This window comes from Oryctolagus cuniculus, chromosome 13 (assembly GCF_051225735.1).
Source record: "Oryctolagus cuniculus isolate XC-2025 breed Fujian yellow rabbit chromosome 13, ASM5122573v1, whole genome shotgun sequence".
Lineage (NCBI taxonomy): Eukaryota > Metazoa > Chordata > Mammalia > Lagomorpha > Leporidae > Oryctolagus > Oryctolagus cuniculus.
This window is the reverse complement of record NC_142879.1, coordinates 39455735-39526329: the sequence shown is the minus strand read 5'-3', so window position 1 is coordinate 39526329 and position 70595 is coordinate 39455735. Positions and strand designations below refer to the sequence as shown.

Sequence of the window (70595 nt, the reverse complement as noted above, 5' to 3'; positions counted from 1 at the left end):
AGAGCCTATATATGATTCCTGGAGCATGCCAACAGCACTTCCCTAAGGAAGGTGCTGAGACCACAGGGCAGCTGACAAGGGCCCTCCACACCCAGGCTGTATTAGGGTTTTCCAGGGACAGAACCAAAAAGGGGGGAAAGAGGGAGGGAGAAAGAGAGAGGATTTATTAGGAGAATTGGTTCACATGCGTATGGTGGTTGAGAAATCCCGCCGTATACAGTCTGCAGCCTGGAGAACCAGGGATGCCAATAGTGTGGCTCATTTTCAAGGCCAAAGGTCTGAGAAACTGGTGGTGTGAGATCCAAGGCGAGGAGAAGAAAGGTGTCCCAGCTGCGGAAGAGAGAGGGACACTGGCCTTCCGTCTGTGCCATTGCTCTATCTGGGCCCTTAATAGATGAGACGCTGCCTGGCCACGCTGGGTGAGGTGGAGCTTCCTCGTTCTGTCCTCTGATTCAAATGCCAGTCTCTTCTAGAAACACCAGAACACAAACACTCAGAAGTAATGCTTTACCGCTATCTGGGTGTCCCTGGATCCAGCCAAGTTTATATCCAAAATTAACCATGACACAGAGTGCTCTGTTTGCTAGCGGAAGCTCGGGGCTGGTGTGGACCAGGGCAAGCATAGTGGTGGACATTGCAGGGCTTAAGTCATGTGTTCGGGGGAAGGAAGAGAAGAGAGCCTGGCTGAGGCCTCCCTGCTTGGCTTACACAGAGGCACGAGCAGTGGTGGTGCCATCTTGAGCTATGAAATACTGAAAGAAGCCCAAGTTCAGCAAGGAGACTCGTGGAACTGATTTTGGACTTAATGATTTTGAGGTAAATTTTGAGAAAGTCAGGGAAAGCCAGGGTACAATTAACAAAGAAGTGACGGCCGGCGTCGCAGCTCACTAGGCTAATCCTCTGCCTATGGCGCTGGCACTCTCGGTTCTAGTCCCGGTTGGGGCACCAGGTTCTAGTCCCAGTTGCTCCTCTTCCAGTCCAGCTCTCTGCTGTGGCCTGGGACTGCAGTGGAGGATGGCCCAAGTGCTTGGGTCCCTGCACTGGCATGGGAGACCAGGAGGAAGCACCTGGCTCCTGGCTTTGGATCGGCGCAGCGCCGGCCATGGCGGCCATTTGGGGGGTGAACCAACGGAATGAAGGCCTTTCTCTCTGTCTCTCTCTCTCTCTCTCACTGTCTAACTCTGCCTGTCAAAAAACTTTAAAAACATAAATAAATAAATAATGTGGGGAGCAACTGGGAGCAACTCGGACTAGACTAAGTTACTGGAATTAAGACTTATTCTATGCATCTGCTCTCCCACAATATGGCACTGAGAAGGGAGAAACAGCTTCTACACAGCTGCCTCCAGTTCAACCAATAAACTGTAGGACCTGCTCCTGATTGGAGGAGAGCAGCGTACTCGGCGTGTGGGTAGCAGAGTTGGGATTGGTGGAAGAGGACTATAAAGGAGGAGAGAGACAACATGCACCAGGAACATCTAAGGGGACACCTGTGCAGCCCCCGAGAGAGCCGGCCGGTGGTGTGCCACTCTCCTGAGGAAGTGGGGAAAGTGGCTAGGGGGAACCGCCCTTCCACGGAGGTGGAAGGGACGGTAGCCAACCCGGGAAGAGCCAGCAGCAAACCCGGGGAGGGCCGAGCAGACAAAAGAACAGCGCAGGGTTCAGTGTTGCTCCTCCACGAAGAGGGGGAGCGACAAATAACATTTTTTTAAAAAGCAAGGAAGTGGCAGTAGATGATGGTCACCCTAAAACTACTTGTCACTTCCACTTGCCTAGTCACCGGGGGCCCGGAGCCTGGCCGACTTCTTGTTGCCTTTCCTCTATGATGTGTCTGAACCATCACACTCAGGGTCAGTGGCGAAGGCTGCAAACCCAGCTTCATCATTACACGGTGAGGACTCTTAGGATGGTATTTTTCTATAGCTGAGAAACTTAGTGATTCCCAGCTCAGCCACAATTGCCTGACTCATTTACATTTATGTATGTCTGATTTTTTTTTCATTTCCTTCTTTTCTACCCCAGTCCTGCTAGGCCCCTTCCCTAATTCCTGGTCCTGGCTGATTTCAGATTCCTTTTGGTTGGATTCTGAGAATAAATAACCCCCTAAATTCAGCTTGTAAGCTTTTTTTTTCCTGCTACCCAAAATTAATAGTGACTCCCACAACTTACTATCTTGGATTTGGTTGTCCCAGAATCAGCTCTTAAGGCAGGATTTGAATGCAACTAATTTCATTTTGTTTTGTTCTGATTTTTTACTGTGGTGAAATGTGTGAAAATTAGCCACTTTTAAGTGTACAGTTTAGTGGCATTAAATATGTTCACAATACGCAACTATCAACACCATCCATCTCCTTAATGCTGTTCATCTTGTAAAGCTAAAACCATAACTCTGGCAGAGTAACCTCCATTCTCTCTACCCCAGTTCCTAGCAACAACTCTACCTTCTGTCTGTATGATTGATTCAACCAGTTTCTTTCAGAGGTGATCCCAGGAAGACCAGGAATGGGCAAGGGAGGCAGGAAAGAGAAGAAAGCCAAGAAAAGAACATTATTAAGCAAGTTACTGCTGTGTGACTGCCACGGGGCTCCGCCCAGCCAGGGACTCTGGGGGACAGGGCAGAACATGCTTGAGTTTTCCTACCCAGGAGGCGAGGAAGCTGAAGAGCTTCCCATCCATCACTGGCTGACACCCGCTCCTAGGGACATTAACTCTCAAGCACGTCTGGCTGTCAGAGGGAGAATCACAAGTCTTAGCATGAGGACAACCCCTGGAGTGCACTGGAATTCCGAGTGATGGTGGACATGGATCCCACAAGAATTTTTTGAGCTCCCAGTAGGGGACAGGCGTTTGGGTGGTTTCCAGGATCTCTACCTCCGGGCACTCACACCCTGTGTAATCCCCTCCCCTGAGTGTGGGTGGGTCCTCTGACTGCCTTTTTTTTTTTTTTTTTTTTTAAGATTTATGTAGTTATTTGAAAGGCAGAGTTACAGAGAGGCAGAGAGAGACACAGAGACAGACAGACAGACAGACACACACACAGAGAGAGAGAGAGAGAGAGAGAGAGAGAGAGAGGTCTTCCATCCGCTGGTTCACTCCCTAGGTGGCCTCAACGGCCAGAGCTGTGCCCATCTGAAGCCAGGAGCCAAGAGCTTCTTCCGGGTCTCCCATGTGGGTGCAGGGGCCCAAGGACGTGGGCCATCTTCTACTGCTTTCCCAGGGCATAGCAGAGAGCTGGATCAGAAGTGGAGCAGCCAGGACTTCAACTGGCACCCATATGGGATGCCAGCACTGAAGGCAGTGGCTTTACCCGCTATGCCACAGCATTAGCCCACTGACTGCTTCTAATCAATAGAATACGGATGGGGGGGGTAGTCCATGTGTGATTAGCTTATGCGATGCTAGCTCCTTCTCTCCTTCTGGTGTTGAGGAATCGAGCTACCATTTTTTAGGAGAAACTCCAGAGCAGCGGTGTGGCACAGAACTCTGAGAGCCTCTTGGAGCTCCAGTGGCTTCCAGCCAACAGTCAGCAGGAAACCCTTGTTCCTACAGCAGCATGGAACCGGATTCTGCCAGCACCCTGAGAGAGTGTGTAGGCAGACGGCCACTAATCTAGCTTCCTAACGGAACTGATGACAGCTTTGCAAGAGGTCAAGCTTACCCCTCAGGTTGTGACATAACAAATGGGTGTTGTGTGAAGCCACTACGTTTGTGGTAATTTGGTATGCAGCATGGAAACCAAATATACTCCCTTATTTTGTAAGCCTCCAGTCTGGGCAGGGTGGGTGCAGCTCTTCATTTTTTTAAATAGATTAACAAGCGTTTTTTTGTTGTTGTTGTTTTAATTTCGGGGGGTGAGTAGGGAGAAAGATCTTACATCCACTGGTCCCCAAATGGCCTCAACAACCAGGACTGGGCCAGGCTGAAGCCAGGAGCCGGGAGTTTCTTCTGAGTTTCCCACATGGGTGCAGGGGTCCAGGGACTTGGGCCATCTTCCACTGCTTTCCCAGACTCATTAGCAGGGAGCTGTGTCAGAAGTGGAGCAGCAGGGACTTGAACCGGCACCTACATGGGATGCCAGGGTTGTAGATGGTGGTTTAACCCGCTATGTCACAGCACTCACCCTAGTCTTTTCTTATAAAACTTTACTTCATGTCTACTGGTCGACAATTCTCATGGTGTACATAAATGTACTGCTTTACAAAAGTAAGACATATCCATGGTAAAACATATAAAGTAGATGCAAGCAAAATGAAACTAATGGTCTTCACCCAACTTTTTTTGGGGTAAATTTAATCTTTCTCCTGCAGAGTGCTCTGTCTTTAATTTCTGTAACTTATTCTATTTCATCTCTGCTCTGGAAGAACCTGTACTCAGATATAAATCTGCAATTAGAAAAGACTGTATTCACACAGGTTGTTCTTGAACTTTTCCAAAGAGACACACACTGAAAATTCCCATATAACTTATTCCCAGAGGGAGAAGTTCCAGGGACAAAGGATGCCATTGTCCAACCCCTGCTGGGACAGATTCTCCCTCTACCCAGGGAGGAGAGAGGTGCCAAGTGTTTGAGGAAGTTGATCGCCAACATCTTTTCAACAAATCGAGGGCTTCTGAGTCGAGAATTCAGGTGCTGGATGGAGCAAAGGAGACCCAGCGGACACAGAGTCCTCTGCATTGTGCCTCTGCCTTCTTCCCTCCCTTCCTTCTCCACTCCTGGGCTGCAGGGGGAGAATCTCCTGACTCTCCCCCAGGGACCTCTCCCCACTCCCCGCCCCCTTCTAACTCTCCCTCTGTCTACTGCTCATGAAGCGGTGTAGCTTCCATGAGACCACCTGCCACGCAGGTGAAGCTCCCCGCCTTCCAGTGCACTACGTTCCTTACGGGGCGTCACTGGGTGCTTTGGTTTCACGTGCACATTCCTCAAGTGACTGCCGTGTACCAGGCACCGTAGCGTGTAGTGGATGCTGACTAAGGGGAAGCCAAGCATGTGTGGAGGTACACGCTGCGTGCTCTGATAGCTGTTTTCATGCACACACGACCTGGGGGCCAAACAGAAGACAGTTGGGCACAGGAGCTGGCGTGGGGGAGGAATGAGGATGGAAGGAAAGAGAAGTCTGGGGGCTGGTGCTGTGGCTCACTTGGTTAATCCTCCGCCTGTGGTGCCGGCATCCCATATGGGCGCTGGGTTCTAGTCCTGGCTGCTCCTCTTCCAGTCCAGCTCTCTGCTGTGGCCCAGGAGGGCAGTGGAGGATGGCCCAAGTCCTTGGGCCCTGCACCCGCATGGTAGACCAGGAGGAAGCACCTGGCTCCTGGCTTTGGATCGGTGCAGTGCCGGCCGTAGCAGCCATTTGGGGAGTGAACCAACGGAAGGAAGACCTTTCTTTCTGTCTCTCTCTGTCTATAACTCTACCTGTCAAATAAAAAAAAATTTAAAAAAAGGAAAGAGAAGTCTTTACAAGGAAGAAGACTCACAGGTTAAATACTGAATATAAATTTCCAAGAGGTAAGACAATTTTACAGAAGAAGAAGGAGAAATTGAAGACCCACATATCTGTCAGTAAAGAAATGTTTAACTATACTATGATATATTCATACAGCGGAATATTATGCTGTCACTAAAAAGAATAATACAGATTTCTACAGACTGGCAGGCATAGATGTGCAAATATTCTGCTAAGTTAAAAATTAAACAAGGGGTAGGTGTTCGTGTGTGTTCAAGTCCTGATTCTGCTTCCAATTCCAGCTTCCTACTAACATGCTCCCTGGGAGACAGTGATGGCTCAAGTGCTTGGGTCACTGCCACCCACATGGGAGACCTGGATGGAGTTCTGGGCTCCTGGCTTCAGCCTGGCCCAGCCCTGACTAATGTAGACATTTGGGGAATGAACAAGTCAATAGGAGGTCTCTTTACTCCTCTCTATTCTACCCCATATGTCTCTCTGCCTTTCAAATAATAAATACATTTTTAAAAAGAATTTTAAAAAAGATAACATATGTTCACTCAAATCATGTACCATGTATATAAACATTCACAGAACATATTCATAATAGCCAAAAAGTAGAAACAACCCAAATGTTCATCAACTTCTGAGTACATAAACAAAATGTACAAGTATAGCCACACACTGCAATATCATTTGGCCATAAATATAAAGCATTGACACATACTACAACACACATGAATCTAAAAAACCTTATGTGAAATGAAAGAAGCCAGATAGAAAAGACCACATATTGTATGATATCATGTGTATGAAATATCTACAATAGGCAAATCCACAGAGGCTGTCAATTAGTGGTTGCAGGAGCTGGAGGGATGGAGAAGTGGATATGGAATTTCCTTGGGGGTGATGAAAATGTTCTGGGGGCCAGTGCTGGGGTGAATGGGCTAAGCCTTTGCCTGCAGTGCCGGCATCCATATGGGTGCAGGTTCAAGTTCTAGCTGCTCCACTTCCAATCCAGCTCCCTGCTAATGGCCTGGAAAGCAGTGGTGGGTGACCCAAGTGCTTGGGCCCATGTGGGAGACCCAGAAAAACCTCCTGGCTCCTGGCTTCAGTCTCGCTCAGTTCTAGCCATTGTGGCCACTTAGGGAGTGAACCAGCAGATGGAAGCTCTCTCTGTCTCTCCCTCTCTGTATGTAACTCTACCTCTCAATTAAATAAATAAATCTTTAAAATAAGTAAATAAATAAACAAAAATGTTGTAAAAATAAACAGTGGTGAGGTTGCCTAACTCTTGTGACTATTCTAGAAACCACTGAATCGTGCCCCTTCAAGAGTAAATTTTTGGGGCGGTGTTGTGGCAGTGGGATAAGCCACTGCTTGGGACACCTGCATCCCATATTGAAGTACCTGATTTGAGTCCTGGCTGCTCCACTTCTGATTCAGCTTCCTGTTAATGTGCCTGAAAGCAGCAGATGATGGCTCAAGTACTTGGCTTTCTGCCACCCACATGGGAGATCCATTTGGAGTTCCTGGCTCCTGGTTTCAGCCTGACCAGCCCCCAGCTGTTGCCACTTGGGGAGTGAACCAGTGTATGAAAGGTCTCTTTTTTTCTCTGTCTCTCTGTCACTCTACCTTCCACATAAGCAAGTATTTTAAAAAAAAAAAAGTCAATCTGGGGCCAGCATGTGGTGTAGTGTGTTAAGCCTGCAGTGCTGGCATCCCATTCAGGCACTGTTTAGAGTTCCAGCCACCCCACTTCCCATCCAGCTCCCTGCTGATGGCCTGCTGATGGGAAAGCAGTAAAAGATAGCCCAAGTCCTTGGGCCCCTGCACCCTTGTGGGAGGTCTGGAAGAAGCTCCTGGCTCCTGGCTTCAGAACGTCCCAGCTGTGGCTTTTGTGGCCATCTGGGGAGTGAACCAGTGGGTAGAAGATCTCTCAGTCTCTGTCTATCCCTCTCTCTCTGTAACTCTACCTTTCAAATAAATAATTATTTTTTTTCTTTTTAAAAAAGTAAATCTTATGGTATGTGAATTATATTGCAATAAAAGTTATTTAAAAAAGAAGTAATACAGAGAGATCCTGTGTAATCTTCTCCCATTTTCCCCCAGTGCTAATAGCTTGTGTGACTATAGTACAACATTGTAACCAGGAAACCGATGTTGATTTAACCCATTAACCTTATTCCAAGGTCAGCAGTTTTACATATGTCATTCATATATGTATATGTTTCATTTTTTCCCTTAAGTTTGTTTAATGATTTTTACTTATTTGAAAGCCAAAGTGAGAGAGTAAGAGAAAGAGAGAGTTCCCATCTGCTGATTGATCCCGCAAATGCCCACAACAGCCAGGGCTGCGCCAGGCCAAAGCCAGGAGCCCAGAACTCCATCCGGGTCCCCGATGTGGGTGACAAGGACTCAAGTTCTTCAGCTATCACCTGCTGCTTCCAAGGATGCACATTAGCAAGAAGCTGGATCAGAGGCGGACTGGAGTCCAGGCCCTTTGATATGGAAGGCAGGTATCCAAGGGGCAGCTTAACCTGATGTGCCACCACACCTGGCCCTGTATCTTAAGCAACTTTAGCACACGTATGCTCCAAAGTCGGCTGCAGAACAGTCTCATCACACAGATCTTTGCACAGCTTTTATTAAGGCCAAAGTCAACTCCTCCCTCTCTTCTGTCTGACCTCTGATCTGTTTTCTACCTCGATAAATTTATCATTTTGAGAATATTACCTAAATGGAGTCAGATGGGATATAACCATAAGAGACTGGCTTTTTTCACCCAGCGCCATTTTCTGGAGATCCACTCAAGTTGTTATGTGTTATCAATATTTCCTTTTTTCCTGCTGAGTAGCATTCCATGCTGTGGGAAGACATTTGAGTTTCGAGTTTGGGACAAATGTAAATCAAGCTGCTATGCTCTTTTAAATGCCCGTTTTGGTGTGATTGTGACTTTTCATTTCTCTGAGACAGACGCTCAGGAGTACACTTGCTACATCACATGTTGAGTGCATATTTAATATTCTAAGACATGGCCACACTCTTTTCTAGAATGTCCACATCATTTGCCCCCCCCCACCAGCAGTGTATGAGTGACCTAATTTCTTCATACCCTTGCCAGTTAGTTGGCATCACTGTATTTATTTTAGCCATTCCGATCATACATATGCTTTTTTACAAAGTAGGCAAAACATACACCAAACTCTTGACAGTGGTTGTTTTCAGTGCATGGCTTCCTTTTAGGGGAGACTTTTATTTTCTATATTTTATATCTTTGGTGGGTCCGAATTTTGTATAACTTATTGTATTTGCAATTCAAAATGCAATTAGGGCTTTTAAAGGAGTTAACAGGTAATAAGAAAGTAAAGCCAATAATTATAAACTATTATACAGAGAAATTTATTTTTGCAAGGAAGGGGAGGGGGCAGCAGAGGGAAAGATAATGTAGGGGGATTCTCTCTCTCTCTCTCTCTCTCTCTCTCTCTCTCTCTCACTCTCTCTCTGAGAGGCAGAAAGACAGAAAGAGCAAGAGCAAACATGCTGTCATCTGCTGGTTCACTTCCCAAATGCCTGCAACGAATCTGAGCCAGGAACTCACTCCATCCAGGTTTCCTACCTGGTGGCAGGAACCCAATTACTTGAGCCATCAATCACCACCGCCTCCCAGGGTTTGCACTCCTCAGAAGCCAGAGTCAGGAATTGAACCCAGGTAGTCCAGTGTAAAATGCAGGGGGCCTAGTGGGTAGTTGAACCACTAGACCAAACACCTGCCTCGAATTTTCTCTCTCTCTCTCTCTCTCTTTTTTTTTTTTTTTTTTTTGACAGGCGGAGTTAGTAAGAGAGAGAGACAGAGAGACAGAGAGAAAGGTCTTCCTCTGTTGGTTCACCTCCCATATGGCTGCTACTGCTGGCGTGCTGCGCCGATCCAAAGCCAGGAGCCAGGTGCTTGCTCCTGGTCTCCCATGCGGGTGCAGGGCCCAAGCACTTGGGCCATCCTCCACTGCCTTCCTGAGCCACAGCAGAGAGCTGGACTGGAAGAGGAGCAATCAGGACAGAATCTGGCACCCGAATTTTCTCTTTAATTAAGCTGTGGAAAGAAACCAAAAGAAGGGGGAGAGGCTGATTCTTCAGTGGGGAGGAGTTGCCCTGCAACCAATAGTCTCTGTCCATCACAGACTGACCTCCTTTTCTGCCCTGCTCTGTGCCCCAGGAAATTCTGTCACCCAGGTTCCTGCCCCAGGGCTCTGCACCAACTGTGGGCAGGAGGAGAGAGGCAAGACTGGCTGTCCTCAAACACAGCTCCCCTCCACTTCTCTTTCAGGGCCCATTTTCCATGGTGCCTGCTGTCCTCAGCCCCAGGTTCACCACTGACTGAAGTCACGGCTCCCTGCTGTCCCTGTACCCAGTGCCCCCCCCAGCCCCATGCCACCCAAACCCTGCAGACACACCCTTCATCAAAACTCCCCCAGCAAAACCCTGGTGCTGCCCAGCAGCCTCATGTCTGACCACATCCCCTCTCTTCTGGCAGGTGCATCTAATGCAAGAGTCGCCCAGGAGGTGTCCCAGAGCTGCTGTAAGAGGAGGCCCACTGGCGAGACAGAAGCAGGCAAGGAGCTGATGGAGGCACCTGGTGGGAGCAGTGCGTAGAATTCACACCTGAGGGGCTGGCGTTGTGGCACAGCAGCTTAAACAGCTGCTTGCAACACAGGCATCCCATGTCTGAATGCCTGGGTCAAGTCCCAGCGACTCCACTTCCTACCCAGCTCCCTGCTAATGCACCTGGGAAAGTGGCAGAAGACAGTCCAAATGCTTGGGCCCCTTCTACCCACATGGGAGACCTGGAGGGAGTTCCAGGCTCCTGGTTTCAGCATGGCCCAGCCCTGGCTGTTGTGGGCATTTTGGGGAATAAACCAGTGGAAGGAAGATCTCTCTAAGATCTCTCCCTGTCTCTGTAAGTCTGCATAAAATCTTAAAAAAATAAAATTTCTGCACTCTTATTTAGGCTACTGAGCACTGCTGGGTTTTATTATCACAAAACTTAATAAGGGGTTAAGGATGTTGACTCTGGAGCCAGCCTGCCCAGTTTGAATCCTCATTATCACTAGCTGTGACCTTGGATGAGTAGCTTCAGATCCATGCCTCAGCTTTCTCATCTGTGAAACAGGAATGATAATAACAGGACCTGCTTCCAGACTCAGGGGCATTAAAGGCACACACCCGTGTAAAACACTCGGCACCTGGCCCACGGAAGCCCTGAGGAGGGAAGGGCTGTGCACGCGGAACCGGCAAGAGAGGGAGAGCTGGGGCAGCTGAGAGAAAGCAGAGGCTGCTTCAAGCGCCCAGCTGAGGTCGTTCATCCGAACACCACCTTGGAGCGTGGACTGAGGGTCGGGAATCGCACCTAGGGGCCGGCACCACGCCACAAGCCCGCCAGAGTTTGAGCCCACCCAGCTGGAGGCGTCGAGTCTTCCGGCAGGCGTTCCCCAGGGGTCGCCGCCCAGGCAAAGATGCTGCGGCAGGCAAGGTGATCCGGGCCACTGGATTCAAACAGCAGGAAACAGCGCAACAGATGGAGACTTTGCCCCCCTCCCTACACCGGGGTGGAACAGGAAGGGAGGCTCCGCTCTGCTCTCCGGCACTTCCCTTCCTCGGCCCCGCCCCTCGCCCCAGCAGCAGTACTGCGGCCCTACAGCCCCCGGGGAACTGGGGACAGCACCCAGTTCTCAGTTCAGCTGGTGCATTGCCCGGCCTCAGGGCAGACCCTCAGCCCTGGTCCCTCAGCACGGGACGGGGATGCATTTTGGCACACTTTTAAAAGTTTGTATTTCTTGTAAATGGGTTTGCACTGCCACTCTCATGTTCCAGGGTCAAAGTCAAAACAGAAACTACTGGTGATTTCACTGGGGTTTTTTTCTTCATCAGAACTTCCTCTGGCCACAGAGGAACTGAATGAGGGATGCAAGTGGGGAACCTGTGCTTTCTCCTTTCCAGGTCTCACGTCTGTCATCTTCCATTCCCACCCTTCCCGGAGCCTTTTTCCTACCTCTGTTTCAAAATTGTTTCATCTTTCTGAATTCTCTCCTGACTTCCCTCATATCTCTGCCTTGGATTTTTCTTCTTCACCCTCAAAACTTGAATGAAGATTTTAGCTTAAAGAAATTTATAAGAATAGCAAAGGGACTGGCGTCGTGGCATAGTGAGCACAGCCACCACCTGCAACGCCAGCATCCCACACGGGTGCTGGTTCATCCAGGCTGCTCCGCTTCTGGTCCAGCTCCCTCTGAATGGTCTGGGAAAAGCAGTGGAAGATGGCCGAGTCTCCCATGTGGGAGACCTGTCTCCTGGCTTTGGCCTGACCCAGTGCTGGTGTTGTGGCCATCTAGAGAGCAAACCAGCGGATAGAAGATCTCTCCTTCTCTGTATTTCCCTCCCTAACTCTGACTTTCAAATAAATAAATAAATCTTACAAAAAAAATAGCAAAGCCAGCAATTCCCCTTTGCCTTATTTGTGTTCTCTCATATCATTATCACACCTATTAAAATTACCAATAGTCCATGTTGTCTTAGTCCTGTTGGTGCTGCTGTTACAGAATACCACAAACTGGGTAATCAACAAAGAACTAAATGTATTGTTCACAGTTCTGGAGGCTGGGAGTGCAGGATCAATGTACCAGCACCTCCTTGTCTGCCGAAGGCTGCAGCCTTGGAAGGGGAGGACCGCTGTGTCCTCACATGGTGGAAGGCAGAAGGGCCAGAGAACAAGCTGCCAAGGGCCTTGATCCCGCTGGTAAGAAGGAGCCCTCCGAGACCCAGTCACCTCTCGAAGGCCCCGTCTCTTACTACCGCCACATTGTCAATACCCGAATTTCATTGGAGACACATTCAAGCCATACTACATGCTAGTATGTGGCTCACATTCAAGTTCTCCCAATTGTTTGTCCTAGCTGTTCAACTCCCTGTTCCTAAATTCCCACCTCTGGGCCGGCGCCGCGGCTCACTAGGCTAATCCTCTGACTTGTGGCGCCGGCACACGGAGTTCTAGTCCCGGCTGGGGCACCGGATTCTGTCCCGGTTGCCCCTCTTCCAGGCCAGCTCTCTGCTGTGGCCCGGGAGTGCAGTGGAGGATGGCCCAAGTGCTTGGGCCCTGCACCCCATGGGAGACCAGGAAAAGCACCTGGCTCCTGGCTTTGGATCAGCGTGGTGCACCGGCCGCGGTGGCCATTGGAGGGTGAACCAACAGCAAAGGAAGACCTTTCTCTCTGTCTCTCTCACTGTCCACTCTGCCTGTCAAAAAAAAAAAAAAATCCCCACCTCTGAACTCTGTTCCAATACTTACAAATTCTCTTCGAAGGAACCAAGGAATATTCAGTTAACTATAAGATAAGGCCAAAGGACTCTGGGATAAAATGTCCTATCTGTATCTCCCAATGTTCTGCTTTGGGAAAGGAAAAGTCACTCCATTTCTTTGGTGCTCTCTCTTCATTCTGCAGTTGTCACTCTCTGGAGAGTTCCTTGTATGCAGGTTTACAAGTGACTTGACCCTGCCCAGAGGAAGTTCCGATGAGGCATAGTCTTGACAAGCTTCTAACTGGAATTGAACCAGGTAGTCAACTGGGTTGGAGCATTTCTATGGAAGGCTAATCTCAACAGTTTCCCTAAGTTCATTCTCAAAGCCTTTGCTTCACCCAGACGTGGGAGTGTCTTCAAGTAGAGCTTACGTGCCCCCAGAGCACCAGCCTCGCATGCGAGGAAGGTGTGAAGAGTGTTAGTAATAGGATATTGGAATTACGGGTGCATTTTTCTTTTCTTGACCTATTCTCTATTTACTTTCTTTTTTAAAGATTTTATCTATTTATTTGAAAGACACAGCTGAGACAGAAAGAGAGGCAATGACCGGGGCTGGGCCGATCTGCAGCCAGGAGCTTCTTTCTGGTCTCCCACATGGGTGCAGGGGCCAGAATACTTGGGCCATTTTCTACCGCTTTCCTAGGCGCATTAGCAGGAAGCTGGATCAGAAGTGGAGCAGCCAGGACTTGAACCATTGCTCATATGGGATGTAGGCGCTGCAGGCGGTGGCTTAATCTGCTACAGCACAGTGCTGGTGCCCATTCTTTATTTTCTAATGCTTTGTGAGGTGGGAATGTTTCTTTCATAATTCAAATTTCTCACTGTAAAGGTTTTGGACTGAGTAGGAGGGGCCGAGTTGTTGATACTCACTTCTGGAAGGTCTGAGGCCTTCCTTTCACCCGTTCGGTCCCAGCACCTCCAGCCCTTGAACACTTGGGAGAGACAGAGTCAGCAGGGGTCTGGGGACCATGCCACAGGGTGTTTGCTTTACCCAGCTGATCCATTCCAGGCTGGGCTTTTTAAACTGAGTACCTCAGGGACCAGCTCTGAGTCAGAGCGGATAAAGCTGCCGCCTGTGATGCCAGCATCCCATATGGGCGCTGGTTTGTGTCCCAGCTGCTCCACTTCCAATCCAGCTCCCTGGGAAAGCAGTGGAGAATTCCCCAAGTGCTTGGGCCCTACACCCATATGGCAGACCCAGAAGAGGCTCCTGGCTCCTGGCTTTGGATCAGTCCAGCTCCAGCCATTGCAGCCTTTTGGGGAGTGAACCAGTGGATGGAAGATCTCTCTCTCTCTCTCTCTGTAACTCTGCCTTTCACACAAATAGATAAATCTTTACCCATGATGTAATTTCTCATGCACTGCCATGGAGGAAGCTCAGAGTTTGCTTTATAGAAAGAAAAAGAGTTAAAATGGATTTCCCAGGCCTATCCATCCCCTCTCCCCTTACCATGCTAATCCATTTGGCCAGAATGGAGAAGGGAAAAAGACCACGTAGCTTAGACCATCCTATAGGCCAGTGAGGCATGGACTTAGTAGACAAAGAAGTCCTCTGCAGTATTTCAAGCCTCTGGTAGGGAAAGAAGCAATTAGCCACACCTGTTGACCCTAAGAATTTTGTTTTCAAGTTCAACATTTAGGAATTCGCTCAGACTGACTCTTGGCAAACATCAAATTCCAGGCATCAAAGAAAGTTGCTCAACAAATTCCTAGGAAGCCTCCCGGGCAGGTGGCCATGAACGCATTACTATTAGCGGAACCACTCAAAGGAGACCAACCTCCACAGGTGGATGCAGGAAGGAAAAGCAGCAGCCCCACGGATCCCTCGCTTGAGAGACACTTGAGCAAAACCATCGGCGTGTGGCACCCATCCTCAGCGTCTCCTCTCTCCTCTCTGAACGTCCCACTCAGTTGGCAGCCAAAGTCAAACCACAGGGAGTAGACCTGACAGGACCCCGGGGTCCCTCCCCTTCCTCATGGAAGCTCTGCTCCCTAAGGAGCCTGTGGCCCCAGCTCACCCAGCTCGCCAGACCCTAAGGACACAGATCACCCCACCCACTTCCCCAGCACAGCACCGAAGATACTTGGGCTGCTGCCCTCTGTGGGCTTGACTTAGCCCAGAAGCCGGGAGGAGAGACGGTGTCTTTCTATGGTCTTTTAAACATTTTATTTATTTATTTTCATTTTTACTTGAAAAGCAGAGAAACAGAGAGAAAGAACCTTTCATCTGCTGGTTCACACCAAAATGCCCACAAGAGCCAGGACAAGGACACTGAGCCAGGCCAAAGCCAGGACCCTAGAACTCAGTCTGGGTCTCCAGGCTCAAAATATGAATATGCTTTTGACTCTAGATGCCTATCACAAATTGTTTTTCAAAAAGGTTGTACCAATGTACCAAGCCGTCAACAACGTCTCAAGGAGTCTATCTCATACCATCACCAACAACAAGCCAAAGTGTTGAAACCAAGTTTGGCAATGATTCCCATGAGAATTTCCCAGACCCGTGCCCTGCTCCATTAGTTGGGAAAGTGTAGGCACAACATGGATAACAGACAGGTGCTATGCTGAGGACGACAACAGGAGGAGTGGTGTCATTTAAATCAGGGGAGGATGAAAGACACTTAAGTGAGGCTTTGAGCCAGTTTCCCAGGATGTATCTGCGGTCCGCTCGGAAGCAGGCACTGGCGCACGAGTAAACTGACACGCGCAATCACAAGCAGGGGCCTTTTCCAGAAGAAAAGGCTTTGGCAGATTTGAGTGTTAGGTCAAACTCCAATCAACTGCAGGCACACCGCCTCACAGGAAGCGTCTGCTTCTGTGTAAATGCCACGGAAGCTTTGTTGCCACACGTGGACCTTGAAAATTCTTCTCAAATTGGCAATAAATAAGAATGATCATTGCTTTCTCTCTTATGACAGGCAGAGTTAGACAGTGAGAGAGAGAGAGACAGAAAGGTCTTCCCTCCATTGGTCCACCCCCCAAATGGCTGCCACGCCCGTCACGCTGCGCCGATCCATAGCCAGGAGCCAGGTGCTTCCCCCCCCACCCCAGTCTCCCACACGGGTGCAGGGCCCAAGCACTTGGGCCATCCTCCACTGCCCTCACGGGCCACAGCAGAGAGCTGGATTGGAAGACGAGCAACTGGGACTAGAACCCAGGGTGCTGGCACCACAGGCGGAGGCCAAGTGAGCCACGGCGCCGGCCAATCATTGCTTTCTGATAACACAATACACAGTGGCTAGACACACACCAAATAGATACTCACTGGCTAGGAGAAGGGGAAAACCAGATTTCAGGGCATCTACAAGGAGCTACACTTCTCATATTGTTTTTGTTCCTTTAGCAAGCCTGGACCCAATGAGCTGGCCTTCAGCCAGTTCTGAAAAACATGTTCTAAAACATTTTTATGGGGCTGGCATCATGGTGTAGCAGGTTAAGTCTCCTCCTGTGACACTGGTATCCCATATGGGCACCAGTTTGTGTCCTGGCTACTCCACTTCCCATCCAGCTCCTTAGTAATGTGCCTGGGAAAGCAGGAGAAGATGGCCCAAATGCTTGGGCCCTGCACCCACATGGGAGACCCAGAAGCAGCTCCTGGCTCCTGGCTTCGGATCGGTGCAGCTCCAACCATCACAGCCATTTGGGGAGTGAACCAGCAGATGGAAGACCTCTCTGTCTCTCCCTCTGTCTGTAACTATGTCTCTGAAGTAAATAAATTAATCTTTAAAATTTTTTAAAAAGATTTATTTATTTACAAGACAGAGTGACAGAGAAGAAGAAATGGAGATCTTCCATCCACTGGTTCACTCCCCAAATGGAGGCAACAGCTGGGGCTGGGCCAGGCTGAAGCCAGGATCTCCATATAGACAACAAGAACCCAAGAACCTGAGCCATTCTCTGCTGTCTTCCCAGCAAGTTAGCAGGAAGCTGGTTCAGAGATGTAGTAGCTGGGATTTGAACCTGTTTCAGATGGGGGATGCAGGTGTTCCAATCATTGGTTTTACCCCCTGTACCACGACGCCTGCCCCTCATGACTCATCTTAAGCTAGTAAAAGTATGTGCAGGCAACAGAGTATGGGATCTCAAGCCAGTGCAGGGGATGGAACTGCAGCTCTGCCACTTGCTAGCCTGGATCATTAACATGACTTCCTCAGCCCAGTTCCTCATCTGAAAGTGAGGGAGCATAATAGATGTTTGTTACTACTCTCAAGAAAAGGGATAATAAATATTAGCCATGCTTTTTATTGTTATTGCTAGTCCATCAGATAGGTGAAAAATGCCCAGGATAATCAGAGATGCTTAAGTCCCTTAGAATTTGATAGAATCACTCCATTAGACCATCTTTGCTGAAAAGCTGATTAGGCCGGCGCCGCGGCTCAATAAGCTAATCCCAAGGACTTGGGCCATCCTCCACTGCACTCCCGGGCCATAGCAGAGAGCTGGCCTGGAAGAAGAGCAACCGGGACAGAATCCGGCACCCCGACTGGGACTAGAACCCGGTGTGCCGGCGCCGCAAGGCGGAGGATTAGCCTATTGAGCCACAGCGCTGGCCACACAAGAAATTTTAAGATTGCATTTACCAATGAAAAAAAGGAAAGAATTTTAAATATATAACTTCAACTGTTAACACATTTTGAATAATTGAAAAATGATTTTGAATTTTTTTGGGCTGGTGCTGTGGTGTAGTAGGTTGAACTTCTGCTGCAGCACCAGCATCTCAAATGGGCACCAAGTTCACATCCCAGCTGCTCCTCTTCTGATCCAGCTCTCTGCTCATAGCCTGTGAAAGCAGAGGAAGATGGCCCAAATGCTTGGGCCTCTGCACCCATGTGGTAGACCCAGAAGAAGCTCCTGTTTCCTGGCTTTGGATCAGCCCAGCTCCAGCCATTGCTGGGGAGAGAACCAGCGGATGGAAGACCTCTCTTTCCTTCTCTCTGTTTGTAACTGTGCCTCTCAAATAAATAAATTAAAAAAAAAAAAAGGCACTGTCCCCACTTACCTCCCAAAAAAGAATTTTTTTCATCTACTTGTGTGCATGAAGTCTTTCAACAATGGGATTATTGAGCATTAGAAAAGATTTTTTTAAAAAATAGGCAGAGTGGACAGTGAGAGAGAGAGAGACAGAGAGAAAGGTCTTCCTTTTACCATTGGCTCACCCTCTAATGGCCACTGCCGCCGGTGCACTGCGCTGATCTGAAGCCAGGAGCCAGGTGCTTCTCCTGGTCTCCCATGTGGGTGTAGGCCCAAGGACTTGGGCCATCCTCCATTGCACTCCCGGGCCACAGCAGAGAGCTGGACTGGAAGAGGGGCAACCGGGACAGAATCTGGAGCCCCGACTGGGACTAGAACCTGTTGTGCCGGTGCCGCAGGCGGAGGATTAGCCTATTGAGCCATGGCGCCGGCCAGAAAAGATTTTTATTATAAAGTCTTGGTCAGCAATTACACATGGCCATTTCAAGCATAAAAGCTGATATGGGCCTGGTCTTGTGGCGTAGTGGGGTAAGCTGCCACCTGCAATGCCAGCATCCCACATGGACATGGGTCCTGGCAGCTCTACTTCCAATCTCGCTCCCTGCTAATGCACCTGGGAAAAGCAGTAAAGATGACTCAAGTGCTTGGGCGGAACCCAAGTGGGAGACCCGGATGAAGCTCCTGGCTCCCTGTTTCAGCCTGGCCCAGCCCTGGCTGTTGCAGACATTTGGGGGGTGAACCAACAGATGGAAGCTCTCTCTCTCTCTCTCCCTCTCTTTCTCTCTAACTCTGCCTTTCAAATAAATAAATAAACCTTTAAAAAACAAAACAAGACAAAACACAGACCTGACATAAATAGGAAGCAAGCTCTCATTAAAACCTTTGAAAATGTCTTGTTTGGGAGTTTTATATAAGCTTGACATTTCATATATTCCCTAAAAGTTAGTATTTTCCTTACAGCAATCACATAAAATATAATGAAGTTTCTTTTTTTTTTAAATATTTACTTGCTTATTTTCATCTACTTGAAAGGCAGAGTGATAGAGGGAGATTGTCTATCCACTGGTTCACTCCCCAAATGGCCACAACAGAACTCCCCCTGGGTCTCCCACGTGGGTGGTCAGGATGCATTAGCAGGGAGCTGGATTGGAAGCAGAGGTGCCAGGATTAACTGGCACTTTGATCTGGAGAAGGGCAGCCTAAGCAGTGGCTCAACCTGCTACACCTCAGTGCCCTCCCCTCTGAGGAGCAGTTAAATCTCCAAATCCCTTTCACTATTCCTGGGGGTACCTTACAGATGTGATCACGTTCTCAGAATAAATTTGCATAGGGGAGGTTGGAAATGTTGCTTCAGAAGATGGTGAGCCAGTCCTGTGACAGCTAGGGGAGAGCACAGAAGCTTGAGAGAGCAAGTTCAATGCCCCTGAGGCAGGGAAGGACTTGATGGGCTATAGGCGGCTCCTCTGCCCCACAGTGCTCTGGAGGAGGGAGTGTGGCATATAGCCCAGAGCCACTGAGCAGTAATAAGCAATGGTGAGACCTATTCCGATTCAGGTCCTATACTGCTCATCTGGCTATGCCGAGTAGAAATGGAACTGAACAGAGAAAGGTCGCACAGGAAGTTTCTGTGAGAGGCTAGGAGAGGACTGGTTCATCAGAGAACATTTCAGAGTCAGGACCAAAGAGACTGGCCATGGAGGTAAAAGCAACGCTCAGTGCTCAAGGAGGATGTCTGGAGTAAGCACAGTGCCATGTCCCCAGGCAAGACTGAAGAGAGGGAGTTTTGGAGACAGATTGGGATCTGAGCCTCAGGACAAATGCAAATACAACAAAGTGCAAATACAGATGGCTCCTGGCCTTACATGGTTTGAGTTTGCGATTTTTCCATTTTACACTGATGCAAAAGTGATAGGCTTTCAGTAGAAACTGTACTTTGAATTTTGATTTTTGGGCCAGCGCTGTGGCTCACTTGGCTAATCGTGGCTCACTTGGCTAATCCTCCGCCTGCGGCGCCAGCACCCTGGATTCTGCCCCAGTTGCTCCTCTTCCAGGCCAGCTCTCTGCTGTGGCCCGGGAGTGCAGTGGAGGATGGCCCAAGTGCTTGGGGTCTGCACCCCATGGGACACCAGGAGGAAGCACCTGGCTCCTGGCTTTGGATCGGCGCAGTGCACTGGCCATGGCAGCCATTTGGGGGGTGAACCAATGGAAGGAAGACCTTTCTGTCTCTCTCTCTCTCACTGTCTAACTCTGTCAAATTAAAAAAAAAAAAAAGAATTTGGATTTTTTTCCTGAGCAAGTGATGCAACGTGTCCCAGAGTGCTGGGTAGCAGCAGGAAGCTGCAGCTCGGAGTCGGCCCCTCCATCACGAGGATGAACAACTGATGCTCTGGTGGTCCACAGGTAAGGTGGGTTAGATGCATTTCTGACTTACATTTTCAATTTATGATGGGTTCAATCAGGACATAACCCATTGTAAGTCTGTACAGAGGAAAAAATCTGTATATTATGAGAGGTAAGAGGCACATCAATCGTTTATTTGGCTTCTATGATACACACTGGGAGATCTAAAAACACAATGATGTAGTCTGGGATTTGCTGCAAATAATTCAAGTGGGGAAGTGGGAGTAATGTGTAGAAACGTAGAGGGGTAAAGCTTGAAGCTGAGTGATGGGGACAAGGGGGCTTGTTACAGTGTTCTCTCTACTGAGGTATATGATGGCCTCCCTGGAACTCAACATACAGTACTTGGGGACAGATGTGTGCATGTGGAGGGGGTGGCCAGGCAGCAGGGCTAGGCCAACAGAAAGAAGCCCACAGCTGTCCTGGAGTAGACATCCTTCGGAGAAGAATCAGACCACAAGCAAGCAAGTGATGGACTCAACCCATGTGCCAAAGAGGAAGGGCCCTATGGTGCAGTGTGCATGGCGAGAACACGAGAGTGGCCGGAAACGTCTCCGTGCGGCAGAAATCTTCGTACTTGGCAGAGAGGAGCCAAGTGGGTATGGAGAGGGATGCTTTTAAAATCCTTCCCAGCCTACTCATTCACTTTCACTTATAAACAAATCTAAATTAGCGGCTGTAAGTATTCTATTCCAGGGAAAACATTTTAACTTAAAAGCTTTTGCTCCCCTCCTTCCCCCTCCCCCCTTTTTAAACTCCGAATGTTGAGGCCATCATTAGCCCAAGAGTTCTAGAAGTAGCGCAGACCAGAGGCCTCGGGGACTAGTGGCCCTCGAGAATTGCTGCTTGCCCTGTAGCTCCCCTTCCCCACTACCTGGACTCTACAACCCCCGCCTCCACCCTACGCACAGCTTTTGCCATGCTAGGGACATCCGTTCCCCTCGTTCCCCTCCTTCCCACAGGCACCACTTCCCTGTGCATGCAGGGACCCCAGAGGTCAGAAGCCCCAGGGCCCTGGAGCATCCGGGGAGTTGTTCACTGCAGCAATCCCAGCACGGAGAACTGTGCTGAACACAGAGCCGGCACTCAGTGCTCAAGGAGAAAACTCCCCAGAGCCACCAGGCGGGTGCTCAGCCACCTACCCAGGTGCTTAATACTCCACCCTACAGCTACTACTTGGGGCCTACCTTCCCACAAGTCATTATTACCTCCTTGTGACAGACGGACAGCTGAGTTGGTTCAGACAATCCGCGAACAGAAGCATTTCACCTGAAATCGTCTTTCCCTACCTTAAAATATTTTTTAAAACTGTAAGAAGTAGTTACAGAAAAATCTAGCATACCAAGAAAACATTACCCACGTCATTCAACATTTTTTGAGGATACAATGAATTTAACTGATGTAGAATAGTCTTCCTGAATAAATCCAACCACAAATATTTTGGTTTCCTGAAAACAAAGAACAAACAAACAAACAAACCCCTCTGGGCTCAAATTATAGGAATTCCTTGCTGGTGGCTCAGCCTGGGCTTTTCTGCATGCGTGCTTTTAGGATAGGATCTCAGATGGCATGTGCTCTGCGCAGCAACCACGGACACTTAACAGTCATTAAATAATAATGACACAGGAGGCCTGGATTTTTTTGTTTCTCCAGGTTGTGTTCCACACTTAGGTGACCTTGGACAAATCCATCCCTTCCCTCCTATCTGATTTCCACATATCTGTTTCAGGCTAATGTTTATGACTAAGATGCTCTGCGGGATCTTCAGACAGAAATAGTGGTTAGCATCCTTGCAGCTTCTTCTCTGCCTGTTGGGACTTCTGCATGACACCGCCACAGAAAACCTTCACACACACTTGGGGAGCGTTGCCTGTGCCCCCTCGGGATGGGTCCTATGCGCAAAGCCCGTCACCGACAGTCAGCGGGGATAACTTGAATCTGACAGTCTGTTTCCCGTGCTGCTGAGAATGAGGAAACGTAAATCTAACAATCCCGAAACCACTTACTGGAACCACTTACTTATGCCGTTTCCAGCCGCTTCTAAACTATGCAGAAGCTGCTGACAACACTTGACTACGCTCTGTCTGGCAATTCCTTTCCGAAGCAATCAACCGAACACTGAGAGGTTCCAAGGCCCGCACTGGCGGGCGGGCAGGACGAGCTGCCGAGCCCTGGTCCAGGTGGCTGTGGATTCCACACAATGTTTCAGACGCTCACAAAAATACAGCCATCTTGCATCGGGCACCGTGGCCCAGGGAGAGGACGCGCCCCGGTCCCAGGTGACTGCCACCTGGCAAGGGGCTGACCGCCTGACCGGCCGCCTGCAGCGCTCTCGCCGGAGGCCCGCCCCGGCCGGGGCCGGAGTCTGAGCGGCTCAAGTTGACGGCGGGCGGACTCGGGCCCAAGCCGCAAGCCCTGCGCGCGCTGGTTCCCAGGCTTCAGCCGGAGGAGGGCCGCCCGCCCTCCAGCTGCGGCGGCGGCCCTACCCGCGAGCAGGGGCGGGACGCCTTCCACTCCCAAGCTTCCCGGTGGGGAATGAGCTCCACCGGGGCGCCGCGACCCAGCCGGCCGCGTCCTTTCCCCCGCCCCCACGCCGCCCGGGGCACCTCGGGGGCGCGCGCCGGGGCCCGCGCGGGAGTGGGGCCGGGCCCTGCCCCTCCCGCCGCGGCCCCAGGCGCCCGCAGGACGGGCGTTGATCCGGGCCGCTGCCTCGTGCCCTCCCCTCCCCCACGCTCCCCTCTACGCCCCACACCCGGGCCTGGGGGGAATCGAGGACGTGTGCGCGCAGAGCAGGGTTGGGGGGGCTGTGGGGCCAGGGGCGGGCGGCGGGAGCCGGCGGCCCCTCGGCGTGTCTTTTGTGTTTGTACACACACGGCGCGAGGCGGCCGGGAGGAGCGAGCGGGCGGCGCGCGGGGGAGGAGCGAGCGCGCTCCAGCGAACGGGCGCGCGGGGGGAGGGGAGGGGGCGGGGCGCGAGCGGGGGCGCGGGGGCGGAGCCGAGCCTTCCCTCCATTGTGTGTGATTGGCTAGCGCGCAGCGCGGGGGCGGGGCGGCGTGTGTTGGGGGATAGCCTCGGTGTCAGCCATCTTTCAATTGTGTTCGCAGCCGCCGCCGCGCCGCCGTCGCTCTCTAACGCCAGCGCCGCCTCTCGCTCGCCGAGCTCCAGCCGAAGGAGAAGGGGGGTAAGTTTCCCCGTCTGCCCGCCTCCCCGGAACCGAGCTCCGCTCGCCGCCAGCCCCGAGCCGGGCCCTGGCGGCGCCGAGAGGGGACCCTCGGCCCCTCCGGCTTAGCCCACAAACTTTTTGGCCCAGAATGGAGGTGAAGAGCGAGTTTGCCTCTTACCTCAGGCGGCGGCGGCGGCGGCGGCGGCTCCCCTGTCTCTCGCCGCCTCAGCCCAACAGCAGCAACCGCCGCGGCGCCGAGCCTGCTCTCCCTCCTCCTCTCCGCGCCCCCGGCTCCTCTTTCTTCGGTGAAATCCCGCCCGCCGTCCCTTCCCCGGACCCCAAACCTTCACCACGACCCGCGCGGGCCTCTCCCCTACCGCCCCCGGGCCCCGGGCCCCAGTTTTCGGGCGGGAAAGGGGTGGAAATCGCCGCCGCTTCCCACCCCGGGGTAACTCGCTTTTTGCTGCCTCCCCACAGTTGTTGCTAAGCTTCACCATCTTGTCTCTCTTCTCTGGTCACCGACCATATTTTTTCCCCCGTTTCTCTCTTCCCCATTTTAAAAAGGAGGAAAAAATTTTTAAAAGAGGGACATTTTTTTCCTTTTTTGGAGAAGCGGAAACTTGATGCATTTGAAATGCAAAAAAAACTTTTGCATTTTGGAGGGCGGCACGTGGCAGGGGATAGGGGTATTTTCGAGCGATTTGGTGTTTTGTCTGTTCGCAAGGGAATCGGATACGTTTTGCGATTGTTTCCATTTTGTTCTGGTCTGGGAGCCGAGTTGGTGGCGGCGCGAGGCGCTGGGAGCGAGGCGGGCAGACTGGGGGACCCCGTGCCGAGGGGCCCGGAGGAGGCAAACCCAAAAGTTTCTGTGGAGCTCGGGTGGACCGGTCGGCGGTGTCGGGCGTTAATTAGAGCCCAGGTGCGGGGCGCCTTTGATTGCACTGCGAAGCCGCGAGGAGCTGCTTTGTAGAATGCTCGCCGGCGGTAGCTGCTGCTCCTCTTGTTTTCTAGACGGCTTTTTGTAACATAAGTGTTAAAGAAGCAAAACCAAGAATGTTTTTAGATATTTACAGCAGTCCATCGACTGCCAGGCGTATTTGGGGGGCCGGGGGGGGGCTTAAACCTTTTTTTCCCCTGTAATTTGACTCGACTTTTCTGTGGTTTGTGGCTTGGTTCTTTTGACTTGTTTGTGGCTCAAATGTTTACAGACATTTCTAATTTCTACTTGAATTAGAGAAATTGGATGCAAGGCTTCAGGGGTCTTTTTGTTTTGCCGTTTGCGCTCACAGTTGGTTTTGAGGCGATTGGTATTATGCTAGCGATTTTCTAGTACTACAGTTTGCTTCGTGGAGTCATATTTGGGTGGTGGATGAAATCTGCACCCTTTCCAATTATATAACATTACGGACATTTTAAAAAATACATAAACTGATCATTTTCAGATTCTGGCGGGGGGGGGGGAGGTGACAGTGGCAGGAAAACTTTGGGAGTTGCATATGGTTATTCTTTTTTGTTGTTGTTGTTTTGTTTTAACGCTGGTAGGTTAAGTAAGGAGGTCTTTATACCATGGCTCGTACAAAGCAGACTGCCCGCAAATCGACTGGTGGTAAAGCACCCAGGAAGCAACTGGCTACAAAAGCCGCTCGCAAGAGTGCGCCCTCTACTGGAGGGGTGAAGAAACCTCATCGTTACAGGTATTAAAGGGAAAAATTGGACAAAGTCTCTCGTGCTATATCCATATAATTTAACAAAGAGATGGCTAATAGCCAAACTTTATGCTTTAGGGAAGCTGAGATTTCTCCTTTTTAATATTTGCTGCTGCTTGAAGAAAAAAAAATTAAATAATTTAGTGTTAGGTTTTATTGAAAAATGTGTTTGATTTTGAAGCAGTGGTCTGACCTAGAGGCCTAAGAAGAGGACTTAATAGAGCATCAATGTTGATGGACTAGATTCACCTCGAATTAGCTATTAGTAATTGTTTTTAAAAATAGTAAAATGCTTTTTCAGTTTCTGAGACTATCCTTCCTTGTTTTAAGCAAGATTGGGTTTTTGTTTTTCGTGAACTCCTTGTCCCTCGTGTGCTTGATTGGTTTCTTTCGTTCTGTATTAGCTCATTTGGTTTTGAAATGCTAAGCAGTGTTGTTAAGGGCATGTGCCATTAGAGGGCAGAAGTTAACCATACTTAGGTAGCCTCTGCGAATTTCACAGTTCACCTAAAATAAAACCCCATACAGTGGAAGCAGAAAGTCAGAATTAGAGGTAAATTTCTTGTTGAGAGTTTTTAAAAAGTATTCAAGGAGGAATTTGCCTCTGAAGTGGATGAACCACCACACAATCAAGAGTATTCAAATTATTCTTGAAATATGAGCAGTAGACAAAGTAAAGATATTCTGAGGAACTCAAAATACCACAATGTTGTTTTTAGGTGAAGTGCATTGGGTTCATTGAGATGGTCAAGGATATAGGTGGGAATGAGAGTGGTGCTCAATTGAAGCGCCTGGGGGCCATACCTTATTTATTACCTTGATTTATACCATCCCATGCTCTAATGTATGTAACTTGATTTATACCATCCCATGCCCTAATGTCTGTACGTGTTTTAAAATGCAAATCAATAGGGCTTTGATAAACTCCATGCCAGGATTGTACCTTAATCCCATGCTGTTTACGTTAAGGGTACTGTTGCTCTTAGTAGACTTGAATGTTTGGATCATAAGTGGACCCATGAAATTTCATCCTGAAGATGAAGACTAGTTGGGTGATTTACTTTTCGAAAAAGTTGGGCATTTCTTTAAAGCTGACCACTTATCCTCTGTGGTGTTTGGATATTTAGTAACAGTTTCTTTCCTGTTAATTTCTTAAAGGCCCGGTACTGTGGCACTTCGTGAAATCAGACGTTATCAGAAGTCCACTGAGCTTCTGATTCGCAAACTCCCCTTCCAGCGTCTGGTGCGAGAAATCGCTCAGGACTTCAAAACAGATCTGCGCTTCCAGAGCGCAGCTATTGGTGCTTTGCAGGTAAAGTAAAATGGTGAATGGGATGGGGTGATACTTTGGTGTGTGTCCCTGCTGTATAGCAAGAACAGCAGTGAATCTGAGTGCACTTTCTATAATCTAGTTACCTACACATCTGAAGTCGTTTACAGTGTCAGTTCACTGGTGAGGAGACTTAAGGAAAGTTAAGTTCCTCAAGGTCATGTGTATAGTAGATGGGAGTCATAACTTCAACCCATTTGATTTCAAAGCCTAATGCATATTCCATTATGCCATTTACAAATTTTAACATTGCACTGAAAGCAAATGTGAAAAGACAACTCGGGTTTAATGGATGCTTTGGGATGTTAAGATGGTACAAGACTAGAGGTCTATGGTGTTTTGTAAGTCACTGTTTCAGACAGCCATGACTAGTATACATGGGAAGTTTGAATGTCCTTTGGACCTGAAGAGACAAATGCAGGTGGAGAGAGCCTAGCATGGAGTAGACAGCATTAAGGAATGATGCATTAAGGTAAAAGCATAAAGGTAAAAGTGAGTGGTGGTTAGGATTGGATCAATGAGAGGGACAAATGGTGCTTGAAAATGATACGGAACATGTGAAAGGACAGGGATTTGAAGATTTGTGGTTTGCTAAAGGGGACTTTGAATTTTATTTAAATGGGGAGCATGTTGCATTTCATCTTGGCTCCAGAGTGTCAGGAATTTGAGAAATGTCATTCTAGAGGTGGTTATATGGTTGAAGTATTTGTGGTGTATGTCAAGATTGAAACTTGAAATTCCCATGCGTAAGGTATTTGATTCAGTGTGTGGGTGTAATTGTTACTGTCTCTTGCTTAGGGTAATCTATATTGTATTGGCATTCTTTATATCCCTGTATCTGATGAAAATGTGACTAAGACCACCACCTCCATTAGAATCACAGGATTGGGGGAGGGGGTTCAAATTATGAGGCACCGTTGCATAGCTGAAACAATCTCTTTGGAGAGGGTCTAAAATTCGCACACACCCATTGGAGGATTTTCCAGGCTGCTGTTGCTGTGCCGGGCTTTTGCTTTATATGGGAGAACGATTTGATAGGTGGATTCTACCCTGCTGTATAATTGGTCGAGCTGTTTCTATGGTTAGTCTCAACTTCATTTGATTGGTGAATTTCAGGAGTAGGACTCCATTAAATTCTCAGTGGATTGAAATTACTGAAATTTCAACTACCAAAATCTTCCCATGCTGTCACTTAAAACTTTTTCTGTTTTAACAGCTAATTATCTTCAGTTCCCATTTCTCTGTTTTAGAGAGAGAAAAGATTCCCAAACATTGGTACAAAACTGCTAATTAGGTTTTCTAGTTATTGCTGGGGTTGTGCTTAAACAACACCACACTATAAAAAGTCCAGCATATTTTTAGCTTAAATGTTGGTAAACTAGCCTTGTAAATTAAAATTACTAAATAATTTGGGTGGTGGACTCTTTAAGATTAATTGTATGTGTCAACTTCCACTGTTGCTATTCCCGGGTTATATATTTATTGAGCATGGCTGTGTTGGTTTTGAGCAAAATGTTCATGTCTGCTGCCTCTAGATCTCTTGGCATCAGATAGTTCTGTCCTTTATTGAAAAAAATTTTACAAGTTTTTTGTTGTATTTATTTGATGCAAACCTTAGTTCTCAATATACACAGGATTTGGGTATGGAAATAGGGTGATAGGAAGAAATAGAATTCCAAAAGTTGTTCCATGTTTGGTTTTTACAGTTAACAGCTTTTCTAATATGGTAGTCTCCCCCTTGACCATGGGAAGCATAGTACCAGGACCATCAGTACTGAATCTCATGTACAAGGGTACTTCAAAAAAGTTGTGGGAAAATGGAATTAACAGGTAAATTTTAGTGCAAAAAATTTGAAATCCTAGTAAGTACCTGCATACTATTCTGTTATGTATATCTTGCTAAAATTTAGTTTATAGGTTAGATACAGTACTAACAGTGGTATAATTTTTATTACAGTACATTGTTTTAAGAGTTTTATTTCTGGAATTTCCGTGTAATATTTTTGGACCATGAAAAACAAAAACAGGGAGGGAGTATTGACTACTGTACACTACAGGGGGGAGAACAGTGAGAATGGTAGAGGGTGTTTGCATCTGCCATGATTGTGTATTGACCTAGAGCTTAGTCTTTGTCATGTCTAGACTTTGAACTAAAGTAACTTTGTATTAAAAATAGACAGTGGAGTTTTGGAATAGGTAAGAGTCAGACATTGAATAGGCTCAGTGTTGGAAATTTGTCCCCTAGTTGTAAGATGTGTTTTCTTTTTCTGTTCTCTTAAAATTGTGTTCATTGGGTCTTAAATTAATGTGGTGGACTTTAATTCTCGGGATGTACAGCCTTAGTGTTTGAGGCACTGTAGGATATTTGCAGAGGAACTGGAAATGTATGGGTTATGGTCAGACCCTCTCTGAGTATTGAATCTTTCCAGAGCTGACCAGACAGGACCCTCGTAAGCTGTGTTCATCACTGAGAGCCCTGGCTGCCATATGCGTATCTGAGTGATCCCAGACAAGCCCACAGATGATCCCAGATTGTGCTCTCAGAACCATGGTACCTGTTGGCTTGTCCACACCAGCTTGTGCTGCATTTCACAAAAGCACTCTGCTTTTGCATAATCCTAAAGTGCTGGAGTAAACAAAATGAAACTGGCTTGTTTCCTGGAGAATTTCAATTCTAGTTTCAATTGTGCATTGTGAACCTCTATAAAGAGTAGGCTATAAAACGCAGTGGTGTTTAGACTTCTTTACACACTTTGAGACTAACCTGAGAATGAATCCCTGAATAATGAGGACTTTGGCTTTTGACAGCTCTGGAATAGAGACAGGAACTAATACATAGAGTAGGTATTTTAAAATTAGGGTGGGGGCCGGCACTTGGCCTAGCAGGTAAAGCCGCTGCCTGCAGTGCTGGCATCCCATAAGGGTGCCCATTCAACGCCCGACTGCTCCACTTCCAATCTAGCTCTCTGCTTGGCCTGGGAGAACAGTGGAAGATGGCCCAGCTGCATGGGCCCCTGCACCTGCCTGGGAGACCTGGGGGAGGCTCCTGGCTCCTGGCTTGGCTTCAGATCCATGCAGCTCCAGCCATTCCAGTTAACTGGGGAGTGAACCAGCAGATGGAGGACCCCTCTGTGTCTCCTCCTCTCTGTGTGTATAACTCTGACTTTAAAATAAATAAATAAGGCCGGCGCCGGGGCTCAATAGGCTAATCCTCGACTAGCGGCGCAAGCACACCGGGTTCCAGTCCCGGTCAGGGTGCCGGATTCTGTCCTGGTTGCCCCTCTTCCTGTCCAGCTCTCTGCTGTGGCCCGGGAGTGCAGTGGAGGATGGCCCAAGTGCTTGGGCCCTACAACCCATAGGAGACCAGGAGAAGCACCTGGCTCCTGCCATCGGATCAGCGCAGTGTGCCAGCCGCGGCGGCCATTCGAGGGTAAACCAAGGGCAAAGGAAGACCTTTCTCTCTGTCTCTCTCTCTCTCACTGTCCACTCTGCCTGTGAAAACAAAAACAAACAAAAAAGAAATCTTTCTTGAAAAACATGGGGTAAGATCTAAAACATACTAGCAAATAGTGGAGATTTGAGAGCAAGGCATTGTGAGTGAAATGAGACCTCTGATCAGATAATTTGAGGGCATTAAAAGAAAGCTACTACACTACAAGGTCAGTTGAGTGCCAAGGAATTAGGGGTTCCAGGTTACCTTCATGGAGACATAGGCAAGAGGAGTGCTTTCTTTGTCCTTCATGGGATAGGTAGTTTGAGCTAGGCCTTAACCGTAGGTAAATAAGTCTCAGATATTGATAAATAGTAAAACGTATGTAGGGGCAGTAATATGTGAATGGAACAAATTTTTATAGAAAAGTCATAAGGCCAAAAAGCATGAAGGTGTAAATGTGAATGAAAGAATATAAACGGTTTGGAGTTAATCAGTATGTTGGTGCTTTTAAAGCAGAAACTCAACAGTCTTATTTTATTGCCAAGTCAGTGGGGTTCTTTAATTTTGTTCTTGGAGAAAGCATATCTGTATTGCTTCTAGTTATCTTGTGTATTACATAGCATTATGGGGATTGAATGGCTCCAAGTTTTTTCTGTGTCTTTAATTTTGTCTTTACCTAAAGATTCCAAAGTGGATTTTTTAAAATAATGTCTTTATTTCAAAATGAGGAAATAGATGGTTAACTTTTCTGAAAAGTTTATACTACCATAAGATACGCTGACAATTTGCGTTGCTCGTTTTGAAAGGAAGCTCTGCTTTCCTTAACATGCCAAGTGCTTGTGAATGATTCGTGCAGCCAGCAGTGTTTGGTAGGTGTAAGAGGCTGCCTTGAAAGAACCGCATCATCAAATGGGACAAACTAAAGGGACTGGTGTTAGTTCTAGAGGACAACGAGTGCTCTTAGAGACTGAAGTACATAAATGGAAGGGACTTAGTAAGGAACAAGGGCACATCTAGGAATACCAGATTACAGTATCAAAGAGACTGATCTGTGATGTTTTGGGACCTACATGTACACCTGTGGTAAAACAAGTGTAAAAGGAAAGGTAGTGGGAACCATATAATGGAAACCAGTTGTCAGCCATACTGCACAACTTGATGAGGCAAAGGTTCAAGAGGATATTGGCATGTGAGTGGGTTGCAGAATAAGACTGGGTAGAGTAGGCTAATTGGATTTGATACAATTCCTTTTTTTTTTTTTTTAATTTTTAGAGATTTATTTATTTGAAAGAGCTCAAGAGAAAGACCTTCCATCCACCAGTTCACTCCCCAAATTACAGTAATGCCAGGGCTGGGCCAGACCGAAGTCAGGAGCTAGGAGCCTCACCCAGTTCTCCCACGTGGGTGTCAGGGGCCCCGGATACCTGGACCATCCTCCCCCAACCCTCCCAGGCCATTAGCAGGGAGCAGGATCAGAAGTGGAGCAGTTGGAACACAAACTGGCGCCCATATGGAATAGTGGTGGTTTTACCCGCTATGCCAAAGCAACAGCCCCTACAATTCCGTTTATAAATGTATAAGCGTGATAATGTTAGAAGAGCTTAAAGTGGACTGCTTGTTTTGTTCAAGACATTTCAGTTTACTAGCAATTATACATTAACACTAGAAAATAAAAGCTCCCAGGTGTGTGTGTTTGTTGTTGTTGTTTTAACCTCTTTGTTTGAAAGAGATATAGATCTTCCATCACTGGTTTACTCCCCAGATGCCCCACAACGGCTGGGGCTGGGCCAGGACAAAGCCAGGGACTTCTACCAGGTCGCCCACGTGGTGGGTGCCAAGGCCCAAGCATTTGGGCCATCCTTCTCAGCTCTCAGGCACAGCAGTAGGGAGCTGGATTGGAAGCTTTACTACCACAGTGCCGGTTTCAAGTACTTTGACTTGTGTAACTGGATAAGATTTACAGGTTTGAGCTTTTGACTTTTCGTAGTCTGCCTGCAGAGTTTTGTCCCACAGATGTTAAAATTTAAATATTTGGGATAATTTAGCGTGATTCACATACGTGTGTCTTAAACTGTTGAAAATAAGATGATTAATCACTTTTTCTCCCTTCTGGTTGCAGGAGGCAAGTGAGGCCTATCTGGTTGGCCTTTTTGAAGACACCAACCTGTGTGCCATCCATGCCAAACGTGTAACAATTATGCCAAAAGACATCCAGCTAGCACGCCGCATACGTGGAGAACGTGCTTAAGAATCCACTATGACGGGAAACATTTCATTCTCAAAAATTTTTTTTTCTCTTCTTCCTGTTATTGGTAGTTCTGAACGTTAGATATTTTTTCCCATGGGTCAAAAGGTACCTAAGTATATGATTGCGAGTGGAAAATAGGGGACAGAAATCAGGTATTGGCAGTTTTTCCATTTTCATTTGTGTGTGGATTTTTAATATAAATGCGGGGACGTAAAGCATTAATGCAAGTCAAAATGTTTCAGTGAACAAGTTTCAGCAGTTCAACTTTATAACAATTATAAATAAACCTGTTAAATTTTTCTGGACAATGCCAGCATTTGGATTTTTTTAAAACAAGTAAATTTCTTATTGACGGCAACTAAATGGTGTTTGTAGCATTTTTATCATACAGTAGATTCCATCCATTCACTATACTTTTCTGAGTTGTCCTACATGCAAGTACATGTTTTTAATGTTGTCTGTCTTCTGTGCTGTTCCTGTAAGTTTGCTATTAAAATACATTAAACTATACCTGCTTTTGGTCTTTATTATCAACCTTTACCTATGTGGTTCACTCATTTTCATATTCAGGATAATCTTAGTACCATGTGCTTTGACTGTCACCTGCTATCTGAGACATAAGTCTGTATTTGAGGGTGAGGATAGGATAAGCTTGGTGTGGAAAGGAAAGAAGCTGCTGCTGGTCTTTTCTAATTGTTCCAAGCATGCAGAGAGTAAATCTGTGTGCAGAAACCAAACCTTAACTCTGCATATGTTGTGTTGTGAAGCTAATTCTCAAACCTAGCTAGTCAACAGGATCACCTGAAAATACTTAATTGAATCTGTAAGTAGTGAAAGTGCATTTATAACCAAATACTACATTAGTAACGTTAGATGTTAATAGGCTCATCATTGTTTTGGAGACTGGCTAGTTTAAGATGCTGTGTGTTTAACACTGAAGTTACTGAATCCTAATAGTTACTTCTTAGCTCTGTTTATTTACCACTGGAATGATTAATGCTGAATGAGGATAATGATCCTTTTCAGATGTGCTATGCATTCCTAATGTACTGATGTTTGTACCATTTGGGTGTTTGTAATTTTGCTCTATAAGTAATGTGAAATGCTAGGCATCAATAGGCTAAGAACTGACTCGTGTCAGTAAGACACAACATTCAGTCCTTTGCATATAGTTTTATAGGCAAACACTGATATTCTTTGGGTTTTTAGGCAAGAGCATCTATTTTATTTATTCACTGTTTAGTATTTTCTCAATACAAGCTACTAAAAGCCAGTAGTTGCTGTTGGATGTTCACTGGTCCAGTTTTGGTTGTGCAAAGGGATAAATGGTAAGACTTCATGAAAAACACTTTTTTTTTTTAAATTTTTTATTTTATTTTATTTATTTGAGCAGTAGAGTTATAGACAGTGAGAGGGAGAGACAGAAAAGTCTTCCTTCCGTTGGTTCACCCCCAATTTGCTCCACACCGGCGTGCTGCGCCAATTCGAAGCCAAGAGCCAGGTGCTTCCTCCTGGTCTCCCATGCAGGTGCAAGGGCCCAAGTACTTGGGCCTTCCTCCACTGCCCTCCCAGGCCACAGTAGAAAGCTGAACTGGAAGAGGAGCAACCAGAACTAGAACCCGGGGCCCATATGGGATTCTGGCGCTTCATGCGGAGGATTAGCCAAGTGGTCCATGGCACCAGCCCAGAAAAACACTTCATAAAATGGTTTCTTAAACATTTCGTTTGAAAGGCAGAGTGACAAGGAGAGATGGATCCTCCACTTGCTGGCTCAAATGTGTTGAACCAGTCTGAAGCCTGAAGCCAGAAATCCCATGGTGTCCCATGTGGTTAATACAGACCCAGCTATTGGGCCTTCATTCCCAGTCTTCGGAGCATTATAGCAGGGAGCAGAAGCAGGATGCTGGCATCTCATGTGACAGCCTAACGTGCTGTACCACAATGCCCAATCCAAAAAAAAAAAAAAAAAATTTAAAGATTGATTTCTTTGAACAGTAGCTACAGAGAAGCAGAGAGGTTTTCCATCTGTTGGTTCACTCCCCACTTGTTTACAATGGCTGGAGCGGGGCTGATTGAAGCCAGGATTCTCTTATGGGTCTCCCACACAGGTGCAGGGGCCTGAGGTTTTGGACCATCTTCACTGCTTTCCCAGGTTATAGCAGAGCTTTATCAGAAGTGGAGCAGCTGGGGCTCGAACTGGCGTCCATATGGGATGTTGGCACTGCAGGCAGTAGCTTTACCCACTATGCCACAGTGCTGCCCCCCAAAAACCTTTTTGAAAAGCTTATTATTTAGCCGGCGCCGTGGCTCACTAGGCTAATCCTCCGCCTAGCGGCGCCGGCACACCAGGTTCTAGTCCCGGTTGGGGGCGCCAGATTCTGCCCCGGTTGCCCCTCTTCCAGGCCAGCTCTCTGCTGTGGCCCGGGAGTGCAGTGGAGGATGGCCCGGGTGCTTGGGCCCTACACCCCATGGGAGACCAGGAAAAGCTCCTGGCTCCTGGCTCCTGCCATCAGATCAGCGCAGTGCGCCGGCTGCAGCGCACCAGCCGCGGAGGCCATTGGAGGGTGAAACCAACGGCAAAGGAAGACCTTTCTCTCTGTCTCTCTCACTGTCCACTCTGCCTGTCAAAAAATAAAAAAACTTATTATTTGAAAGGATTACAGAAAGAGGAAAGACAGAGATTCCACCCACTGGTTGACTTCCCAAGTGGCTGCAATGGCCAGGCTAAAGCCAATAGCTGCTGCTTGTTCTCCCTTGTGGGTATATGGGCCCAAACACTTGTGGGCCATCTTCCATTGCTTTCCCAGGTGCATTAGCAGGAAGCTGGATTGAAAGGGGAGCAGTCAGCACTTGAACTAGCATCCCTAGTGGATTCTTGTTCTGCTGGCAGTGGCTTTACCTGCTACACACCACACCAGCTCCCGAAAAACACTTCAGAAGGAAAATAAACGTCTCTAGTAGAGGAGAAGATGATGTTACCTGGTGCAATCTGGTGGAGACTGGTTTTCTTGTTATTTGAGAGTTAAAGGGAGAACAGGTCTTCCATCTGCTGGTTCACTCCCCAAACAGCCACAGATGGCTGGAGCTGGGTCTATCCAAAGCCAGGTTCCAAGAGCTTTTTCGGGTCTCCCACATGGGTGCATCTTCCACTGCTTTCCCAGGCCCTAGCAGAGAGCTGGATAGGAAGTGGAGCAGCCAGAACACTAACCGGTGCCCATACAGGATGCTGCCGCTGCAGGCGGAGGCTTGGTCTGCTATGCTACAGCACTGGCCCTGGAGGCTGATTGTTTACAGGTAGAAGATAACCATCCTTAGAGTTACTGCCATTCATTAGTCTCAGTTTTTACTGCAAAAGTTTCTTCTTGGGGCTGGTGCTGTGGTGTGGCATCCAATACTGGCTCGAGTCCCATCTGCACTACAGATCCCGCTCCCTGCTAATGTCCCTGAGAAGGCAGCAGAAGCTGGCCCAAGTGCTTGGGCCCCTGTGCCGATGTGGGAGACCTGGCAGAAGCTCCTGTCTCCTGCTTTTGGACCAGCACTGCTCTGGCCACTTCAGCCATTTTGGGGGGTGAACCAGTGAATGGAAGATTTTTGCCTTTCTCTCTGTAACTCTGCTTTTCAAAAAAAATTTTTTTTAAGTTTTTTTTGTGGTTGGTGCTGTGGCTTAGTGGGTAAAAGCTGCTGCCTGCGGTGTCAGTATCCCATATGGGCTGCTCCACTTCCAATCCAGCTCTGCTATGGCCTGGGGAGGCAGAAGAAGATGACCCAAGTCTTTGAGCCCCTGCCACCCGCGTGGGAGACCTGTAGGAAGCTCCTGGCTTCGGCTTGGCTCCAGCCTTTGCAGTCATTTGGGGAGTGAACCAGTGGATGGATGACCTCTCTCCTCCTTTCTGCCTCTGCCTCTCTAACTCTGCCTTTCAAATAAATAAATCTTTTTTAAAAAAGATTTATTTATTTATTTTTGAAAGAGTTACACAGAGCGGAGAGGCAAAGAGGTCAGTCTTCCATCCGATGGTCAAGGTTCAGCTTTTGAAAGATGAAAAACCTTAGAAAATTGTGAGATAGAAGAATTTTAGGTGAATACAAGTGCACTTGAAGGTTGTGGAAAGATGGAATTAAATGGTAAGTTTGGTGCAAAATAGTTTGAAGTCTTTTCATAACATTCAAAAGTTCATGAAAAATGTGTTTTAGGAAAAAATTATAGATTTCCAGTTTTTGCACCAAGATTTATTTTAAAATTCCATTTTCCATGAACTTTTGAGGTATCCTCATATGTCCTAGAAAAATCAGAGGAATATTCTAAGATTTTTAGGGGGAATTTGGAATTGTCATTTCCTAAATTGAGGGAAAACTCAAATGACCTATTCCAGAAAGGTGAGCACGTGGACAGTATTCAAGCTCTTGCTCTTATCTGCACAGTATAGAATCTGAGAAACTAAATTCAAATTTGCAAGTATGCGGCAGGCCTGATAAGTGTGAAGGATGCAGAGGCATGCTCCAACTCGAATTCTCAGACTCTAGGAGGGGAGCATTATTAGATGTGGGAGAGGTGATAAAACTTGCTCCAGGTTACACAGGAAATGGAGGAAGGTGGACTAAGTCCACGACTATGCTGAAGTGTGATACATGCAAAAATACAAGAGCAGTTATCTTTGCCAGGGAGTATACAAGTCTTATACAAGCATTAGTAGAAATGAATAAGGAAAAGGGACAAAATTAGGAATGAGGGTGCCAGATTCTAGAAACCACAAGAAAGGCCTGTGTGCAGTCAAACCCAGGCTGCTCACCAGCTGCTCAGTCCCGTGCTCCCCTCTTCAGTTTCCCCCTTCTCACCTTCATTTCTTTTGGCTGTTCCTCCAAAAGTGCATCCAGAACTTTGCCCTTATTGCTTCTACCACCCTAGTCTGACCTGCTAGAGAATAATTCACATATCTGCATCCATCTATCCATCCCCTCAAGTTTCTTCCACACAGTCCCCAGAAAAATGATTCTAAAATATGAATTGTTTCAGGTCATCTCCCCACTGAAGAATATTTAGCGGTCTCCCTTACAAACTGAATAAAATCCAAAACAGTCACTGGCTGGCGAGGCCCTGATGTGATCTGGCCTTGCCACTCTGCTCTTTCAACAACTTGTGCAGCCAAATGGCTTCTCTGAAGCCCACACCTTTTTTTAGTATGTATTTATCAGGATCTGAATTTACCTTGTAATTTTGTTTACTTCTTAATTGACTACTTTCTCTCAGATATTGCAGCAGTGGGGGTTTCATGTTTCCCACTGTTGGTATATAGAATAAAATATTGCTGAATTAATATTAGAGAGAGTGTTCCTGCTTGCCTTCATGTCTTAACATTAAGCTCCATGACCTTAATGTGTGCTAACTTATTTTGAGGAGTAAATGTAAATACATATAAAAACAAGCCCAACAATAATTGCTTGATAAGAATCTAAAATTGTTAAAAGCAAACCAACATACCGATTGTTCCTTGCAAAATTGTAAAGAAAAATCTGACTGCAAAATTGCAATCTTTCCAAGTAGGATCCCTGCTGAACAACTCCTGCTGTTGAGCACTGGTCTCACAATGAAATAGGACTAGGTGGGTACATGTGGTAACAAATGAGTGGGATTAGGAAACCTCAAGTTGTGAATACTTTTTCACTGTTATTATTAAACACTTTGGATATTTCTGGTCTATGAGGAAATAAATGTGTTTTTAAAGGAAATGATTATTTGCAGTATATCTTCACAGTTAGCAATTCAGGCTCTAGAGCCCAACTGCCACTCCTACACCCAGCATCCCATGCCTCCTACATTCAGTGAGTATTTATGGAGCACCTTCTGTGTATCAGGCACTGTTATTGGGATACAGAAGTGAACCGATGTCCCCAAAAAGTCACATTCTAGTGATAAAAGGAAGCAAATACAATATATAGATTATTAGTCATAAGTGCTAAAGAGAAAAGTAAAGAATGAAGGTAAGTGTGTTGGGAGGGAGGTGGGTGTTGGAAGTTAGGGTGGTGGTGGGGAACCACTGAGTGTTTCGAGTAAACTGAAGAAAATGAGTGGGTAAGCCAGCAGGATAAAATGGTCTCAACTTCTGTTTGAACAAAATCACTTAATCTGTTGTGTGGAGAATAATAGACTGAGGGCAGTAAGGATGGGGTAGGAAGGAAAACCAGTTGGGAAGCCTTTGCAGTAACCTAAACATGACTTGGGTGGTGGCATTCTGGGTAGGTTGGCTAGGACTTGCTGATGGATGTGGGCATAAGAAAAGGGTTCACAGTGCCAGATCTGGGGCCCAGGAAACTGTAAGAATAAAGTTGTTATTGCTTGAGATAGAGAAGACTGAGGGGAGTCATTTTGGAGGAATACAAGACACTCATTTTGGACAAGATCGAGATGCTTCATTGGACTTCCCATCAGAGATTTCCCATAGCTGTTGAATATGAGCTTGGGGCTTAGGAAAGAGGTTTGGTGATAAAAATTTGGGAGTCATCAGCACATACACAGACTTAATGCCAAGAAGGGAGATGAGATTACCAAGGGAAGTAGAGAAGAGGTCCAATGACTGAGGCACTCAGTATTCAGCGGGGAGGTGCAGAGACAAGTGAGTAGTGTGAGAAAGAGCCAGGCACGTGTGATGTGAAGAAGTTGCTCCAAGGAGAAGAGGAGGTGCTCTACAGTGTCAAATGCCATGGATCAGTATAGTCAGATCTGGGAGCCGTCAAAGCATCTGCCAGCATGGAGGTAAGTGGGGAGTCTATTAACAGTTGTGGTGAAATAGAGGAAACAAAACTGACTTAAATGAATTCGAGATTGGGACTGTAATAATTTCATACCATCAATAATAAGGCAAACTGGTGTTACACTTAGGACACAACATAGCCTAAATATTGAACCAAAAAAAAAATTGTTTTTATAAAGAGAGAAGGGGAGAGAGAATCTTCCATCTGCTTGTTCATTCCCCAAATGGCTTCAATGGCTGGGTTGGGGGCAGCCAGGAGCTTTCACCAGGTCTCCCACATGGTGGCAGGAGCCCAAGGACTTGGGCCATCTGCTGCTTTCTCAGGAGCATTAGGAGGGAGCTGGATTGGAAGTAGAGCAGCTGGAACTGGAAGCTGTGCCCATATGGGATGCCAGCACTGTAGGCAGAGGCTTAACCTACACTATAGCACTGGCCCCTTAACCAAAATGTTTAATCTGAATGTAATCATGAGATTCCAGATAAAACCAAAATGTAAGACATTTCTACAAAACAGTTGGCCTAGACTCTTCAAAAGTATAATATGGGAGGGGCAGGCACTGTGGCATAGCAGGTAAAGCTGCAACCTGCAGTGCCGGCATCCCATATGAGCGCTGGTTCTAGTCCCAGCTGCTGCTCTTCTGATCCAGCTCTCTGCTATGGTCTGGGAGAGCAGCGGAAGATGGCCCAAGTCCTTGGGTCCCTGCACCTGCGTGGGAGACCCCGAGGAAGCTCTTGGCTCCTGGCTTTGGATCAGCGCAACTCCGGCCATTGCAGTGAATTGGGGAGTGAACCAACAGATGGAAGACCTCTCTCTCTCTCTCCTCTCTCTCTTCCTCCCTTTCTCTCAGTGTAACTCTGACTTTCAAATAAATAAATAGATCTTTAACAAAAAAAAAAAAAAAAAAAAACAATATGGGAGAATATGTTAAACAACCCATTGGAGCCTGAGTTTGTTTTTTTGAAGTCTGTTAAAAGGAAGTTATTAGGATAATTAGGGCAATTTCAATATGGGCTATGTATTAATGTATACATTTCAGGTTTCTTAGGGGCATAATGATGGTATTTATGATGTAAAGGAGAATGTCCTTTTTTTGAAGAGTTGCATGCTTAAGTGTAAGAGTCATGATGGCAGAGCCGGCGCTGTGGCATAGCGGGTAAAACTGCCTGCAGTGCTGGCATCCCACATGGGTGCCGGTTTGAGTCCTGGCTCTCTGCTATGGCCTCTCCTGATCCAGCTCTCTGCTATGGCCTGGGAAAGCAATGGAAGATGGCCCAAGTCCTTGGGCCCCTGCACCCATGTGGGAGACCAGAATAAGCTCCTGGTACCTTGCTTTGATCTGCTCAGTTCCAGCCCTTGTGGCCATCTGGAGACTCTCTCTCTCTCTCTCTCTCTCTCTCTCTCTCTGCCTCTCTGTAACTCATCCTTCAAATAAATAAGTCTTCTTTAAGAAGAGTCATATGGCTTCAGTTTAAAGTATGTATTTAAAAAAACAAATGAAAAATGTTAATAATTGGTAATCTTACATGAAAAAATATTTAACTTTTTTTTTTTTTAGAAAGTTACTTATTTGAAAGGCACAGTGACACAGAAAGAGGGAGAGAAAGAGAAAGAGATCTTCCACCTGCTGGTTCACCCCCTAAATGGCTGCACCAGACAGGTCTGGGCCAGCTGGAGCTAGGAGCCAGGGACTCTATCCTGGTCTCCCACATGGGTGGCAGGGGCCCAAGCACTTGGGCCATCCTCCACTGCTTCTCAGGTGCATTAGCAGGAGCGGCCAGGACTGGAATGGCATTCTGATACGGGATGCTGGTGTCATGAAAGCAAATTAACCCACTGTGTCTCAATGCTGGCCCCTTTAACAGAATTTTTAATGGAACTTGAAAAATTCATTCTGAAGTTCATCTGCAAAAGAAAATAGGCAATGGCCAAGATATTTTAGAAAAGGAGAAAAGATTTTCTTTAAACAGATGTCAAAGTGTATTGTAAAAGTACAAATCTTGGGGCCAGCATAGTGGGTTAAACCATTGGCTGTGATGCTGACATCCCATACGGGCACTGGTTCATGTCCTGGCTGCTCCACTTCCGATCCAGCACTCTGCTAATGTGCCTGGAAAAGCAGTGGAAGATGGTCCAAGAACCTGGGTAACTTTCCCCACATGGGAGACCTGGATGAAGCTCCTGACTCCTGGCTTCCTGGCTCTGGTCTGGACCAGATCCAGCTGTTGCAACCATTTGAGGAGTAAACCAGTGGATGTTTGATCTCTCTCTCTCTCTCTCTCCCTCTCCCTCTCCATCTCCATAATTCTGCCTTTCAAACAAATAAATCTTTATTTAAAAAACCACAATATTTAATATTTATATAAGATATTAGTGAATCAGTGGAACCAGATAAATGGTCAGGAAACAAATCCAAGAATACAAGGGCATCTAAGATATGGTAAAAATTGTGTTAAAAATTATCAGGGGCTAGCATTGTGGTATAGTGGGTTAAGCTGCTGCTTGAGATGTTGGCATCTTGTATCAGAGCACTGATTCAAGTCCCAGCAGCTCACTTTGCTTCTTATCCAACTTCCTGCTAATGTGCCTGGGAAGACAGCAGAAGATGGTCCAGATATTGGGCCCTTGCCTCCTATGTAGGAGACCAAGATGGGATTCTAGGTTCCTGGCTTCAGTCTGGCCCAGGCTTGGCTGCTAGAGCCATTTGGGATGTGAACCTGTAGATCTCTATTGTCTCTGTCTCTGTTGTCTCTCTCAAATAAAAACTTAAAAAAAAAAAAAAAAAGAGAAATATGTGGGTTTGAGTCTCAACTCTGCTCCTGATTCCTGTTTCCTGGTAATGTGCACCCTGGGAGAGGGTAGGTGATGGCTCAAGTTATTGGGTCCCTGCCACCCACATTGGGAACCTGGATTGAGTTCCCTGCTCCTGGCTTCAGTCTGCTCAGCCCCAGCCACAATAGGCATTTGGAGAGTGAATTAGAGATGGGAGCTCTAGCTTTAAAAAGAAAAAAAAAAAAAAAAGAAAGAAAGAAAGAAAAAAAAAGAAAAAAAAAACAACAACTAGGTGCAGGCATTTGATTTGGCTTAATAAGACACTGGTTAGGACACCTGCATCGCATATCAGAGTGTCTTGAGTTTGGGTCCCAGCAAGATTCCTGAGTCTAGCTTCCTGCTACTGCGTACTCTGTGAGGCAGCAGGCATTGGGTCCTGCCACTCAGGTGGGGAACCTGGATTGAGTTCCTGGCTTCCAGTTTCAGCCTGGCCCCACCCCAGTTGTTACAGGTATTTAGGGTGTGAACTGGTAGATCTGAGCTCTGTCTCTCTGCCTCTCAAATAAAAATAATTTTTAAAAAACTTTAAATTATCAGTGAACTATGAAATTTTTAGAAAATGAGATATTTTCACTTTATTGAGGGGGTAATTATATTACTATTTCACAACCCCAAAATTAATTTAAATTTACTTAAAAGGCTAACCATCAAAGATAAAGTTAATATAGCAACTACAAAGGAAATAAGAGAATGGCTTAATCATTTCCTTCAAAAGCTCCACTTAACCTATCCCCTAAAAATGCAGATATACAATGGTAAACATAAATATTACAAAAGTAATATTGTAAAGTGAGAAATTTAGCAACTTATATGTCCATCAGTAAAGCAATGTCAAAGTTAAATCTTATGGAGTGATATTAAGTAATATATGGATCAGGCTTTGAGCCTTGTGGTTAAGACACTCATATCCCGTATATCCAGCTTCCTGCTAATGCAGACCCTGGGAGGCAGTGGTGATGGCTCAAATAGTTAGGTTCCTGACACTCACGTAGAAGACCTGGATTGAATTTCTGGTTCCTGGCTCTGGACCTTTCCCAACCCTGACAACTGTGGGCATTTGGGGAGCAAACCAGAAGGTGGGAACTCTGTCTCTCCTGCTCTCTGCCTCTCAAATACATAAAGCATTTTAGGGAAGAAATCTTGTAGCTGAGGCAGGCCTTGCGGCACAGTGGGTTAGACTGCATCCCAGGTCAAGTTCTGGTTTGAGTGCTGGCTACTTTGTTTCTGATGCAGCTTCCTGCTCACCTGCCTCAGGCAGAGGAAGATAGCACAAGTACTTGGGTTTCTGTCACTCATGTAGGAGACTCAGATGGAAATCCTAGCTTCTGGCTTCCCATATTGTAAGCCTTTAGGGAGTGAACCAGGGAATGGAAGATTCTCTCTCTCTCTTCTCTGTGTGTGTGTCTTCCTCCCTGTCACTCTGCCTTTCATATATATATATGGTTTTTAAACAATCTTGTAGCTGTTAAGAATGAGGCAGAGAGACCTACCTATACATCCTGATATGGAAGATTTCCGAGCTCTGTTGTTAAATTTCAAAAGCAAAATGTAGAAGGGCTGGCGCTGTGGTGCAGCCAGTTAAGTCGCCGTCTGCAACACTGACATTCCATATTGAGCTCCGATTCGGGTCCCAGCTGCTGCACTTCCCAGTCCGGCTCCCTGCTAATGCGCCTGGGAAACCGGCAGAGGATGGCCCAAGTCCTTGGCCCTGCACCCACATGGGAGGCCTGGACGAAGCTTCTGTTTCCTGGCTTCTGCCTAGCCTAGCCCTGGCTGTTGTGGCCATTTGGCAGGGGAATGAGTGGATGGACGTTTTCTCTCTGTGTCTCTTCCTCTCTCTGTAATTCTTTCAAATAAATAAATAAGTCTTTTTTTAAAGATCTTTAAAATCTCTCTGTGTAGGCCGGCACCGCGGCTCACTAGGCTAATCCTCCGCCTAGCGGCGCCGGCACACCGGGTTCTAGTCCCGGTCAGGGCGCTGGATTCTGTCCCGGTTGCCCCTCTTCCAGGCCAGCCCTCTGCTGTGGCCAGGGAGTGCAGTGGAGGATGGCCCAGGTGCTTGGGCCCTGCACCCCATGGGAGACCAGGAAAAGCACCTGGCTCCTGGCTCCTGCCATCGGATCAGCGCAGTGCGCCGGCCGCAGCGCGCCGGCCGCGGCGGCCATTGGAGGGTGAACCAACGGCAAAGGAAGACCTTTCTCTCTGTCTCTCTCTCTCTCACTGTCCACTCTGCCTGTCAAAAAAAAAAAAAAAAAAACAATCTCTCTGTGTAACTCTGGCTTTCAAATAAATAAATCTTTTAAAGATCTATTTATAAATCTTTTAAAGATCTATTTATTTGAAAGTCAGAGTTACACAGAGAGAGAAGGAGAGGCAGAGAGAGAGAGAGAGAGAGGTCTTCCATCCGCTGGTTCACTCAATAGGCCGCAATGGCTGGAACTGCATTGATCCAAAGCCAGGAGCCCAGAGCTTCTTCCAGGTCTCCCACATGGATGCAGGGGCCCAAGGACCTGGACCATCTTCTGCTTTTCCAGGCCATAGCAGAGAGCTGGACTGGAAGTGGAGCAGCCGGATCTTGAATCAGCGCCCATGTGGGATGCCAGTGCTTCAGGCCAGGGCGTTAACCCACTGCGCCACAGTGCGGGCCCCTCAAATAAATAAATCTTAAAGAAGCAAGCTGGAATACATAGAGCAATTTCCTTTCTATGAATTTAACAACATTAAGTATGGATCTATATGTAGTTCTTATCTACAGATACTGTATACACAGCATAGCGGAGGTCTGGATACACATCACATTGGTAACAGCAGTAGCCTATGGGGACCAGCATTTGTGGAACCTCGGATATTCTGGCAAAGAAGCCACTCACAGGCATGGCCATCAGAGCACTAGCAGTGCTTTTCTAAGATATTAATTTAAATACATATTTATTTAAAACTCAGACTTACAGAGAGCGGGGAGAGACAGAGAGAGAAGAGTCTTCCATCTGCTGGTTCACTCCCCAAATGACCACAACAGCCAGGGCTGGGCCAGGCCAAAGCAAGGAGCCAGGAGCTTCTTCCAGATCTCCCACATATATAGCAGGGGCCCATCTTGGGCTTTCCCAGGCCATAGCAGAGAGCTGAATTGGAAGTGGAGCAGCTGGGACTTGAACCGGCGTCCATATGGGATACTGGCACTGGAGGTGGCAGCTTTATCCGTTATGCCACAGCACCGTCCCGTTTACCAGTCTTTAAACAGCAACCACTGGTGGAACGTGAGCGCATTTCAGATGGCTTATCAGTGAACATTTTGAAGATTTATATAGTAAATGATCTAGTCAACCAAGCATCGCCAATCAAACCTGTGTTTCTAAGTTTAGAATTTGAGTCGGGTTAAAAAAAGGAATTAGCAGTTGAGTTTTACAGGTAGTGCTGCAAAGGCAAAGCCAGTGAACGGCCGGGGCTCCCAGGAGAGGACGCATGGAGAATGCCTGGCACAGAGCCAGGCACACACAGTGAGGGTCGGCTCATCTTTGGCCATCATCCTCACTGAAACAAGCAGCTCTGATTCCGAATGTTGGCGAGGGAAATGGAGTGCACAGAGTGTGGTGGTGGATGTCACCAGCCTCGGATATTCTCAGTGCACGCCAGGTCCGGGCTTAGCCGGTGGCTTCACTGCCAGCAGAGCTAGGGCAACGTCGCTGGCTCCAGACTGGACAGCAGATGGCCACACATCAGGTCCTTCCTGCCAGTCCCGGGCGTGTCCAACTCAGTGGCCGCAGCGGCCGGCCAAGGACAGACTCCTGAGGAGCGCTGCCCCCAGTCTCATGGACAAGGAGAAAAGGCTGCCCCTCCAACCCCTCCTCCGGAGCACGGTCACTGTTGGGGCCTGGAGAACTGAGGGTTCGGGCCGTTCAGGACCCCTACCCTTGGCCCCGGGCGGGCGTATCCTAGCCATCCTCTGCGCCTCCTTCGCTGGTGTCGCTCCAGAGCGGGTTTTTCCTTTTTCATGAGTTTCTGAAGTTGCCTCCTAATCTGGGCGTTCTCCCTCGGGCTCGCCCTCCTCACCCCGAGGGGCCAGAGACAACTTTCCGCAACGCTACCCCGAGTCGTCGAGCCACACACTTCCGCCGCGGCCACGCGATGCAACCCCGCCCCTCCGCCCTGCGCACACCCACTGACACGCCCCCACAGATTCTGCCACGCCCAGCAAAGCCCCGCCCCACCGCCGGCTTCCTTCAGCGGCGCTGAAACGCCAGCTTTCCTGACGTTACCGGACCCACGCCGCCAGGGTTCCCCTCTCGACCCAGCACCCCCACACAACCTCCTGCCCGCCGTGACGCCCGCTCCTGGCCTCGGCCTCGTCTGGAGTAGGGCCTGAGGCCGCCGCGGGCCCTCGCGCGGCGCGGCCTCTTCCTTCAGGTGAGGACCGCCGGCGCTGACCTCCGGCCCGGCCGCGTGGCCGCCTAAGGCCCGCGCGCAGGAGCTACGGCCCCACAGGTGCCGCTCCGCCTCCCAAGCCGGCGCGTGGAAGTGCAGTTGGCCAGCGCGGAGACCGTGAGCCTGGGTCAGATTCTCTCCAGGCGGCGCAGGGAGCTACGGTCCCCCGCAGGCAGGAGCAGGCGATCGTCTTTAAACCACCTGGCTTCGCGCCGCCTGGATCTGGCGGAAACGGCGGGAAGCAGCTGTCGGAGGATCGGCCCGGGATGCGCACCGTCCCCGCTGCCCAGCTCGCCCCGGGGCGTCCTGAAATCAGCTTTGGGGTTCCCGGAGCTCGCTTTTGCTTCATGCACCTGGCTGGGAGCTGGGAGAAGGGATGGCCCGGCCTTGTCTGGGAGGGAGGCCCAGGAGCCGGGCTCAGCCTGAGACCCCGGTCCCGCGCCGAGGGAAGGGGTAGGCGGCCAGGCAGCCGGCCAGGGTTACCTTCAGTAGGGCACTGTTAGGACGCGCAGGACTTCCACGGCTCGGGACCAGGGACCATGTGGCTTCAGGATTGGCTTTTACTCAGGAGTCAGCCCCATAAAAGTGGGGCAAAGTAGTCAAATAGGTGGTCCCTGCTGCCTCTGTGGAAGAGGGAATCCTAAATCCTAGAGGAACCGGTCTTGGGGACCCCAGAGGGGAAGGGTAGCAGCTCTGGAGGGGGGCTGCTTCTCAGGGCTTCTGAAAGGCCCTGCCTGGTCTCCGTGGGCTCTGAGAGGAAAGGCCTGAGGGAGGGGACCCTAAGGGCAAAGAGCACCTCACAGCAGCCTGGCCCTGGCCCTGCCCTTGCCCTGCCCTGGAAACCGTAACGGACCTTTTATACATCTGAGACCTTCGCCTCCCAGAATGGAGCCCCTGACAATGAATGCTAGAGAAAGAGCAGATCCAGACTTTGGGGTATTCTCTCAAGGGTGGGGTGCAGGGACAGAGAGGTTGCATCCCCCTGGTGGGGATTTCAGCTACCTTCCCCAGCCATCAGGGATCTCCCCAGAGCCTGCCTTCTGCTCTGCTAGGTGGGAGGTGGCGGCGTGGCAGACTTCCAGGGCCCGCTCTTGGGAAATAAAGAACAATGGCACAGCCTAAAAGATTTCCAGGGACCCTGAAGCTTAATATTGAAAATCGTTCACAAACCATTTAAAGAGGGGTGTTTGGCTTCATCTTTAGGGTGAGCAGATGTTTTTGAATGTTTTCTCCGCCGTGTGCCAAGCACCACAGTAAGCCTGCATTCGCACACCACCTCAGCAACCCCGAGCAGTAAGTATTGTTTTCTCTGTTTTAGAGACAGAGAAGCTGGAGCCCAGAGCAACGAAATGACAGGCTCCAATAATACAGCTATTACGCAGCAGAGGCAGACTTCTAAAGCAGGTCTTGACTTCAGTCTTGGTAAGAGAATGACTTTAAATAATTTAGATATATAAGAGGGGCTAGTGTTTAGTGCAGTGGTTAAAACGCCACTTGGGATGCGTGTCTGGGTTTGAGTCCTGGCTGCATATCTGATTCCAGCTTCCTGCTAATGCAGATCTGGGGAGGCAGCGGTGATGGCTTAAGTACTTGGGCCCCTGCCACACAATTGAGAGACCTGGGTTGAGTTCCAGGTTTCTGGCTTGGCCCTGGCTGTTATGGGCATTTGGAGAGTAAAACAATGGATGACATCTCTCTCTCTCTCTCCCCCGCCTTTTGCCTTTCAAATTACATAAAAAATATTATTTTTAAAAAGTAAATCAAATAGGGGCTGGCACTGTGCCACAGCAAGCCTAGGTGCCATGGCATCCCCTATCAGAGCCCTGATTTGAGTCCTGGCTGCTCCACTTCTGATCCAGCTCCCTGCTAATGTGCCTGGGAAAGCCGTGGAGGATGGCTGGAATGTCTGGGCCCTTGCTGCCCATGCGGGAGACCCAGATGGAGCTCCTGGCTCCTGGCTATTGCGGCTCTTTGGGGAGTGAACCAGCAGATAGAAGATCTCTTTCTCTCTCTGTCAGTATAAATTTTTTTTAAAAAAAGTGTATGAAATATTTGTTAGGTTTTGTGGGCTATATTATGCAAGCTTGAACCCACCTTTAGGTTTGGCATTTACCAGGTTGCTGTCTTGTGATCTTTGCCGTTTCTGTGATTGGCCTGTGCCAGTTCCATTTCCTGCCTTTTTTTTTTTTTTTTTTTGAGACTGGGAGGGAGGGGACTTACTTTTCACCATCTCTACACTGTGCCCCCCCCCCCCGCCTTTTAAAGATTTGTTTACTTAATTTGAAAGACAGAACAACAGAGAGAGAGGGAGAATGAGAGAGATCTTCCATTCCTTGGTTCATTCCCCAAATGGCCATAATGACTGGGGCTCAACCTGGCTAAAGGCAGGAGCCTGGAACTCCATCCAGACTTCCTGCGTGGGTGCCAAGGGCCCAACCATTTGGGCCATTTCCATTGCTTTCCTAGGCACATTAAGAGGGGCTGGGTCAGAAGCAGAACAGCTGGGAATTGAACTGGTGCTCTGATATGGGGTGCCGGCATCGCAAGTAGTGTCTTAACTTGCTGCGCCACAATGCTAGCCCCCTTAACAATTCTTTATATTACATTTTTCTCTGTAAAAATAACTGTTATGGTTTCTGTCTCCTGACTGGACTTTGTTACAGAAACCAGGGGGCTACAGGGTGTGATAATACTGAAGGGAGCTATTCCACCCTTAGATTCCCAGGTCTGCATATTGTGACTAACAGGGAAATACAACATGTAGTAATTATCATTTCAAAGCATCTCCAGTATCCTGTAAGACAGAACTTCTTCCCTCAAAGCGTTGGCCCCCAACAGAAACCGTGTCCCTTGGTCATTCCACATCTCTGTTAGGTCAACTGCTTCTGGGCCTTCAGGTATGTTATTAACCACACGTCCCAATTGTTCCTGGGGCTCCAGGCTGTTACTGTTCCACTTCTGACGAGAAGCAACTTCCTTGAGCAGAAGCAGTGTTGTGTGGAATATTAGGACAGTGAGTAAGGCTGTCTGTAAATCCATGCATGGTGTTGCTGCTAGAAACATGAGCAAGGAAGGCAAATCCATATCAAGACTGTGATCTGCTAAGGACTAATCCTTGGCCTTTTCTTGATGGAAAGAGAACAGTGTAACTCCCTTGTTACAGGGTGACTGGCTAGATCTCCATCAGGCCACATTGGAGGCTCCACATTGGTCTCTGCTGTTGGCAGATTAGGCACTTGGTAGGTGGCCAAGTCAGCCTGGGTGGAGGAAGCCCATGTTGTTGAACTAATGAGTGCCCTCCAACCTGACCAACATGGCCACTGTGTTGCCTGGGCCTACTGAGCAAGTGGCTGGGGTGACTGGGGAAAGAGGCCGATTGACCTCTCTAGAACTTGTTTTGTTCATGTGGTTGTCAAGAATCTCCTTTACAGTGGGACCCTTTGGTGAGCATTCACCTGGCACACAATTGCCTTCACATTCCATGCTCACTTGGAGAGATCCATAAACATCCTGTCTCCCAGGCCTCCTTGTCTGCAATCTTCCAATCACATTCCCTCTATCTCCCTGCCGATGCATCCATGCAGAGCCCTGCTTCTGGCCTATTCTCATTCCAGACAAAGTGGACAGACAGATGTGCCCACCAGGAGAATTTTTCTGTTACCACTGTGCTTCAGGGCCACCTGGAGTGGGGCTGCAGGGCTGCAGCTGTCCACCTTCTGTTGAGGCTGGCATATCACACGGAGCCATCTGAAAACCAAGCCTGATTTTTTTTTCTTCCTCGGTCAACTGATCACAGGAACTTTCTATGAGATCTTGAGACTGAAGGAGAAGAAGCAATGAAGCAGGCATCATGGAGGAGGGCGCCTGAGCCACTGTTCGCACAGCTGGGCATCTTATCAGTGCCACAATGCAGGCACTGAAATGCTTGAGTCTTGCCTCTACTTCCAATCCAGCTTCCTGCTAACCCACACCCTGGGAGGCAACAAGTGATGATTTAGGTATTTGAGTCCCTACCACCTATGTGGAAAATCTAAATTGAATCTTGGGCTCGTGGCTTCAGCCTGGCCCAGCCCTGGCTGTTGTAGGCATTTGGAAAGTGAACTAGCAGATGGAAGATCTCTCTTTGTCTCTGTCTCTCTGGCTTCCCAATAAAATGGGAGAGGGGAGGAACACACTGGTATGTTCTGTTTCTTCCAGGTACCAGCAGCAAGCCCCAGAGCAGTTATCTGTGGAACAAGCTGTGGATCTGCTCCAAATCCCCGGAGGCCTGTGCTTTGATTCCCCTGCCAGTGCCTGCCAGAGGCTCCATACTGCACCTCATTTGCCAAAGACACTTTGCATGTTGTTGGAGCTGCTGGGTCATAAGGGCCAAGTGCAAGAGCAGCTTGCACTGCAGTCTGGACTTGCTACAGAGAATTCTCTTGCTCTAGTCCACAATCAAAATTATTTATATAGCATGTTTCTTTAATTTGACTTTCTACTTTTTACCTAATTAAATTTAACCCTGTCCTAGGCTATTGTACCTGTAATGAGCTGATTATATTTTTTTCATATGCATAAATAAAATACTTAAGACTTAAGGTCAAAACCTTTCATCCAAGTATGACCTGCATAAGCCTGAGTACTACTGGTAGCACATAGTTCACCCTTTGTGAAACACTTGCTAAGACAGGAAAAAGATATTTTTTTTTTTTTTTTTTTTTTTTTTTGACAGGCAGAGTGGACAGTGAGAGAGAGAGACAGAGAGAGAAAGGTCTTCCTTTTGCCGTTGGTTCACCCTCCAATGGCCGCCGCTGCAGCCGGCGCACCGCGCTGATCCTGGCAGGAGCCAGGAGCCAGGTGCTTTTTCCTGGTCTCCCATGGGGTGCAGGGCCCAAGCACCTGGGCCATCCTCCACTGCACTCCCTGGCCATAGCAGAGAGCTGGCCTGGAAGAGGGGCAACCGGGACAGAATCCGGCGCCCCAACCGGGACTAGAACCCGGTGTGCCGGCGCCGCAAGGTGGAGGATTAGCCTATTGAGCCACGGCGCCGGCAGGAAAAAGATATTAACAACAAACAAGGACTGGCACAGATAAGTTCATGGTACACTGCATGATGCCACTTAAAATTTATTTTTATTTATTTGAGAGGCAGACACACAGAGAAAGAGAGAAAGAGAGAGAGTTACAGACATACCAATTACAATCCACTGGTTCATTCCTCAAAGGCTTGCAAGGGCCTGGACTAGGGCCAGGGCCAGAACCCACAGCCCAGAACTCAGTGCATGTTCCCCATGTGGGTGGCAAGGACCCAGTCACTTTGAACCATCACTGCTGCCTTCCAGTATATTAGCAGGAGACTAGAATTGGAAGTGAAGCCAAGACTTGAACCCATGTACTCTCATATGGAATGTGGGTGTCCCAAACAGGGACCACTGGGTCAAATATTAAATTTTTTAAAAATCAGTTTGCAAAGGCTGGTGCTGTAGCATAGAAGGTTAAGCCTCTGCCTGCAAGAGCCAGCATCCTATATGGGTGCCAGTTTGAGTCCCGGCAGCTCTACTTCTGATCTAGCTCCCTGCTAATATGCCTGGGAAAGCAGCAGAAGATGGTCCAAGTGCTTGGGAACCCTGCACCCACTTGGGAGGCCTGGAAGAAGCTCCTGGCTTCAGTCTAGCCCAGCCCTGGCTATTGTAGCCATTTGGGGAATGAACCAGCAGATGAAAGATCTCTCTTTCTCTTTCCCTCTCTTCTTTCACTCTCTCTCTCTCTCTCTCCCCCCTCTCCCTGTCTCCTTCTTTCCTTCTCCCTCTCCCTATCCCCACCTCCCCCTCCCCCTCTCTCCTCCTGCCCCCTGTATCTGCCTTTCAAATAAATAAATAAATAAACTAATTTTTTTAAAATCCGTTTCCAAGGACTTTGAATCCTTGACCACCAATCTGGGAAGGAAACAAACAACCTTTTTTTTTTTTCTGTTTTTACAAATTATTCTTCTATGTTTTTATTTGAGAGGCAAAGAGAGTGCCTGTCTGTTGGGTCACTCGCAAATGCTCTCAACAGCTGAGGCTGAGCAGGGCCAAGGCAGGAGCCTGGACCTTTACTGGAGTCCCCATGTTGGGAGGAGATTTAATTTCAGCAGTGTTTAGGGTACTGCAGCAATTCTGCCATCCCATGTTCACTTCTAGAACCATGCCACTCAAGAATCCTGCTGCCATCCCCTCACTCCGGATGGGCCTGTGCCACTGGAAGAATGCGCAGCGATAATGCTCTGTGCAACTTCTAGCTTGTGAGCTGCAGTCCAGAGCCTGCGAACAGGAAGTCTGGCTGCTCAGAGAGGCCCTGGGTGGACAGTCCATGGCCTGCCTGAGTCTTTGGTTTCCCCAGTCCAGGGGAAGGGCATGAGAGTGACCAAGGCTCAAGTGATTCCAGCCCCTAGCTGGGGGTCACCGGTAACCTGCAAGTCTTCTCAACAGAGGCCTCAGACGCCCTGAAGGGGAAGCAAACTGTCCCCATTGGTTTTTTTCTAAAGTCCTGACCCACAGAAGTGTCAGTATTAAAAAATGCTTGTTTGTGCCACCAAAATTAAAGTGGAGTTTTACAGCAACAGGTATAGTAGAGCCTCATGGGTGACCACCTCTGGAGACCATTGTGGTTTTTTTCTCAGAATACATCCTCCCTTCCTGCTGTATCTGCCCAGATTTTTAAGATTTTTTAATAAAATTTTAAGATTGTATTTAATTGAGAGAGAGTTATAGACAGTGAGAGGGAGAGATAGAGAGAGAGAAAGGTCTTCCATTCACCCCCAAATGGCCCGACGGCTGGAGCTGCGCCGATCCGAAGCCAGGAGCCAGGAGCTTCTTCTTGGTCTCCCATGTGGGTGCAAGGGCCCAAGGACTTTGGCCATCTTCTTCTGCTTTACCAGGCCGTAGCAGAGAGCTGGATTGGAAGAGGAGCAGCTGGGACTTGAACCTGTGCCCATATGGGATGCCAGCACCACAGGCAGAGGATTAACTCATTGTGCCACAGTGCCAGCCCCTGTCTGCCCCAGTTTTTATTGGATGCCATTCATCTCCCTGTAGTCCAAGTGCTTTGAAAAGCTGGCTTCTCTCTAGGCTCTCAAGGTGGACAGTATGGCTTAGGACCAAGGTTGACCCATAATTCACTTGTCAGGATGTGGTCATTGGCTCAGGGGAAGACATTAGATAGGGATGTATAGGGAAAAGTAGATTTTTCTCTCTTGTGAGACAGCTCCTAAAGACATACACACACACTCCACCTGCATGGCTGAAGAAGAATAGGGCCACAGCAGTTGTTTTGTGACCATGAGTAGGATCTAACTTCTAGACAAAAGCTGAATCTATGGAAATCAGATTAGAGGCAGAAAAACAAAAAGCAGGACTCAGAATGAGAGTTGAGCCAACCCTGAATCCCTTTCTCCACGACCCTAGGCCAAGCTGATAGGTAAATTCTCTTAACCCCAAAGAATGGTTCAGGAGTAAGGCCTTTAAACTGAACAGGTCTAATAAGAATCTTAGAATTTTTTTCAAGTGTTAGGATAAAAAAGTTATTTATCTTGGGCCTGGAGCTGTGGCACAGAAGGTTAAGTCGCCACTTGCAGCTTTGCCATCCCACTTCAGAGTGCCGGTCCCAGTCCTGGCTACTGACTCTACTTTCTGTTTCTTTCCTCTCTTTCTTTTAAGGGTTATTTATTTATTTGAAAGGTAGAGTTACAGAGAGAGAGGGAGAGACACAGAGAGAAAGATCCTCCTTTTGCGGGTTCACTCCCCAAATGGCTACAATGGCTGGGGCTGGGCCAGGCCAATTCCAGGAGCCTGGAACTCCATCTGGGTCTCCCACAAGCACTTGGACCATCTTCCACTGCTTTCCCAGGTGCATTAGCAGGGAACTAGTGCTCATATGGGATGCTGTCATCACAGGAGGCAGCTTAACCCACGGTGCCAAAATTTTGATCCAGCTTCCTGTTGATGAACCTGGGAAGGCAATGGAGAATGGCCCAAGTCCATGGGCCCCTGATGTGGGAGACCAGGGTGGAGTTCCTGGATCCTACCTTTGACCTGACCCAGAACTGGCCTTTAGGGCTATTTAAGTAGAACCAGTAGATGGAAAATCTTTCTCTCTGTGTCTCACCCCGTCTTTCTATCTATTGTTCTGCCTTTCAAATAAATAAATACATCTGGTTTTTTTTTTTAAGATGTCTTTCTCCATCAAGATGGTGTTGACTACAGGTGTGACACCTGAACTGTGATAGCCCCTCTTAACCGAGGAAATCACGTGTGAATGAAACTGACAGACACATGTGGCAAGAGCCAAAACAGAAAGTAGCCCCAGCACCGATGACATCACTCTTGCAGGAGTCTGTGGTTCTTCTAGTCATTCTGGTTTGTGTCCTGTGACTAAGAATGAGGCGTGGGGGCCGGCGCTGTGGCATAGCGGGTAAAGCCGCGCCTGCAATATTGGCCTCCCACATGGGCGAGTCCCGGCTGCTCCACTTCTGATCCAGCTCTCTGCTATGGTCTGGGATAGCAGTAGAAGATGGCCCAAGTCTTTGGGCCCCTGCACCCGTGTGGGAGACCTGGAAGAAGCTCCTGGCTCCTGCCTTTGGATTGGCCCAGCTCCTAACGCTGTGGCCATTTGGGGAGTCAATCAGTGGATGGAAGACCTCTCTCTTTCTTTCTCTCTCTCTGCCTCTGTAACTCTGCCTTTCAAATAAATAAATAAATCTTAAAAAAGAAAAGAAAAGAAAGAAAAAGACTTTAAGAAAAAAAGAAAGGCGCATAGGTAATGGAGGGTGAACAGGAAGGAAGGTTTATTAAGCTAAAAGAGAAAGCAAAGTTTTATTGAAGCACAGGAAAGCTCCTACAGTGAGAGGGGCTCCTGAGCAAAAATCGGTTAGGGGAAGGTGCCAGGGTTTGTATCACTTGGGCCAGGGGAAGTTTGTAGAGTTTAGCAAATGCGTCAGTTAGTCACCAGCGACCTTCTCATTGCTGGGGAGTTGATTTCTGGAGCTGGATAGGGCCAGGTGGCTGGGCAGGTCCAGGTGTAGCTGCATCCTGTTTTGCTGTGAATTTCTCTATCTTGTTTTTGAGTAGTGGGGGCGTTTTGTTCCAGGTGTATTCTTTTGTACGCCAGGCTTGAGTCACTTGAGCCCTTTGTCCCTGGCCACCTTTCTCAGCCCTCAGCTAACCATGTTCTATCTCTGTTGTCATGAGCCTTGGGGAACTTGCTCCACCTCTGCATTGTTCGGTTACTAGGTCAATAAATTGTCATAATTTTATTAATGTATTTCCTAGTGATTTAAATAGACTATTTTGTTAGAACATTTTTAGGTTGACAACAAAATTGAGCAAAAGTACAGAGTCCCCATAGACACATAGCCTCCTCTGCTGTCAGCAGCTCCTCCTAAGGTGGCATGCTTGTTATAATCAATGTAGGCACTGACATAGCAGTATCCCCGGAAGTCCAGAAATTACACTAGGGCTCACTTTGGGTGGTGTACTGTGGCAGAGCCAGTAAAGCTGCTGCCTGCAGTGCTGGCGTCCCATGTGGGCACCAGTTCACGTCTTGGCTGCTCTATTTTTTTTTTTTTTTTGGACAGGCAGAGTTAGTGAGAGAGAGAGAGAGACAGAGACAAAGGTCTTCCTTTTCCGTTGGTTCCCCCCTCAAATGGCCAGCAGGGCTGCCGCACTGCAGTGGCGCACTGCGTCGATCCGAAGCCAGGAGCCAGGTGCTTCCTCCTGGTCTCCCATGCGGGTGCAGGGCTCAAGGACCTGGGCCATCCTCCACTGCCTTCCCAGGCCACAGCAGAGAGCTGGACTGGAAGAGGAGCAACCGGGACAGAATCTGGTGCCCCAACCGGGACTGGAACCTGGGGTGCCGGCACTGCAGGCAGATGATTAGCCAAGTGAGCTGAGGCGCTGGCCGTGGCTGCTCTACTTCTAATTCAGCTCTCTGCTATGGCCTGCGAAAGCAGTAGAAGATGACCCAAGTCCCTGGGTCCTTGCACCTTCGTGGGAGGCCTGGAAGAAGCCCCTGGCTCCTGGCTTCGGACTGATGCAGCTCTGGCCATTGCAGCCAATTAGGGAGTGAACTAGCAGATGGAAGACCTCTCTCTTACTCTGCCTCTGCCTCTCTGTAACTCTGCCTTTCAAATAAATAAATAAATTTTTAAAAGAAGAAGAAAGAAGTGGCACAACATTTAAAAAAAATCCCAAAATCATAAGCAAATGGGTAGAGCATAGAGGCTTGATCCAATTATGGTATCTGATGGTGGAGCCTTTAAGAAGTGAGTGTATTGGACTAAGTTGCTAAGGTGGAGCCCCCATAATCAAATCGTGATGGCTTTATCAGGAGAGACCACAGAGAGAGTAGATGTTCATAGTGTTCCTGTCTCTGCTTCCTGGCTGCCATGTGACCCTTTCTCTGTACGTGTTCCACCATGCAATGCTCTCACATGGCCACCCAGTCTTGGACTGTGAATCTCCCAAACCACAAAGTGAAATCAACCTGTTTTTTGTTTTTAAATATTTATTATTTATCTGAAAGGCAGAGTTACAGAGAGGGAGAGGCAGAAACAAAAAGAGATCTTCTATCTACTGGATCATTCCCCAAATGACCGCAACAGCCAGGGCTGGGCCAGGCCGAAGCCAGGAGCCAAGAGCTTCATCTGGGGCTCTCACTTTCCCAGGTGCATTAGCAGGGAGCTGGATTGGAAGTGGAGCAGCCGGTACTCAAACCAGTGCCCATATGGGATGCCAGCACTGCAGGGGACAGCTTTACCTGCCATGCCACAGTGCTAGCCCCTAAACCTTTTTTAAAGTAGTTCTCAGATATTTTAGTTATAGTGACAGAAAGCTGAGTAATACAAACACTGCCTCCCCCTTCCTTCCCTTTTAGCTGAACTCTTTTCCCAAATTCTAACCTTGGTAATAACTATTCTGTTCTCTATCCTTACAGTTCTACCTTTCCCACAGGCCCTAGCAATGGGATCATACAATATGGAACCTTCTGACACTGGCATCTCTCTCTTTCTTGAAGCTTGCTCTTTTTTTTTTTTTTTTTTAAAGATTTATTTATTTTATTTGAAAGGCAGAGTTACAGAGAGAGGGAGAAAGAGAGAGAGAGAGAAATCTTCCACCCTCTGGTTCATTCCCTAAATGGCCACAGTGGCCCAAGCTGAACTAATCCGAAGCAAGGAGCCAGGAGCTTCTTCTAGAACTCCCACATGAGTGCAGGGGCCCAATTACCTGGGCCATCCTCAGCTGCTTTCCTAGGGGCACCAGCAGGGAGCTGGATCGGAAGTGGAGCAGCCAGGACCAGAACCGGCACTCATAGGTCGCTGGCACTGCAGGTCGCAGCCTTACCCACTATGCCACAGTGTCAGCCCCTCGAAGCTGGAATGTGGAGCAGAGGCAGGACTCAATCAGGCTCTCTGATATGAGCTGCGGACATCACAAGCCGGGTCTTAACCACTGTACCAAACACGCACCCATGTTGAAAGGTCTTTTCTGGGGAATGGCACTGTGGCGCAGTGGGTTAACGCCCTGGCCTGAAGCGCCAGCATCCCATGTGGGCGCTGGTTCGAGGCTTGGCTGCTCCACTTCTGATCCAGCTCTCTGTCATAGCCTGGGAAAGCAGTAGAAGATGGTCCAGGTCCTTGGGCCCATGCACCCACATGAGAGACCAGGAAGAAGCTCCTGGCTTCGGATCAGTGCAGCTCCAGCCGTTGCGGCCATTCATATAACTGGTCCTAGCAAGAGGGCGTGGGAATCCAGAAGAGCAGAAAGCGCTTTCAGATGGCAAATTAGGGGAGACTCTGCCGAGACAATGATGTTAAATTGAGGGTAGCATCTGGATACAAGGAAAGGGGAGGGAGGGATTCAAACAAAGGGAAACTGAGCACAGAGGTGGAGGCTGGAAGGAACCAGATTTTTTGGGAGGGCACAGAAGAGACATTAAACGATTTGAAGCCAGAGCTAAATGCAAGCCCATACTTTGGGGCTTAAATTCAACATGCTAATTTCACAGGTTTATTCTCCTAAAAGCTTTTTCATGTTTCTATTAAAGAACTGTCTGCAAACAAATCTTTACTTGATGAGAAGTTTAAACATAATTACATCTAGTATATTACATGCATATTTCAGTGCTTTATTAAATCCTTCAAAGAACATAGTTTTTAGAGGTATAATTAACCTCTTTAGAATATTACCTCACAACACAGTAAAAAACCATAGGGTTTGGATCCAGATCTTCTTTCCAAAGACCACCTTGGTTTTCCATGTTTTTGTGACAGTTAAGTGCTGCCACATTTTAGGGCCTCAAGGGCCTGGTGGTGTTCGCCGCCCATCTCACTCCTACCCCACTTCTGATAACAGGTTTTCTGGTCACAGGGAAGCACATGTCAGTAGGACTGGACCACCATGGTAACCCTTTCCCTAGCCCATGGTGATTGGACAGAGATAGGCATGTGATCCAAGCTGGGCCAATCAGAATCTTCCCTGGGACTGATACATAGAGGTAGTAAGAGCTATCTTCTGGGCTGTTTTACTCCCAGGGATATTAGGTTGGTGTTGCCCCATGGAGGGAGAGAGTGTTTTGGCAAAAATGAGCAGAGATAAAAGATGGACTGAGATCTAACACAGCTGGTCCCCCTTTCAGAGCTTCTGCAATGTCTTTCCAGGATCCTTCCCAATGACTGAGCCAATCAGTTTCTTTTGAGTTCAATTTCTGCCACTTGCAACCAAGAGTCCTAACACAAGGGTGAATTCTAAGGGAGGCTGCTAGGATCAGACACTTGACACCAGCTTTCATCAAATGTAAGCTGCCTTTGATAATAAGATATAGCATTATTTATGTACCATAGAGAAAGGGGGAAATGCTGCCAAATAAGCCAGGACAAGCCATTGAGCACAAGATGGATCCCAGCATCAGAAACACAAAAGCGTAGAAAAACTGTGCTTCCTCAACCTTCTGAAATGTGGTAGGTAGCCCCACACCCTTGGGTGAGTTACTTGATCACTGTGACTCTCAGTTTCTTGTCTGAAAAGTGGGAATGCTCAGAAAGCAATAGACAAAATGGTGTAAGGCATGTGATGGAATACTACTGAGCAACAAAAAGGAATACTGATACATGCTGTGCCAGAGGTGAGCCTCCAAGACACTATCTAAGTAAGAGAAGCCGGACCAAAGCACCTGCTTATTTGATCCCATCTACATGAAATGTTCAGAAAAGATAAATGGAGGCTGGCGCTGTGGCGTAGTGGCTAAGGCCGCCTCCTGCAGTGCCAGCGTCCTATATAGGTGCCAATTTGAGACCTGGCTGCTCCACTTCCAATCCAACTCTCTGCTATGGCCTGGGAAAGCAGTAGAAGTTGGCCCATGTCCTTGGGTCCCTGTACCCATGTGGGAGACACAGAAGAAGCTCCTGGCTCCTGGCTTCGGATCAGTGCAGTTCCAGCTGTTGCGGCCAACTGGGGAGTGAACCAATAGATGGAAGACACCCCCCCCCCCAACACCTCTCCTTCTCTCTCTGTGTAACTCTTTCAAATAAATAAATAAATCTTTTTTTTTTTTTTAAAGAAAAGGCAAATGAATATACAGGCACAAAATATATTGCTGTTGCCTGGAACAGGGGCAAAGTGAGGATGAACAGTAAATGGACATGAAGGACCTTATTGGAGTAATGGGAATGTTCCAGAACTGATCTGTGGTGATGGTTGCACAACTTAGTAAACTGCCTAGGAATTCATTGGACTATGCACATGAAGCGAGTGAATTACACATACGTGAAATATACTTTAATTAAGGTAATAAAAGCACAGATGTCAAGGTCTAGAGGGGCTTCTCAGCATGGTAGGTGCTTAAGAGATGGTGCCCTCTCTGATCTGCTTGTGGCTCAGATTCCTGAATCCACAAAACTGCCCTTTCCTGGTCTCCGGGAAGGGGTGGGGGCATTTCTCTCTTCTTCCCTCCTTCTCCTCGGGGACCTCTGTGGAAGTGCTAAGAGGAAGCACTGTTCTAGAAACTATTCTGGCTGGGCAAGCCGTCCAGGGCCCGGCAGGGAGGCAGCAGGAGAGGAACCATGGTCTGTCTGCCAGAAACAGGGTCTTGTCGAAGCTGGGAACCCTCCACACACCCTCCACCCACCAGCATCCCACTCCCAAACTAGGAGCTCATTGAGCTGCAATTTGCCAGATCCGTCCTGGAGTCAGGAAGCGGTTTCAGAAACCTAAAGCCAGGGGGCTGACTGCTCCCCAGGGAGCTTGGCCTCCTCACCTCAGCCCCTCCTGGCCCTCTGTAGGTCACAAACCTGGAGCATTAGAGACCAGAATGGGACCTTGGGCAGCATGGCAGGATGCTCCAACATTGCCTAGAGTATTGACCACAGTCCCAGAAAGGCACTTCCAAGCAGGCTGCAGCAAGGGGCTTAGAAAGCCCCAGGCACCTCCTGGGAGCTGGTTGGCCCTGGCCTCCCCTTCCCACCTCACTTACCAGACCATTGCATGTACAGAGGGCTGGGTAGAAATGTGGGTTTGGGGGTCAGTGAGCCCTGTGTTTCCAACTCCAGCTCCCCGTGCACCTGCCGTGTGACCTTGGCTGTGTGACTGAACTTCAGGAGCCACAGTGCATTCAGCAAGGGAGTTGGAGCAGCCATCAACCCTACCTCTGCAGAGGCTGCTGTGGGCCACTGGAGCATCATGGGTGACCACCTTGGCAATGGTGGGCACTCCACAAAGGCAGGTTCATGCCCTTGGCTCCTTCCTGGAGCCCCCTGGGCTGCAATTGGGCCTTGCTGCTTTGCATTTATTGGAACGTAATGACAGAAATTACATAGTCAGCAAGTCATTAGGCCTGAGTGACTACCTGACCCCTTTACACTTTTACTTTCTTTGAGGTGCTGGTAGATACACTGGACCAGCAGCAAAACAGGCTGATGCCGGTTGGTCATTTACAGCTCAGCACTGTGTGGCCTTCCGTCAACAGTGCAGAGGCCCAGGGCTCCTGGGGACCAGCTTGGTCCTAGGGCGATGGCTTCTTCCACTGCATAATTCCCAGCCTAGCAGGGAGAAAAGCCATGAGGCAGGAAAGGATCAGCCTCCTGCCCAGTCAGGGCTACACGGCACAAGCCTGGCTCCTGGTTCCTGGGGAGCAGAGAGGGCAGGACAAGCTCCAGGCCATGACCACTTGCTGGCTGGTGACCTGGAGTAGGTCTCCTAACCTCTTTGAACCTCTGCCACTTGGTCTGTAAAATGGGCGTAGTCACATCGGTCTCCCAGGGTTGGTGGGGACTGAACAAGGCACTTGCTACATCCCTTGGCACATATACCTGCCATAGTGAAGGCAGGGAAGTTGGGGTCTGGGAGAACAGAATAAGAGAAAGAAAAAAACAAGAGAGGGAGATGCAGGAGAATGGGGAGCCTTTGAGTTTTGGGGGCTTTTGCAGCTTCAATTTATTATCTCACCTTCAGAGCAGACTCTGGCCTATTCTCTTCCCTCTTACTGCTAAAACACTCCCATGCCCTGTTGGCAAGGCTGCCTCACCCGGAGGAGACTATAGTTTAAAAGCCACCTCCCTGGGGCCCACGTTTGGCACAGCAGTTAAGATGCTGCTTGTGGGGCCGGTGTTGTGGCATAGTGAGTAAAACCTACACCTGTGGTGCCAGCATCCCATATGGGCGCCGGTTGCAGTCCCAGCTGCTCCACCTCCAATCCAACTCCCTGCTAATGGCCTGGGAAAAGCAGTGGAAGATGACCCAAGTGCTTGGGGCCCTGCCACCTCCGTGGGAGACCCAGAAGAAGCTCCTGGCTCCTGGCTTCGGCCTGGCCCATCCCTGACTATTGCAGTCATTTGGGGAGTGAACCAGCAGATGGAAGACCTCTCTGTCTCCCTCTCACTCTGTAACTGTGACTTTCAAATAAATAAATAAACCTTAAAAAAAAAAAAAAGATTCCTGGGACACCAACATCCAATCCTTGGTTCAAGTCCTGGCTCAGCTTATGACCACAGTTTCCTGCTGATCTGCACCCTGGGAAGGCAGCAGGTGGTGACTCAAGTACTTGGGTCTCACTAAGACACCTGGAGTGAGATCCAGATTCCTGCTTCAGCCTGGCCCAGCCCTGGCTATTGTGGGCATTTGGGGAGTAAACTAACTCTGGGCGAGCAATCAGCCCCAGACCTTAGTGACTTCACATGACAACCATGTCATATGCCCAGTGCAGTGGGAGAAGCAGGATGCAAGGGGCAGGGCTCTGCTCCATCTGGTGTCTCGGAGGCCCAGGCTGCCAGAAGAATCACCATCCAGCCAATCACCTGTCACCGTGGCAAGGGGAGAGGGGCCTAGAGAACTTACACCTTCGATCCAGAAGTGACACAGGCCGCTTCCAGCTGCAGCCAGTTGGCCAGCACTAGTCCATAGGCCAGTGGCTAGGGCTTTGGAAAGGTGAGAGAGCACACGGGCCCTCAGCGGGCAGTGAGTGTCTTTCCTGCATGGTGAGCAGCAGGTTGGAGACCAGCATGGCTCCTGCCTGGATGTAGGAAGACAGACATCAAAGGATCCAGTCGCCTCCACCCACTCCCTGATGCCTGCAGCACAGCTCAGACAACACAAACCCCGCCTCTTCCTGCCCCTTCCTACAGACTCAGTCCCCACCCTGTCAGGCCTCAGCAGAGCCCAGCCTCCTCTCCCTGCACTCCCCCTCCCGCTCCCCACACAAGCTCCTGGTCCAGTCCTGCATCCTCCCTGCTGTCGCACAAACATCTGCCTTGCTGCCCTGGCATCCCACCCATGTGTCGCCCACGAAGACCCCTACCACAGACTGCCTCCACGGGCTCCCGCAAGTGACACGGCCAGTCCCTGGCCCCAGCAGAACCTGTGAGGTGAGGCCTGGTGAGGAAGGTTGAGCTGGGCCCAGAAGCAGGGGGAAAAGGGGCTGGCAGAATGCAGTGAAGTGCCCTGAAGGAGCCCTGGCCAAGTGGGGCGGGCATGCTGAAGAGTCAGGAGCGAGGGGAGGGAGGCCAGACCGAGGGAGGTGGCAGTTGGGAGTGTACGAGAAGCAAGCACCCAGGAGAGGCTTCACCCCTCCTCACCTGAGGGGGCCCAGGGAAGGCAGCTGTGCAGCACCCAGCACAGCTGTGTTGCTGGGGCTGCTGTGTGAAATAACTGGGCAAGGGGGAAAGCAACCCAAGGAGGCAGGCTCCCTGGGTGGGCAGAGTGTGGTCCAACTGTGCCATCCTCCTCCTCAGCTGTGAAGGACTCTGGCTGCCCTCTTAGCCCTGGGCTCCAGAGATACCCAGAACCAGAGGCCGAGAGGCCCGCTCAGCCCTGCTGAGATGCTGCTGCTGCCGGCAGGTCCGCAGAGCTACCATGGCCGCATACCAGTCATTACACTGTTGCCTCAGGAGCACGTGACCCAGCCTCAGCATCCTGGTGGTAGGGCAGGCACCTGGCACAGCGGTGAGATGCTGCTTGGGACACCTGCATCCTGTACCCCAGTGTCTGGGTTCCAGTCTTGGCTCCACTTCTGATTCTGAATTCCTGCTGATGCACACCCTGAGAGGCAGCAGGTGATGGCTCAAGCACTTGGGTCCCTGCCACCCATGTGGGAGATCTGGATTGAATTCTCCCTGGCTCCCGGCTCCAAGCAGTTCTGGAGACTCAAGTCCAGCATCAAGGTGCTTCCCCGTGGTGAGAGCCTACTTCCTGACAGATAGCCCCTTCTCACTCAGTCCTCACATGGGGGCAGGCTACCTAGCCCTCTGGGGGCTCTTATAAGCACACTAATCCCCATCATGAGGGATCCACTCCCAAAGGGCCCCCTTTGTAATGCCACCCTCTGGGGGTTAAGAGTTCAATATATGAATTTGCGCAGGGGGACACAGATATTTAGACCACAGCATTATGCAACCCTGGAGTTCCTGCCTCTGGATTTGTTAAGAAACAGGCATACACAACTGGAGTCAAGCTGCCTTTGTTTCACACAACAAGTGTCTTCCTTTAAGTCTGTTTGTCACAGGCTGGCATGGTAGCACAGTGGACAAAGCCACCGTCTACAATTCTGGCATCCCATATGGGTGCTGGTTCAAGTCCTGGCTGCTCTACTTCCAATCCAACTCCCTGCTAATGGCCTGGGAAAGCAGCAGAAGATAGCCCAAGTGTTTGGGACTCTGCGCCCACATGAGAGACCTGGAAGTAACTCCTGCCTCCTGGCTTCTGTCTGGCTGGGTCCTGCCTATCAGGGCCATCTGGGGAGTGAACTAGCAGATGGAAGATTTCTCTGTCTCTCCCTCTTCCTGTGTAAATCTTTCAAAAATAAATAAATTTTTTAAAAATATATTTATTAATAAGATTTTTGTTCATTAAGTTCTATACCGAGGGAGGATGCTGAATTCTAAACAATTTTTGCCTGAGATTCTGGGCAAACCAGACTTCTACCAACCAGCCAATCATTGTTCCACATTGATTCCCACCCCTCCTCTTTTTAAAATTCATTTATTTATTTGAAAGGCAGAGTTACAGAGAGGCAGAGAGAGAGAGAGATCTCCCATCTGCTGGTTCACTCTCCAAATGGCCACAGAGGCCAGGTCTGGGCCAGGCCAAAGCCAGGAACCAGGAGCTTTTTTTTTTTTTTTTTTTTTCGGGCCTCCCACGTGGGTGCAGGGCCCCAAAAGCTTGAGCCAGCTTCCGCTGCTTTCCCAGGTGCATTAGCAGGGAGTTAGATTGGGAATGGAACAGCCGGGACTTGAATCAGTGGCCATATGGGATCTGGCGCTGCTGTGGCAGCTTTACCAGCTAGGCCACAGCACTGGCCCCTGATTTCCCTTTTGAATTTTAGAGATGCCTTTGATATTCAATACTGAGTGATAGTGAGGCCTACTCAGGGGGTATTTTACATTTTTCCTTCCACAGTTATTTGGCTAATGACTAGTAAACAACACTTAAAAGCCCCACAGAGGGGTAGGTGTTGTGGCACAGCAGGTTAAGCAGGGTCCATATCAGAGCGCCTGGTCAAGTTCCACCTCCGCTTCCCAGCCGGCTTCCTGCTAAGGCACACCCTGGAGGCAGTAAATGATGACTCAAGCACCTGGGTCCCTGCCACCAGGAGTTCCTGGCTCCTGACTTCATCCTGGTTCAGCCCAGGTGTTTGTGGACATTTGGGGAGTGAACTAGCAGATGGAAGATATCTCGATCGCTCTCTCAGGCACTCTGTCTTTCAAATAAATTTTCTTAAAAGGTAAATAAAAAGTGGAATTAAAAAGATAACCTTATACTTGTATTTATTTATTTACAAAAACAGCCCCAAAGAGCTGCTTGAAGAGAAGACTGCTTTTGGAAGATCACGGCAATACCCACCCCCATGTTTTCTCACTCTCACGTCTGAGGACAGTGGCTACGAAAGCAGCCCAGGCTGGAGGGAAGTGCACCCTCGCATGCCGTGAAGGGAGAGGACAGTGCCCTGGACAGAGATGGTGGCAGACACGGGCCCTGCTGGCCAAGAACCCAGACTGAGCAGCCAAACCAGAGCGTGCGCCTTCCCCGGCTGCCACGAGTTTCTACGAGGGTAAGCATCTAGTACATTTTGCAGAGTACCCCCCCAGCCTGGGCTGTTGTAAGAGCACGTGGATTTTAAAAGGGCTCCAGGTGAACGCCATTTAGGGAAAGTGCCGGAGCAGCTCTCACAGCTGCAGCCCTCCCCCACGCCTAATCCCCACCACTAAGGGCCCCTGGGTGGGTGCACGCCCCTCTGAACACTCTTAGGTCCAGGCAGGGCTTCACTTTAGACCCCCAGGGCCCTGTGCTGGGCTTGGGGCGGTGGGCAGGAAGCAGCTTTGGGCCCAGTCCTCTGGGACGCTAGTTTTAGAAAGAAGGTGGCAAGGATGGGGTGGCACAACTCCGAGTCCTTGGCACCACCAGTGAGAGAGCCCTGTGCCGGGAGTGTCTCACCTGTAAGCGCCCCACCCGCATGGGCAAGGGGCAGGAGTTCGCCTGTGTTGGAGGGGGAGAGGAGGAACTGATCCTTGAGGGGGAAAGAGAAGGAACCAGCCCTGCCAGGGCCCCGGGCGCACAGGGAGCAGCAGAGACGGCACAGTCCTCCCCGAATATCGGTTCTGCTAGAGTGATGGGCGACAGGTAATTGGGCATTGGGCACCCCGTCTAGAGCGTATCCGACAGACTAAATGAGAGCCTTCAGAAGGGAGGGCAGGGGCCGAGGGCTGTGCTGTGGTTAAGGCGCCTCGGGAATCCGCACCCCATATCAGAGTGCCCGGACTGCTCCTGACTGCAGCTTCCTGTTAATGCAGCATGGAATTCCTGGTTTCTGCCCAGCCGTGGACCGCATCTGGGGCAGGAACCAATGGCTGGGATATCTGTCACTCTCTGTGTCTCTGTCTTTTGAATAGATACAGAAGAGAACTTCCAGGAGCTAAGACCATCTCCTCACTCTCCTCACAGCACCTGGGCCCAGGATCTCTGCCTTCCCTCGGCCCAGGAAGGATGAGCTGCCCCACCCTGAGGAGGCCCATGTACTCCTGTGCACCCTGCCCGGCTCCTGGCCACCCCCAGCTTTGCTCTCCTTCCCTGGTGGGAAGGGCCTTTCTGTCTCACCTCCTCCCTCTCCAGCCTGCTTAGCACAGCCTTAGCCACTAACGCGCTGTCCATCTGTGCCCACCCACTCTCCTGTGCCTGCTCCAGTCAGTGACCTCCCTGGTGCTGATCTGGTGGCGGTACCATCTGACCAAACCATCACTCCTCCTCCTGCTAACGCCCCATTCTAGGGACCCCAGACCGGCCTGGTTCTCTCTGCCTCCCCGACTGCCCACTCCCGGGCTTTCCGCCAGTCCTTCACCATCTCGTCAGAGTCTACAAGCCTGGGGCTGTCTCCGTGAACCCCTTCTCTATCCACACTCCCTCGCTCATTTGGCACTAATAGAAATTTAATGTGATCCACATGTGTAATGGAAACTTTTCTAGTTGTCACATTTAAAAAATGTATTTATTTAATTTATTCAAGAGGCAGAGAAAGAGACAGAGCTCCCATCCACTGCTTCATTCCCTAGATGCCTGCAGTGACCACGATGGCGCCAGGCCGAAGCTGGGGGCCAGGGACTCAGTCCAGGGCTCCCACAAAGGTGGCAGGGACCCAACTTCTTGAGCCATCACCACTGCCTCCCAGTGTGCACTAGCGGGAAGCTGGGATTGGGAGTCAGGGCCAGGAATCAAACCCAAGCACTCGGATATGGAACAAGGGCGCCTTATTGGCTAAGCCAAATGCCTGCCCCTAGTGCCACATCGTTAAAAAAGTAGAATCAAAACAGGTAAAAATAATTTTTTTCTTTTTAATTTATTTATTAGGGAGGCAGAGAGAGAGAGAGGCCTTCCATCCACTGGTTCACTCCCCAAATGGCCTCCATAGCCAGGGTTGGGCCAGGCCAAAGCCAAGCCTCCAGGTCTCCCACATAAGTGGCAGGGGGCCAAGCACAGTGCTGGCCCCCTAGTCAGTTAATTTTAATAATATTTTATTTAACCCAACAGAGTCATTAGATCATTTACACATACAATCATATAAAAATTATTGAGATATCCTATACACTATATACGAAATCTTCAAAATCCAGTGTGTACTTTATAACACATTTCAGTTTGGACACTAACTTTTCATTAGAGGTTTTTTTAGGCCGGCGCCGTGGCTCAATTGGCTAATCCTCTGCCTGCGGTGCTGGCACCCTGGGTTCTAGTCCTGGTTGGGGCACCGGGTACTAGTCCCGGTTGCTCCTCTTGGGGCAGCAGAGGATGGCCCAAGTGCTTGGGTCCCTGCACCCGCATGGGAGAACAGGAGGAAGCACCCGGATCCTGGCTTCGGATCGGCACAACACTGGCCCTAGCGGCCACTAGGGGAGTGAACCAACGGAAGGAAGACCTTTCTCTCTGTCTCTCTCTTACTGTCTGCCTGTCAAAAAAAAAAAAAAAGTGGTTTTTTTTTTTTTTTAATGTATGTATTTATTTATTTGAAAGGCAGAGTTACATAGAGAAGAGGAGACAGAGATCTTCCATCTGCTGGTTCACCCCAGAGATGGCTGTAATGGCCAGGCCGGTCCAGGCCAAAGCCAGGAACTTCATTCAGGTCTCCCAAGAGGTTGCAGGGGTCCAAGAACTTGGGCCAGTCTCCTTTGCTTTCCCAGGTGCATTAGCAAGGAGCTGGATCAGCCAGGACATGAACTGGTACCCATATAGGAAGCCGGCATTGCAGGGGGCACTTAACTCACCATGCCACAATGCCAGCCCCTCACTGAAAATTCTTGATTATGGCCGGCGCCGTGGCTCAATAGGCTAATCCTCCGCCTTGTGGCGCTGGCACACCGGGTTCTAGTCCTGGTCGGGGCACCGGGTTCTGTCCTGGCTGCCCCTCTTCCAGGCCAGCTCTCTGCTATGGCCAGGGAGTGCAGTGGAGGATGGCCCAAGTGCTTGGGCCCTGCACCGCGTGGGAGACCAGGAGAAGCACCTGGCTCCTGCCTTCGGATCAGTGCGCCAGCTGCGGCAGCCATTGGAGGGTAAACCAACGGCAAAAGGAAGACCTTTCTCTCTGTCTCTCTCTCTCACTGTCCACTCTGCCTGTCAAAAATTAAAAAAAAAAAAAAGACCTTTCTGTCTCTCCTTCTCACTATCTGTAACTCTACCTCTCAAATAAAAAAAAATAAATAAATTCTTGATTAAAATTTTGGTTTCACAAACTCTTCAATTAGAAAAAGTAAATTTACATATCTGAGTCATTCCAAACATAATTTTTTCCAATAACTAAATCAGATATATTATTAAATTTAAATTAAAATTTAGTTCTTCATTTGCACAATACGGACTAAGTTCCACTGCTCAATTGCCACATGAGGCCAGAGGCTACCACACTGAACAGGGCAGAGCTGGACCGTCTCAGAGCTGTGACTTCCAACACCAGCAGGTGTGAGTGGCAGTTCCTGGGCACTTCGCTCCAGCCTGCACACTCCCCCAGGGCTGCCGGCCTGTCTTTCGAGCATCCATGCCACTCTCTGCTCCAATGTCTTGTGGGCGGCTCAGGTCTTACCTGTTCAGAGCCATGCTGCTCAGACTCCCACGCCTGCCACCAGGCTTGCAAGGTCAGTTTCCTCTGCCTCAACCCCTTCTCTGCTGTGCCCCACCCGGCTCACCCGGCCTGGCCATAGGTCCTGTCAGCCTTGCCTTCAAAATACTTCCAGAATCCCATCCCTTTCCGTCACCTTTGCAGCCCACCAGCCTGGCCCCATCATCCTCCTGGGATTGCGGCTGGCGCTCCGGCCAGCCTGTCTGCTTTGTCCCTGACCTGCAGTCTGGAAGTCTCCTGGAAGCTGGTCAGAGCCCCTCTTCCGTGCTGACCCGGCAGCGGGTTCCCCGTCTCACCCAGCACAGCAGGCCAAGTCCCTAAAGTGGCCCATAAGGCTCTCTCCAAGATCTGGTCCCCACCCCCATTCAACAACCATCCCCTCCTCTCTCCTCGGGCCCACTCCCCTCCTGCAGCTCCTGGGACATGTAATTACATGGCTCACTTGGTCTTAGGACTTGTTAAACTTTTTATTTCTTTGATAGGTAGGTAGGTAGGTAGGTAGAGAGAGAGAGAGAGAGAGGTCTTCCATCCACTGGTTCACTTCCTGAATGCCCACAACAGCCAGGGCTGGTCCAGGCTGAAGCTAGGAGCCAGGAACACATGGGTCTCCCATGTGGGTGATAGGGACCCATCACCTGCTGCCACCCAGGGTGCCCATTAGCAGGGAGCTAGAATCAGGAGGAACACTGAGAATGGAAGTCAGGCACTCTTTAATGGAACGTGGGTGTCCCAAGCAGTCTGGCCTCTGCTGCACAAGCCAGTCCCTTCTCTGGCTTTTATCCACAAATGGCCATTGCCTTCTGCCGGGGCACCCTGTCCAAAATATAAGCGCTTCGCCCCGCATTTTCTCACCCTTTCCCCGCTCTCCCCGTCGCCTGTATCTCTCCAGGCGGGCGATGGAAGCTCCAGGGCTCGGGGATTGTTTCCCTGCTGTGCCCCCAGCGCCCATGACAGTTCCTGGGATCTGCAGGGCGCTGTACAAATGTTGTGCATGAGCGAATGGGTGACTTCCAGGCAGAGAGAAGAGCTGCAGCAAATCCACTGGCGGCTGCAGCCTTCATGGAAGTTGGGGAGCGCAGGCTGGCGCGGGGACGCGTAACCCACCCCCACCCCCACCCCCCTCGCCCGGGAGCTTCGCCATCTGCAAGACGGGAGCGAGTGCTGCCCCCGAGTCTCCCCTGAACGGTGGGTGCAGCCGCCTCGCGGCCCGGGCAATCCCGGGAGCGCGAACGAAAAGCGAGGGGAGGGCCCTAAGCGAGGAGAGGCCGGCGCTGACGAGCGCGGGCCGGGCTTTGTCCGGAGGAGGAGCCGATCGCACCGCGCCCCCGCCCGGCGGCAAGGCCGGGCCGCGTCACCGAGGGGAGCGCCACTCGCCGGGGCCCGGCCCTCGAGCTGCCCTTTATTTATTTATTTCGGTGGAAGAGGCGGAGCTATCTCTTGAAAACGAAAATC

General features: G+C 49.0%; 1 protein-coding gene and 1 long non-coding RNA gene across 4 annotated transcripts; both read left to right on the top strand.

Moving 5' to 3' along the window:
- Window positions 1–23256: 23256 nt before the first annotated feature.
- Window positions 23257–32552, top strand: H3-3A (H3.3 histone A). 2 transcript variants are annotated; one of them, XM_008268052.5, is made up of 4 exons: window positions 23257–23343; window positions 24868–25019; window positions 26190–26343; window positions 31914–32552. In XM_008268052.5, exons 2-4 carry the CDS (start codon window positions 24892–24894, stop codon window positions 32040–32042), a joined length of 411 nt encoding a protein of 136 aa, XP_008266274.1. In that variant the 5' UTR covers window positions 23257–23343; window positions 24868–24891; the 3' UTR covers window positions 32043–32552.
- Window positions 32553–43901: 11349 nt separating this feature from the next.
- Window positions 43902–66981, top strand: LOC138844955 (uncharacterized). Of its 2 annotated transcripts, XR_011381473.2 has the most exons (4): window positions 43902–46022; window positions 47359–47462; window positions 65331–65594; window positions 66433–66981. It is a non-coding gene; the product is annotated as an uncharacterized LOC138844955 (long non-coding RNA). The 2 variants fall into 2 exon arrangements; XR_011381475.2 differs by lacking the exons at window positions 65331–65594; window positions 66433–66981 and adding an exon at window positions 50238–50628 and having other exon boundaries at window positions 43936–46022.
- Window positions 66982–70595: the final 3614 nt, after the last annotated feature.

Excerpts from the sequence above, each read along its gene's own strand:
- H3-3A (XM_008268052.5), top strand. The coding sequence starts at position 24,892 with ATGGCTCGTACAAAGCAGACTGCCCGCAAATCGACTGGTGGTAAAGCA. Across the intron at positions 25,020-26,189 it reads AAGAAACCTCATCGTTACAG|GCCCGGTACTGTGGCACTTC; the intron begins GTATTAAAGGGA and ends AATTTCTTAAAG. Across the intron at positions 26,344-31,913 it reads CAGCTATTGGTGCTTTGCAG|GAGGCAAGTGAGGCCTATCT; the intron begins GTAAAGTAAAAT and ends TTCTGGTTGCAG.